This window comes from Salvelinus fontinalis, chromosome 18 (genome assembly GCF_029448725.1).
Source record: "Salvelinus fontinalis isolate EN_2023a chromosome 18, ASM2944872v1, whole genome shotgun sequence".
Classification (NCBI taxonomy): domain Eukaryota; kingdom Metazoa; phylum Chordata; class Actinopteri; order Salmoniformes; family Salmonidae; genus Salvelinus; species Salvelinus fontinalis.
The window spans coordinates 35942592-36014680 of NC_074682.1; the positions used below are offsets into that span (position 1 = coordinate 35942592).

General features: G+C 41.1%; 1 protein-coding gene across 27 annotated transcripts; it reads left to right on the forward strand.

Annotated features, from left to right (window-relative positions):
• The first annotated feature begins 11825 nt into the window (after nucleotides 1-11825).
• Nucleotides 11826-55556, forward strand: LOC129815424 (gastrula zinc finger protein XlCGF58.1-like). 27 transcript variants are annotated; one of them, XM_055869228.1, is made up of 27 exons: nucleotides 11828-13634; nucleotides 14040-14140; nucleotides 22620-22788; nucleotides 23913-24098; nucleotides 24604-24750; nucleotides 25348-25474; nucleotides 25721-25804; nucleotides 29218-29301; nucleotides 32957-33040; nucleotides 33592-33675; nucleotides 34176-34340; nucleotides 34582-34665; nucleotides 35255-35338; nucleotides 38811-38894; nucleotides 39280-39363; nucleotides 40097-40180; nucleotides 41132-41215; nucleotides 41779-41862; nucleotides 42045-42128; nucleotides 42416-42499; nucleotides 43264-43347; nucleotides 45061-45210; nucleotides 47348-47431; nucleotides 49381-49464; nucleotides 50339-50422; nucleotides 50892-51010; nucleotides 52706-55556. In XM_055869228.1, the coding sequence occupies exons 3-27, from the start codon at nucleotides 22744-22746 to the stop codon at nucleotides 52877-52879; spliced, it is 2541 nt and encodes an 846-aa protein (XP_055725203.1). In that variant the 5' UTR covers nucleotides 11828-13634; nucleotides 14040-14140; nucleotides 22620-22743; the 3' UTR covers nucleotides 52880-55556. The 27 variants fall into 27 exon arrangements, with proteins under 27 accessions (XP_055725214.1, XP_055725216.1, XP_055725217.1 ...); XM_055869231.1 differs by having other exon boundaries at nucleotides 11829-14140; nucleotides 45061-45144; XM_055869232.1 differs by having other exon boundaries at nucleotides 11830-14140; nucleotides 34176-34259.
• Nucleotides 55557-72089: the final 16533 nt, after the last annotated feature.

The following is a 72089-nucleotide window of genomic DNA, read 5'->3' on the forward strand; positions in this document are numbered from 1 at the left end:
ATGGTGTACAGCAAATGAAAGATAAACATCTTGTGAATCCAGCCAATATTTCAGATATTTTAAGTGTTTTACAGCGAAAACCCAATATAGCATTATATTAGCTTACCACAATAGCCAACCACACAAACGCATTTATCAGCAGCAAAAGGTAGCGATCGCAAAAACCAGCAAAAGATATTAAATTATTCACTAACCTTGACAAACTTCATCAGATGACAGTCCTATAACATCATGTTACACAATACATATATGTTTTGTTCGAAAATGTGCATATTTAGAGCTACAAATCCTGGTTTTACAATGTGAATACGTAGCCAAACTGCACAAAATTCTCTGGAGATATTTTGGACAGTCACCTAATCTAATCAAAGAACTCATCATAAACTTTACTAAAAAATACATGTTGTACAGCAAATGAAAGATACACTAGTTCTTAATGCAACCGCTGTGTTAGATTTTTTAAAATAACTTTAGTACGACATACAGTTTACGTTATAGCGAGACAGCGCCCGCCGAAACGCTGGATAATAGGACTAAACATTTTCCACAGAAATACGAAATAACATCATAAATGGTTCCTACTTTTGCTGAGCTTCCATCAGAATCTTGTACAAGGAGTCCTTTGTCCAGAATAAATCGTTGTTTGGTTTTAGAATGTCCTCTTCGCCTGTCGAATTAGCAACCATAGCTAGCCATGTGGCGCAAACGTGCCCAACTTCACTTGACGCAAAGAAAAGAAAATTCCAAAACTCGCAATAAACGTTCAATAAACTGATACAAATCGGTTGAAAAAAACTACTTTGATGTTTTTATCACATCTATCAAATAAAATCAGAGCCGGAGATATCTAACGTGTATACCGAAAGCTTTTCAGAAAGCAATCTGGGGTTCCTTCTCACGCCTTCGAAGACAATGAAATTTCCAGTCACGTCATTCCAAAAGCTCTTGTTCGGCCTCAGATCAAGCTAGACACCCTATTCCACCTCCCACTGCCTGTTGACATCTAGTGGAAGGCGTATGAAGTGCATGTATATCCATAGATTTCAGGCAAATTAATAGGAAGGCCCTGGAACAGAGCCTCGATTTCAGATTTTTCACTTCCTGTCAGGAAGTCTGCTGCAAAATGAGTTCTGTTTTACTCACAGATATAATTCAAACGGTTTTAGAAACGTGAGTGTTTTCTATCCAATAGTAATAATAATATGCATATTGTACGAGCTAGAATAGAGTACGAGGCAGTTTAATTTGGGCACGATTTTTTACAAAGTGAAAATACAATACAATGAAAGATAGGGCTTGGGAAATGTAACCAAACTTAGTTTCATAGACAGAGCTATAGATTCAAGTATTGACATATTTCATAGCCTACATTGTTTACACACTTGTCAACAAAAACATAAAATGCAGCCCTAGATCTTGGGTTATGATAGGATAAGGCACTTGCATAAAGCTCATAAGGCAAAAATAAAAAAATAAAAAATATATATCTATGACCATTGACCAGCAGGACTGGCTTTATTTAGGTTTATTTTGTGCAGCAGAACGTAGACTATGGTTTGTTCTGAGCAGCAGAATGTAGACTATAATACATTCGATTAAACAATTGTGTATTTTGGTTGCACTTGCATTTCTGAAGTTAGACACTATTCCGTTGTCATTAAAGGCGATCGGCACTTTTTGCACCTAAGTGGTCGGGGTGCAATGTTGCAGACAACCTGTAATGTCCAAATGCCTTTCTCTCTGTCTGTAGTCAAAGCAAAGAAATCCAATATGCTCAGACATGAGGCACATAAATTATAACAGAGCGCAGACTTGATATACAGTCGTGGCCAAAAGTTTTGAGAATGACACAAATATAAATTTTCACAAAGTCTGCTGCCTCAGTTTGTATGATGGCAATTTGCAAATACTCCAGAATGTTATGAAGAGTGATCAGATGAATTGCAATTAATTGCAAAGACCCTCTTTGCCATGCAAATGAACTGAATCTCCAAAACACATTTCCACTGCATTTCAACCCTGCCACAAAAGGACCAGCTGACATCATGTCAGTGATTCTCTCGTTAACACAGGCGTGAGTGTTGACGAGGACAAGGCTGGAGATCACTCTGTCATGCTGATTAAGTTCGAATAACAGACTGGAAACTTCAAAAGGAGGGTGGTGCTTGGAATCATTGTTCTTCCTCTGTCAAACATGGTTACCTGCAAGGAAACACGTGCTGTCATCATTGCTTTGCACAAAAAGGGCTTCACAGGCAAGGATATTGCTGCCAGTAAGATTGCACCTAAATCAACCATTTATCGGATCATCAAGAACTTCAAGGAGAGTGGTTCAATTATTGTGAAGAAGGCTTCAGGGCGCCCAAGAAAGTCCAGCAAGTGCCAGGACCGTCTCCTAAAGTTGATTCAGCTGCGGGATCGGGGGCCCACCAGTACAGAGCTTGCTCAGGAATGGCAGCAGGCAGTGTTTCTGTATGATAGGTTGGATAAAAGAATAAAGACAGACACCAATGTCAAGTTCAACAGCCTTGTTAAGCATCGTACAAATCCCTACGCGTGGAGTCTGGGGAGCAGTCCAGCTAGTCGATTACCTATCAACTAGACTCCGTAACATCATCCTTTTCAATAGAACGTGCAAAATTAACGGCATAACATTGAGTTCTTAACAGTCAAGTCATAACAATTGAAAAGCATGACATTTTATTTTTACTTTAGTTGTCATCTTCCTTTTTTCTTTTTTAAATTAACAGACAACAAGTTAAGTCTCTTGCTTACAGAGTAAGCCTGTCCGGTGGCTTGCACAGCCGACCCACACGTGAGTAATTATTGGCTCTGATAGGTGTAGGATTAGGGCCACAAGCTGGAGAGTTTGGTGGGGTAGAAGCCTCACCTTCAGTTGGCTCATGTCTCAATTCTTACCCTTAGGCCTGGACTGTGATCCAGCTCATCTAGGTGAGTGTATGGCATGTTCTGGTTTGTCTGCTCTGCTACGTGCAGATCCACCCGATTGCGACGATAGAGGGAGCCACCAACATCCACCAGGTAAGAACGTGGTGCAACTCTCTGTAGGCATGTGCACAGCCTCCAAAGTCCTGTGTGGTCTCCCGGCAGCGGTTTCATCCTTATAGTTTCACCCACCTCCAGCTCTGGTAGGTCTCGAGCAGTCCGGTTGTAGAAGCACTTAGCGAGCTGCTTTCTGTGACGCAGTTTGTCCGTGACGCCAACCATGACACAAGGCTCAAGTAGCTTGTTCGCTACGGGGATAGTAGTCTTCAGACGTCTGGACAGAAGGCGTTGTGCTGGGCTGCTGTCCATGTTTTCGGTGGGTGTGTTCCTCCACTGTAAGATCGCTTTCCATGGGTCGTTGCTGTCGCGCAAGGCCCTGCTTAACAGGTTTTTTGCAATCTTGACAGCTGATTCTGCCTTGCCATTTGCTTTTGGGTGTCTTGGAAAGGAGGTCACGTGGTCAAACTCCCATTCTGAGGCGAAACGCTTGAACTGTGCAGTGAATTGTGGGCCATTGTCCGTGATTACCTTGTCAGGCTGACCTTGCCTTGCAAACTGCGCCTTGCAGCGCTTTATGACCGTCTCTGCAGACAAGTCAGGGAGCAGTTCAATTTCCCAAAAGTCAGAGTAATGATCAACGATGAGAAGATAGTCCTTTTGTCTGTGGCTGAATAAGTCCATGCTAATGATTTGCCAGGCCCTTGTGGGCAGTTCGTGTGACATCATGGTTTCCTTTTGCTGTTCATGAGCGTACTCGTTGGATGTGGTACAGTTGCTGACAAAGTCTTTAATTTCTGCTTGTATGTTTGGCCAGTATAATGTTTCACGAGCCTGGCGGTAGCATGCATCACCTCCAACGTGACTGGAATGTATGCGGGTAAGCATCTCTGGACGTAGTGATTTGGGAATAATGACCTTCTGACCTCTGAACAAGACGCCATTTTGCACACTGATCTCATCTCGAAAGGTCCAGTATTCTCTCACTGTGAAAGGTGTCTCCTCTTTCAGATAAGGCCAACCTGCGAGAGCCATGGACTTCAGTGACTGTAGGTGTTCGTCCTTGTCAGTATGTTGTCTGATCTGGGCTAGGCGGTGATCTGTGACATTTAAGTAGTCTGCCTGATTGATCTGTTGAACATCTTGTTGTTCCTGCTGTAGCGAACAGATGGCCTGCCGCTGATAGGCAGTGCCTCTACCTGTACATTGTGCTGTTGCCCTGCTCAGTGTGTCGCTGATGTACATCTCTGGTCCTGGCTTGTAAATGATCTTCAGGCTGTAGTTTTGCAGAGTCAGGAGCATGCTTTGAAGCCTCTTGGGCGCATTGAGGAGAGGTTTACTGAATATGGAAATGAGTGGTTTGTGGTCAGTTTCAGCGGTGACCAGCTCTCGACCATATAAGTAGTGATGGAATCGCTGGCAGGAGAAGACGATGCTGAGGCACTCTTTCTCAATTTGTGCATAGTTTTGTTCGGTGGGGGTGAGCGCTCTCGAGGCAAACGCAACGGGCTGGCCTTCCTGCATAAGGCAGCATCCAAGTCCCCTTTGGCTAGAGTCGCTCTGGATTGTGACAGGCTTCGTGACGTCGTAGTAGCGCAACACTGGCATGGATGAAGCCAGAGATTTCATCTCCTGCACTGCGGCCTCGTGCTTGGGTAGCCAGTGCCACGTGTGTCTTTGTCCAGCAACCGGCGCAGAGGCTCACAGACTGCTGATAGGTGTGGCATGAACTTTGCAAGATAGTTTGCAAAGCCGATGAGACGCTGTACCCCTTTTGCATCAGACGGGTTTGGCATGTCGAGGATCGCTTGGACCTTATCTGGGTCCGGCTTCAGGCCTTTTGCCGAGAGAATGTGGCCATGGAAGTGGACGTCTTTCACCTTGAACTGCAGCTTCTTCAGGCCCAGACGAAGCTTAACTGATCGGCAGCGCTCCATCAGTGCCAGGAGCTTCACATCGTGGTCGCGTTCTGCTTCTTCGTCTGTTTCACCACAGCCTACGATCAGGATATCATCGGCGATGGGTTCAATGCCCTTGAGCCCAGCCAGTAACTCGTGCTGCTTGCGTTGGTATACCTCAGGCGCCACTGAGACACCAAACGGGAGCTTGAGCCAGCGTTTCCGACCCCAGGGGGTCCAGAAGGTAGTCATGAAGCTGCTTTCTTCGTCCAGCTTGCATTGAAGGAATGCATCTCGGGCATCCACCAAGGTGAAAATCCTGGCCTTGGGAAGCTTATAGAGGACATCCTCTAGTGTCGGAATGATGTAGTGGGATCGTTTCAGTGCTTGGTTCAGATGCTTTGGGTCGATGCAGACCCTCAGCTTCTCTGTTTTTTTCACTATGACCATATTGCTAATCCAGTCAGTTGGTTCAGTCACAGATGTCATGTGGCCATCGGCCTCATACTTGTCCAGCTGGGCCTTCACAGCCACTTTCATTGCAATGGGCACATTGCGAGGAGCACACTGGACTGGAGTGATGCTCTCATCCACTTCAAAGTGTACCTCCCCAGGCACTGATTCAACGGGCATGTTGAATACATCGTCATATCTGCTGAGTAGTTGTTCTTTGGACAGGGGTCCATGCTGGACATGATCCACAATGTGCGGGTCATTTGGTACAGTGAACTGCATCAGTCCTAGGCGTTCGCATGTAGAGCCTGAGAGGAGAGGATTTTGACTGGTTTTCACAATCTCAAACTCCAGCTTGTGTTTGCGTCCCCGAATAACACATTCGGTCTCAAAGGTGCCCATAGAGCTCATTAGTTCTCCTGAGTACAGCTTTAGTCTAGTATCGCTGGGCAATAGATGTGTGTCAGGTGCCAGATTGATTTTGTCTTTGTAGCTCATTACGTTGCATGTAGCACCCGAATCCAATTGACATTGTTGTTGCTTGTTGTGTAATCGTAGTGTCACAAACCATTTCTTCCCTCTTGAGTGTACAGCCCCAATGGATTCATGCATGTAAATGTCACTTTCACTGTTCAGCTCTGAACATTGAGTAACATCAACACAGTGAATATTGCCCTCACTCACCCTTCTTTTGCTTTTGAGACACACTTTTGCAAAGTGATTATTAGTTCCACAAGCTCTGCATGGTTTTCTGTAGGCAGGGCAGTGCTCTTTGCCACGTGTGTGTGTATTCCCACAGTATTTACATGCGACGGGGCTCTCTGTGTTCACCGTTCGTGGTGAATTACTCTGCCTCGATTGGTTTTGTCTGAATGTCTGCCTAGCAACAGCGTGAACAGTCTCAACGTCGGAGCGTGGGGTTTCCGTTTCCATTGATCTCATTCTCATGTCAGTGACTTCAGCAGTGCGGCACATTTCGATGGCAAATACTAATGTTAAGCCTCTCTCTCTCAGTAGACGCCGGCGCGTATTCTCATTTGCAATTCCCTGTACTATTTTGTCACGAATCAATTCATCTTTCAATCCCCCGTATTCACAAGTGGCGGATTTCTCTCTCAAAAGGGTTACAAAGTTGTGTACTGACTCACCCTCTTCCTGTTTGCAGCTTCCGAAAACGAACCGCTCGTAAATGACGTTTCTGGCGGGTTTGAAGTAATTCTCCAATGCATCCAATATAGCCTTTGCATCACACTGTTGTCGTGCCGTGAGGGTGAGATTGTGCCGGTAGATATGCCTGCATTCGCTGCCCATTAAACTCCTCAGAGTTGCCGCTTGTACCTCGTTGGGTTTCTCATGTAGACCGGTCGCCAGCGCATAGTCCTCGAATTCATCCCTGAAGTTGTCCCAATTAGTATTCCAGTCCCCTGTGAGAACCATATGATTTGGTGGCCGAATGTTCGCTGCCATAGCAATGGAATAGGAGATGTCTTTCCCTTCAGTCATGGAGGTAGGTAGTGATGCTAGCTAGCCAGCTAACAACGAGTTGATCAGTGTTGTGACTAGGAGTAGGAAACGGCGTGTGTTCGCATATGGAACGTAACTGCGCCTATACTGTACTTAGCTACAAAATTAACAAACGTGTGTTTTCCGAGCCACTTCTGATACCATGTTTCTGTATGATAGGTTGGATAAAGGAATAAAGACAGACACCAATGTCAAGTTCAACAGCCTTGTTAAGCATCGTACAAATCCCTGCGCGTGGAGTCTGGGGAACAGTCCAGCTAGTCGATTACCTATCAACTAGACTCCGTAACAGGCAGGTGTAAGTGCATCTGCACGCACAGTGAGGTGAAGACTTTTGGAGGATGGCCTGTTGTCAAGGGCAGCAAAGAAATCACTTCTCTCCAGGAAAAACATCAGGGACAGAGGGATATTTTGCAAAAGGTACAGGGATTGGACTGCTGAGGACTGGGGTAAAGTCATTTTCTCTGATGAATCCCCTTTCCGATTGTTTAGGGCATCCAGAAAAAAGCTTGTCCAGAGAAGACAAGGTGAGCGCTACCATCAGTCCTGTGTCATGCCAACAGTAAAGCATCCTGAGACCATTCATGTGTGGGGTTGCTTCTCAGCCAAGGGAGTGGGATCACTCACAATTTTGCCTAAGAACACAGCCATGAATTAAGAATGGTACCAACACATCCTCCGAGAGCAACTTCTCCCAACCATTCAGGAACATTTTCGTGACAAACAATGCCTTTTCCAGCATGATGGAGCACCTTGCCATAAGGCAAAAGTGATAACTAAGTGGCTCGGGGAACAAAACATCGATATTTTGGGTCCTGTCACGATCGTCTTTATGTGGGAGAGAGGACCAAGGCGCATCGTGATACGAATACATCTTCCTTTTTATTGACAAAGATGAACACGAAACGAAACACTTTTACAAACTAACAAAAAAAAAAAAAAAAAACGTGAAGCTACAAAACGAAAGTGCAGACACAAGCTACTAACGTTTAGAAATAGACAATTACCCACCTCCTGTCTAATGCCTATGGCTGCCTTAAATATGGCTCCCAATCAGAGACAACGATAGACAGCTGTCTCTGATTGAGAACCATTCAGGCAACCATAGACATACCTAGACACCTACACTGAACACAACCCCATAACTCTACCAAAACCCCCTAGACACTGCAAACACCCTCGACTAGACAAAAACACACAAACATTCCCCATGTCACACCCTGACCTAACTAAAATAATAAAGAAAACAAAGATAACTAAGGCCAGGGCGTGACTGGTCCATGGCCAGGAAACTCCCCAGACCTTAATCCCATTGAGAACTTGTGGTCAATCCTCAAGAGGCGGGTGGACAAACAAAACCCACAAATTCTGACTAACTTCAAGCATTGATTATACAAGAAGTTAATTGACAGCATGCCAGGGCGGATTGCAGAGGTCTTGAAAAAGAAGGGTCAACACTGCAAATTTTGACTCTCTGCATCAACTTCATGTAATTGTCAATAAAATCCTTTGACACTTCTGAAATGCTTGTAATTATACTTCAGTATTCCATTATAACATCTGACAAAAAATATCTAAAGACACTGAGGCAGCAGACTTTGTAAAAATTAATATTTGTGTCATTCTCAAAACTCACCAGTCTCCTCTGCACTATGCTTATTTAAGCAATAAGGCACGAGGGGGTGTGGTATATGGCTAAGGGCTGTTCTTAGACACAACAAATCTCCATGGATACAGCCATTAGCCGTGGTATATTGGCCATACCCCACAAACCCTGAGGTGCCTTATTGCTTTTATAAACTGGTTACCAAAGTAATTAGAGCAATGTTTTGTCATACCCATGGTATACGGTCTTGTATACGGTCTTGTATACCACGGCTGTCAGCCAATCAGCATTGAGGGCTGGAACCACATAGTTTATAAATACCTTTTTAATGGCATTTTGAAGAGGAGCGGAAGTGAACTCTGGAACCCCAAATAACTTCCGGTGCGTTTGTAAACAACAGCTAGCTAGCTAGTTTAGTCTAGTTGTATTCTAAATTACCATAGTATTCGCGGGTGGGAGGTCCTTACGTCCGGGGACAAATCAATTTTTAATTGATTGACAAATTGACAAATCAATTTTTAATTTAAAAAAAATGTAAAACCCTCAACTTAGCACACACTGATACTGGCAGAATGTACATTTACATTGACATATAGTATATTCTTCTTATATTTCTAGCATTAACTATTCTCATCACTTGTGGTAATGACAGACTGGTATCTCAATTTTTATTTTATTTTTTATTTCACCTTTATTTAACCAGGTAGGCTAGTTGAGAGCAAGTTCTCATTTGCAACTGCGACCTGGGCAAGATAAAGCATAGCAGTGTGAACAGACAACAACACAGAGTTACACATGGAGTAAACAATAAACAAGTCAATAACATGGTAGAAAAAAAGAGAATCTATATACAATGTGTGCAAAAGGCATGAGGAGGTAGGCCTTCTTAGTCTAAATTACTATAAATTTCACAGTGTGCAGACCTCCACAATCAAGCTGATACCTCAAATTAATAATTTTGGATAAGCCTAAATCAATTACGGGCACGGTTGACCACCCCCCTCCCTCATTACACCATGTGCAATTTAAACGATTCTCTTGTCGTTACTTGCTAAACACCATATGTATCTTGCTATACATATAAATAACACCCTATATTCAAAAACACCTCGTGTTATTTGTAGTGGCTGCTCGGTAATCTTTAGTTATTCACGTCCACATCGCAGCGCAGCAGCCCGAGAGGTACACATATCATGTTCTCAAGGAAATCTCGGTAAACTTTAGTAGGTGAACGTTGTCACATTGTCTGACACTAGAGAGTCAGACAGACTGCGGGTTGCAAACACCTGGCGCAGCTCCTTGATGGTTGTTGTCACTGTGATGTTGCTCATAATCCAGGCTGCATCACATTCGGACGTGATTGGGAGTCCCATAGGGCGGCGCACAATTGGCCCAGCGTCGTCTGGGTTTGGCCGGGGTAGGCCATCATTGTAAATAAGAATTTGTTCTTAACTGACTTGCCTAGTTAAATGAAAGTAAACTAAATAAAAATAATGTGAGCCTCCAGCCACTTGGAGTGCACGTCCACCATGACAAGGAACATGGGACCCATAAAAGGGTCAAGCCACTCCTACGGATACAGTGGCGCGGGCAGAGCCATCTTCTGGTTGATTTAACATTCAGAACAGGTTTTTACTTTGTTTTCTAAGTCTTGATCCATGTTAGGCCACCAGATATAAGATCTTGCTAAACTTTTCATCCGGGATGCACCCGGGTGAGCCTCATGAACCTCGTCCATGACTTGTGAACGGCCAGGGGGCAGGACGACCACTCTGGATCCCCAGAGTATGCAGCCATCTTGAACACTCAGCTCAGTTTTGCTCTTTGCATATGGTCTCAGTCCATCATCCTCTATGACAGGAGGCCAACCCTGCATAAGGAATATTTTACTTGGGACAGTATTTAACCTGTTTGACATTGACAGGTGAGTTTGACAATCTCTCCATTAGGAAACTTGTCTTAAGAGGCACCATAGTTTTTTTTTTTTTACCATTCAGAAGCGTATGCCACAACTGGGTAGATTCCTTTGTCAGCATTATTGCAGTGTTACTGTAACAAATAACGTTTAGAGATAGGCCTGTAAATCATGGTTTCAGGGCTGCAATGTACTGGAAATTCACTGCAAGTTGGGTATCAATTTGAAGTGGAAAAACATACAACAAAGAGTTATAGTATCTAGATATAACAGACTGTTTTCCTCTCAGGTCTCAAGTAAATGACAGTGGTGGTCCAATAGAGAGAAACACTGTAGCACCAGCATACAGTGTCAATCACAAGAAGCGTTGATATCCCATATTCCTTATATTCCTGTACATCCCCAATAGTTGCTTAGAATCTCTGGCTTGGTTTGCCAGCATCCATGGGATGGCAGATACACAAGGAATCATTGCGGTGTAATCCTGAACTTTGAAAAAATTGAATCAATTCACCTATGCAAGTATCAAAGCTCTTCAGCCACTATTCCTCTTTCTTTTTTTCCTTCTTATTTTAATCCGACTACATCCATATTTTTTCATATTTGATTGGGTAGGATAGAGAGGTAGGAAAGTTAAAAGGAGAGTACTGATTACCCACATTGACGATTCTTTGCCACCAAATGATTACAATCCCAAAGAGAATGGAGATGAGACAAGGAGTGACAACTAGGAGCACAATGAGACTAAAAGAGGGAAAGAAAGAGAGAGACAGACCAAATGTTAGTCCATATAGCATGGTATAATATGTATATTTCCCCCCAAAAGCGGCCTAACAAGTGCCTGCCCTTCACTGATTAAATAATAACATAATCCCTATCTCTAAAATGATTAAACTCAAAACAGCTGAGACATACACAGAACTTTGCATTGTTGTTTGTTCAACTCAGTAGTTTTTCTAATAGAACATCATTAGTTCTCAAACTAACTGACATTTCATTGTTTTTCTACTGGAAGATGGGATGTATTTGGATGAATTTGGACTGAAAAACAACACCTTTCAAGAAATATGTAAAAATATGACCTGCAATAGGCTACGCACAGGAACAGCTGTCAGGTATTTTAAGCAGATCTACTGGAGCAGGAGAGCATCAATCTACCTCCTTGGCCAATCCTGCGTCATACTGGGCAAGTCAGAGTGGGTGTGAAATGTACATTAAATATTGTGTCGATGAAGGGCGGGCTGAATAAAGAAAAAATGCATTAAAAATCCATAAATGTTTCATTCTTGTGCAATTTACATAGGCTACATTGAGGTTTTTCTTTAATTATTTTAGGCTATCTGGCAGTAGTGTGTAAGCCTTAACTTTAGGGCCCAAATGTATAGCGGCAAATAGCCCACAGGCCACTCGCTAAATGCGTTTGGGAACGGGCAGAAAAAGTGTACCGAGGCAAACAGGACAATGTCGGAGTTGAACGGCCCGTGTACCCTACTAGCGACACCGCGAGATGAAACACCGAATCATGCAACAACAAAAAATGATATGAATACATTTTAGATGAATGTGTTAGTTAATGTAGAGACAAACGATTATGTATATTTTTTTGTCATACAGTTAATTTTCGAAAATCGCTATTTAGGCAGCTAACTGACTACCTAACATTAGCCAGCTAATTAGCTTTATGGGCGTTGTGACATGAGTGAGTTATGATATTGTAATTCGTGTTAGTTAATGTTTTAGGGACTCCAGAGAAAACCAGCAAACCAGGCCGTCGTCTTGTGAAACAGACAGTGGATGTAAAGAATCTAGCTTGCTAAAGCATTTACTGTCTTTTTGATATTTGCCATGCAATGCAGCTATAGCAACGTAGCTAGCGCTAGCTAACTATTTTCTTGCTTATTGTGTAGTGGAGGATAAAAATACCTGCATGCCCTATGGATATGTAGCTAGCCATGTAGCCGATCTGTGTATGGACCCTAAAACGTTTGGTAAAAATATTAGTTCAGAACAGGGGTTTTAATTGCTTCCAACAGTTAATAATTAATCCCCAAGAAATTGCAGAAAATGACTGTTACACACATGACTCTTACATGTCAATATGCAAGTCGTATATACATGTAGTTATTACCAAGCATGAGTTCCCGACATTGTAGCTTGTACATTTTTTATATGTTCACTTATCACGTATATACGGTTCAAGTATAAATGCCAGTCATATCCAATACCAGGAGAATCAAACTCCAGCATTTGAATGATGCTGTGTCTACATGTATGTATTACAATTATACACTTCAACAGTATTTACCAATCTTGCTTCTGGGACATCAATGGCTACACATTGTAACTATGCAATAGACTAGAACACATTATTTAACGAGTTAAAGGCTGATTTGTAATTCATATATACAGAAACAGAATTTTAAAAACAGTACATTGCACTCCCTATGCATCATGTAAATACTCTAAAACAGGTTAATCTCAATATCTAATTTCCTTCATCTGCGCTGATCTGAGGACACAGGATAGGTGTAGTATTTCATCAAATGAGAGACTTAATTTCAACCAGTAGATAATGTGAACCAATAACCAATTCCAGAAGAGAATGTGAAACGCTTTATTGAAAGAAGTTAATTATCCAAGTGTTATGAATAGAAAAAACATGCATTATAAATATTATAATTATTTTTTGTAATTTTTATTTTTTATTTCACCTTTATTTAACCAGGAAAGCCAGTTGAGAACAAGTTCTCATTTACAACTGCGACCTGGCCAAGATAAAGCAAAGCAGTGCGACACAAACTACAACACAGAGTTACACATGGAATAGACAAACATACAGTCAATAATACAATAGAAAAAGTCTATATACAGTGTGTGCAAATGAAATATATTATTTCATTCATAACAGAAATTTGTATGCGGCTTAATTTACCCTGTCCTGTGACTCAATTTATAACCGGGGTAAGTTGTGCCAAGAGACAAGTGTTTTTTGGACAAGTTGTTTTCAAAACTGTTATGTTTACATGAATTTGATTATTTCTAGTGATACACAACATCCTGAAATATATATAGATGTCTTTGTTAGAAAGAATACTAGAGTACTGTTCAGTGATGCTGAATGTAAAAAATGGCCCTCTCCCCTAGGCTATGCATTGGGCAAAGAAAATGGTAACATTCTAAAGCCAATGCTTTTGTCATCCTTTTTAGCTCAGTTGGTAGGCGCTTTCAGTGACAGGTAATGTGTTTGATTCCCTGGACTACCCCTGTGTAAATGTATGCACACATGACTGTAGCCACCTTGGACAAAAGTGTCTACTAAATGGCATATATTATTGTAGTTATCAGTTACAAAATTGGAAATTACATGCTTTGATTCACACATCCTATTGGAACTCCAATGTTTTAGCATAGCCTAAGCTATGATGATGTTTTTGGGAAGGGCAAAGGCTGAAAATCATGTTTTTGTGGAAGAAAATCAACGTGCATGAATCCAGGCAATGTTGAGGCAAAAATAATCCCCTTCTAAACTGAAATTATCTGTAGTTGAGGCAGCTAATTGATACCAACTAAAATGGAGTAACGTTTTCACATTCACCAACATGGCAGACGTGTATACCCATTTTCTCCAATCACATAGCAGGATACTCCTCAGGGAGCACATCCGGTGGCGTTTCCTGTGTTTGTAAACTGAAAGAAATTGGAACTCGGGTGACGAGCCACGACAGACGAGGAAAATTAAAGGTAAATAACAAAAAACAACGTTTGAATATCACCAATGTTTTGTATGTTAAGTCGTGTATCAGACGATATTTGCGAAATTCGGCCTCCGCCTCTAAGCAAAAAAGAAGTGACACGACTTGAGTTAGCGTAGACAACAGGGGAGGGGGAGAACGGTAGCCAACTACGGTACGCATCGACCATTCCCTATTTATCGCGAAATCTTGCTGTAACTGCTCAGTCTTGTGCCTCGTTTGATAGCAATCCTCGAACTGTTATTTTATCTAACTAGTTGTATTTATCCGGATCTAATCACATCGAAATTGCCTAACAATATCATATTTCGATTTGTAGATGGATGGCAACTCAAGTTTGTAAGATTTGATGTGCATGGAGGCCAACGGTAAACGCCGTTATGTTAGCCCGAAACAGCTAGCTCGTATTCGCTCTGTTTTGTTTCCGTGAGTTATGAGGAAATGCTTTCATTTTTGGGGTTAGTCAATTAAATATTACATCAACTAGTATTTATACCGTGACAGTTAACTAGCATGTTTTTCACACTACTTGATGGTCAATAACCTTGCCCCGTTAACGTTACCTAGCTGCAGTGCAGCCAGGGAAAATAGCCAGCTAACTTTACTATTTGTAATAATCTGTTATGATAATCAGCTGCTAGTGTATCAAGAGGTTTCTGATGCAGTGGTTCTGGCACCTGCCAAATTACAAATATTTATGTAGTGTTAGCAATGGTTGGTAAAATATAGTTTTGAGGTTTTTCTTGGATCATTAGCTTGCCGGCTATGGGTGCCACTGGTTTCATTTGTAAAATATGTTTCAATTATGTGGCTATGGGGTCGTTGCATATGATTAAAGTCACTTTCTGACTGCACCCCTTTAGATTTGAACAAAACCTTCCATATATATTTGCCAATGGAATAAGTGGTCAGAAAGTGACTTATTGACCCTGAATGACAAAACATTCAGGAGATGGCGGTGCTTAAATGTCCACTGTATTCGTTTTTGTCTCTATCAAATATTTTTGGGGTAACGATTAAGTACTTTACTGTGATTGTCTTCAATGAAAATGTTAAAAAAGAAAAATAGCTTCTTAGCAAATAGCCATTTCTAAAGTAATACATTTGCTAGGATTGTCTGGGAGTGCTCTGAGTAGGGAGGGGAAAACTAGCTGTTATTGGCAGAGAGGGTTGGAACTCTCTTATTGGTCTATGATCTCATTTTACCAGGCCAACCAACCGAAATTTCAGGCAATCGTTTTAAGCAGCTCTTGTACTTAAAGGGCATTATTGTCATCTTCACATTATTATTCCAACCTCATAGTTTGGAAATGTATAGACGGGTTGGCCGACAACGTCACGACATTGACGTGCCCGGGTAGGCGTGCGTTATGATTTTAGATGGTCAAGATAGCTAGCAACAACAAGAAGCTGCCTTGTGGGGAATCGTAGGTGGCTTGGTTTCAGCTCATTGTATATTTAAGCAATAAGGCCAATATACCACAGCTAAGGGCTGTTCATGCTCCACTCAACGCGAGATGTCTGGACACAGCCCTTAGGCGTGGTATATTGGCCATACATCACAAATCCCCAAGATGCTTTATTGCTATTATAAACTGTTTACCAGCGTAATAAGCGCAGTAAAAATAGCTTTATTTTTATTTTATTTTTTAATATAAACTAGGTGGTTCGGTTCGAGCCCTGAATGCTGATTGGCTGATAGCCGTGGTATTTCAAATAATTTATTTTTACTGCTCAAATTACGTTGGTAACCAGTTTTTATAATAGCAATAAGGCATCTCGGGGGGTTGTGGTATATGGCCAATATACCACGGCTAAGGGCTGTATCCAGAAACTCTGTGTTGCGCTTCAGAACAGCACTTAGCTGTGGTATATTGGCCATATACCACACCCCCCAGGTCTTATTGCTTAATGGTACCATGCTTTGAGACGTGTTGACTGATGTCTATGCTAATATGACAAATTCGCTATCTAACCCAACACAACTGTACAATGTATTTGAGAGGAGTGCTCACTGTGCAAATGTGTTGGTTTCAATAAACATTTGGAGACCAAATATAGTTTACATGTTGTCAACAGTCTATGCCTCTCTGTCTGTTTTGCCCCATAGTTGCACACCTATTGGTTTTGTTGCTAAACAACCAACCCTTCTATTTAAAACGCAGAAAAATCTAGTTTGACAGCAATTGGCCTTTAACGTTAACTAATTTTGCATATCCCACCCTACCACGAAACCCACGTCTTCATCACTGAAACGGTTGAGATTGAAATCTTTTGAAAGCTTACAAACAGTGTTGTCTAACTTTTGTCTAATAAAATTAACATTTTAAGCTGTACCTTTATCTGTTTTTTATGTGTCCGTATATACTGAACTAAAATATAAATGCAACATGAAATATATATCATTTTTTTTACTGAGTTACAGTTAATATAAGGAATTATGTAAATTGAAATTAATTCATTGGGCTATAATCTATGGTTTTCACATGACTGGGCAGGGGTGCAGCCATGGGTGGGTCTTGGAATGTGGTAACTAGAGGTCGACCGATTAGGATTTTTCAACACCGATACCGGGTATTGGAGGACCAAAAAAGCCGATATCGATTAATCAGACGATTTTAAATTTATATATTTTTTTATAATAATGACAATTACAACAATACTGAATGAACACTTATTTTAACTTAATATAATACATCAATTCAATCAATTTAGCCTCAAATAAATAATGATACATGTTCAATTTGGTTTAAATAATTTAATAAAAAATAATTTGGCAAAAACAAAGTGTTGGAGAAGAAAGTAAAAGTGCAATATGTGCCATGTAAGAAAGCTAACGTTTAAGTTCCTTGCTCAGAACATGAGAACATATGGAAGCTGGTGGTTCCTTTTAACATGAGTCTTCAATATTCCCAGGTAGGAAGTTTTAGGTTGTAGTTATTATAGGACTATTTCTCTCTATACCATTTGTATTTCATATGCCTTTAACTATTGGATGTTCTTATAGGCACTTTAGTATTGCCAGTGTAACAGTATAGCTTCCGTCCCTCTCCTCGCCCCTACCTGTGCTCAAACCAGGAACACATCGACAACAGCCACCCTCGAAGCATCGTTACCCATCGCTCCACAAAAGCCGCGGCCCTTGCAGAGCAAGGGGAACAACTACTCCAAGTCTCAGAGCGAGTGACATTTGAAACGCTATTAGCACGCACCCCGCTAACTAGCTAGCCATTTCACATCGGTTACACCAGCCTAATCTCGGGAGTTGATAGGCTTGAAGTCATAAACAGCTCAGTGCTTGAAGCATTGCGAAGAGCTGCTGGCAAAACGCACGAAAGTGCTGTTTGAATGAATGCGTACGAGCCTGCTGCTGCCTACCATCGCTCAGTCAGACTGCTCTATCAAATATCAAATCATAGACATAATTAAAACATAATAACACACAGAAATACGAGCCTTTTGTCATTAATATGGTCGAATCCGGAAACTATCATTTCGAAAACAAAATGTTTATTCTTTCAGTGAAATACGGAACCGTTCCGTATTTTATCTAACGGGTGGCTTCCCAAAGTCTAAATATTGCTGTTACATTGTACAACCTTCAATGTTATGTGTTATGTTATGTCATAATTGTGTAAAATTCTGGCAAATTAATTATGGTCTTTGTTAGGAATAAATGGACTTCACACAGTTTGCAACGAGCCAGGAGGCCCAAACTGCTGCATATACCCTGACTGCTTGCACGGAACGCAAGAGAAGTGACACAATTTCCCTAATTATAAGAAATTCATGTTAGCGGGAAATATTAACTAAATGTGCAGGTTTAAAAATGTATACGTGTGTATTGATTTTAAAGAAAGGCATTGATATTTATGGTTAGGTTTGGTGCAACGACAGTGCTAAATAAATCAGCACCCTTTTGGCGAAGTAGGCTGTGATTCGATGAGAAATTAACAGGCACCGCATCGATTATATGCAACACAGGACACGCTAGATAAACTAGTAATATCAACCATGTGTAGTTAACTAGTGATTATGTTTAGATTGATTGTTTTTTACAAGTTTAATGCTAGCTAGCAACTTACCTTGGCTTCTTGCTGCCCTCGCGTAACATGTAGTCAGCCTGCCACGCAGGCTCCTCATGGAGTGCAATGTAAGGCAGGTGGTTACAGCGTTGGACTAGTAACCGGAAGGTTGCAAAAACGAATCCCCGAGCTGACAAGGTAAAAATCTGTCATTCTGCCCCTGAACAAGGCAGTTAACCCACCGTTCCTAGGCTGGCATTGAAAATAAGAATGTGTTCTTAACTGACTTGCCTGATTAAATAAGGGTGTATAAAAATAATTTAAAAATCTGCCAAGTCGGTGTCCAAAAATACCGATTTCCGATTGTTATGCAAACTTGAAATCGGCCCAAATTAATCGGTCATTCCAAATAATCGGTCGTCCTCTAGTGGTAACACCCACTGGGGAGACAGGCCCAGCCTATCAGAAAGAGTTTTTACCCACAAAAGGGCTTTATTACAGACAGAAATCCCCCCCCCCCCCCCCCCCTTCAGATGATCCCACAGGTGAAGAAACCGGATGTGGAGGTCCTGGGCTAGCAGGGTTACACGTTGTCTGCGGTTGTGAGTCTGGTTGCTAAATTCTCTACAACTATGTTTTAGGCAGCTTATTGTAGAGAAATTAACATTCCATTCTCTGGCAACTTCTCTGGTGCACATTCCTGCAGTCAGCACACCAATTCCACGCTTCCTTAAAACTTGACATCATTGGCCTTGTGTAGAGAACAGCAGAGAACTGGAAGGAAAGGCGACCAAAGGGGGAATTGGCTTTGGGGGTGACCAGTGAGATACACCTGCTGGAGCGCGTGCTACGGGTGAGTGCTGCTATGGTGACCAGTGAGCTGAGATGAGGCAGGGCTTTACCTAGCAAAGACTTGTAGATGACCTGGAGCCAGTGGGTTTGGCAACGACTATGAAGCAAGGGCCAGCCAACAAGTGCGTACAGGTTGCAGTGGTGGGTAGTGTGTGGGGTTTTGGTGACAAAACGGATGGCACTGTGATAGACTGCAACCAATTTATTGAGTAGAGTGTTGGAGGCTGTTTTGTAAATGACATCGTCGAGGATCGGTAGGATGGTCAGTTTTACGAGGGTATGTTTGGCAGCATGAGTGGAGGATGCTTTTTTGCGAAATAGGAAGCCAATTCTAGATTTAATTTTGGATTGGAGATGCTTAATGTTAGTCTGTAAGGAGAGTTTACAGTCTAACCAGACACTTAGAATATGTGGACAACTACAAATACCTAAGTCAGAACCGACCAGAGTAGTGATGCTAGACGGGCGGGCAGGTGCGGGCAGCGATCGGTTGAAGAGCATGCATTTAGTTTTACTTGCATTTAAGAGCAGTTGGAGGCCACGGAAGGAGAGTTGTATGGCATTGACGCTCGTCTGGAGTTTAGTTAACACAGTGTCCAAAGAAGGGCCAGAAGTATACAGAATTGTGTCGTCTGCGTAGAGGTGGATCAGAGACTCACCAGCAACAAGAGCGACATCATTGATGTATACAAAGAAAAGAGTCAGCCCGTGAATTTAACCCAGTGGCACCCCTATAGAGACTGCCAGAGTTCCGGACAACAGGCCCTCCGATTTGACACACTGAACTCTATCAGAGAAGTAGTTGGTAAACCAGGCGAGGCAATCATTTGAGAAACCAAGGCTGTTGAGTCTGCTGATAAGAATGTGGTGATTGACAGAGTCGAAAGCCTTGGCCAGGTCGATTAACGCGGCTGCACAGTATTATCTCTTATCGATGGCTGTTATGATATCGTTTAGGACCTTGAGCGTGGCTGAGGTGTGCACATGACCAGCTCTGAAACCAGATTGCATAGCGGAGAAGGTACGGTGGGATTCGAAAAGGTTGGTAATCTGTTTGATTACTTGGCTTTCGAAGACCTTAGAAAGGCAGGGTAGGATAGATATAGGTCTGTAGCAGTTTGGGTCTAGAGTCTCCCCTTTGAAGAGGGGGATGACCGCAGCTGCTTTCCAATCTTTGTGAATCTCAGACGATGCGAAAGAGAGGTTGAACAGGCTAGTAATAGGGGTTGCAACAATTTCGGCAGATAATTTTAGAGAGGGTCCAGATTTTTACCGGTACCCCCCTCTTTACCGGTACCCTGTATATAGCCTCGCTATTATTTTACTGGTGATCTTTAATTATTTGTTACTTTTATTTTCAATTTTTTACTTAACACTTATTTTTCTTAACTGCATTGTTGGTTAAGGGCTTGTAAGTAAGCATTTCACTGTAAGGTCTACACCTGTTATATTCGGTGTATGTGACATAACATTTGTTTGAAATGTTGTGTTTATATTTTTGTTCAGTGTGAGTTGTTTTTTGTGCCTGCCATTAGTTGAGACACAGTATACTCTTGAATACAGGGTGGGTCGGTGTCATGTTTGGGCTGATAGATTTACTCAAATGTGTTTAAAGTTGACATTCCAACTTTCAAACGTTACCACAAGATGGTTGGAGGTACACCCATCATAGAATGTTGACTTGAGTGGCAATATCCGTTATAAATTACATTTGATCTTTCATAGGAAACCTATTGAAATCATAGAAATGGATAATAGAATAGACAAACCCATTCAAGTTGACATTCGACAGTGGGTGGAGCGGCGTCCATCTTTCTGGCACTACTTGGAAGTTTAAAGTTTCAATACAATTTAAATGTCAATGCTGTATCAGCTAAATTTCAGGTGTCTGCAGAGAGTGGTCCAGTTTAGGAATTAAGTTCTATGTTTGCAATGACACCCACCCTGTATTTAAGAGTATACTGTCTCAACCAATGACGGGCACAACACAAACACTTAAGATGATGTCAAAAAGGGTCGAAGCTACAACATTTGTGAAAATGAGAAATGTAATAAAGCTCTTTTTTTCTTTCTTTTTTAATGTTCAAGAAATCAGACTATTTTGAATCCCTGTTTTGTAAGCTTTGAAATGATATCAAACTCAACCGTTAATCGTTTTCAGTGATGAAGACATGGACAGCTCATGGTATGGTGGGGTATGCAAAATAAGTCGACTTTGAGCACCTCGCTCAATGTTTTGGCATTCCGTTGCAAAAAGTCACTTTCTGACTACTGTTTCCACCATGGGTAAACATGTATGAAAGTCAGAAAGTGATTCAAATCATGTGGAGGCACCCTATTCTCAAATCTGTTAGCTAGCTAACTTGCAGTATCAGCCCTTTCTTTGTCTCAAATTTATTGTATATTTATTGTGCTCACACCTGTTCAACAGCTAGCTAACGTTAGCTATGTTTATGTGCACAATTGGTATTGTTCTGTATTGGAATTGCTTGAGAATCCCATTTTTGGTATTAGCTAGCTAGATGTGTTGTGTTGGTGTGACACTTGAGCGGCTCTTTCAAAATCTTAATTCATAGCCAAGTGACCAAAGGGTTATCCTACGAAGCAGTTATGAGATGTTAGCGAGGTAACTTTGGTCAACTCTGAGTTTAACTCAGGATAACGTTTCATAAGAAGGTGGTTTACCTTTTTAGCCAGGTACATTTCTATGGCAACGAATCCTTCAGAACTAACCTGCTCCGGGGCAGGCTAACTCCACTTCCTGAAGTGAGTGAGCCACGAGTTGAGGACCATAAAATCAGATTCCCTCCCTCTGGCAAATATTACCATCCCCTTCATTTGAGGATTTAAAATATTTTTTTTACCAAATGTTTGCTAAAAAATAATGTTATTGTCACATTACACATTTAGTAATGACAGAATGCATTTTAAACTTTACGCACAGAACTCGTTTGACTCGATTATTTTGTCATTAGGAGTGGGGGGAGGGGGAAGGGGGCTTGTGGTTGTGCATTGATAAGCACACAAGTCGGCATTTAACAATAAGTAGTAATAAAATAAAGACAGCACTTCTAAAAGCCTATTTCACACCATAGCCTGCTGAATTTGCAAGGTAACTTTTCTTTCATTTTGATTTCGGCACAAATGAAATTGTGGCTTTGACTCGCCCATGGATTGATGTTTCAGCATTGTATCATTTAAGATTTTGGAGTTCGACAAGCCAAGTGCTACATGCATGCGCAGTTACAAGCCTGCTAGAGTTAGCGGCAGGCGGACGAGCGATATGCACCGTCGTAATACAGATGAAGCCTGAGATGGAATGTGATGCAAACTGAAGCTGGTTAGCTTTAGAAAACCCTGAGTAGATCTAGCTTGCTTTGTAGGATACCCCTTTGGTGACAGGCAAACAGGGAGTTAACCAAAAGACTGTCTACAGTTATTATGGGGAGGCTTGTTTTTGAGTAAGAATTGGGTGTTGTGTGATTTGGGGTAGTTACAATTTGATTTACTGCAGGTTTTAGCGTTTAAAAAAATGATTTCATTATTATTGAATGCGTTTTCATGTTTTGTCCACATTGTCCTCTTCTTCAGTTTTAGTGCTAGATGAGTGAGGTGGGTGTGGCCTCCCATCAGACTGACCATCCTGATTGACGGATTCCTGGATGACCTTGTCCCCGCCCCCGTCCCCGCCCTCACATACACCGTTCCCACTGCAATGTCACATCTGCCCAGCAGCTCAGTCCGAGATCATATGAAATGGGTTTGTTTTCCAACAAAAAATATAACATTTATACAACCAACATGCCTACTATTAGGCTACATTTATCTTTTGTCACTCAGGATGTTGTCGTCATAAAAGGTTCAGTGTTTGAAAAAATATATCTTTTATTGTTTCATACCGTTTCTGGTGTAGCTATCTCAGCCTCTGGAAGTCTTGAGTTTTTGTTTTCCTATTTGTTTAGCTCTCTACACTCAGACTGGTTCTATTTATACAGTGAGCTCCGAACGTATTGGAACAGTGACACATGTTGTTTTAGCTCTGTACTTCAACACAATGACTGAGGTTAAAGTGCAGACTGTCAGCTTTAATTTAAGGGTATTTTCATCCATATCGGGTCAACCAGTTATAAATTACAGCACTTTTTGTACATAGCCCCCCCCCCCCCCCCACCCAAAGTATTGGGACAAATTCACTTCTGTATTAAAGTAATCAAGTTTTAGCATTTGGTCCCATATTCCTAGTGCTCAATGATTACGTCAAGCTTGTGACTCTAAACATGCTGGATGCATTTGCTGTTTTGCTAGTTTCAGATTATTTTGTGCCCAATACATTATTTATCCATTTATATTGTCATTTTGGAGTCACTTTTATTATAAATAAGAATAGAATGTTTCTAAAGACTTCTATATTAATGCGGATGCTACCATGATAACAGATTGACCTGAAGAAGCGCGGAATAATGAGTGAAAGTTAGACTCACAAATATATCATACCCCCACCAAAAATGAAAACCTCCCCTGTTATTGTAATGGTGGGAGATTAGCATGTCTTGCGGGTATTATATTTGTGCGTCTAACTCTGGGACCAAATATGAAACTTTTTACTACTTTATACACAAGTGAATTTGTCCCAAATACTTCTGGTCCCCTAAAATGGGGAGGACTAGGTACAAAAAGTGCTGTCATTTCTAAACGGTTCACCCTAATATAGAAGAAAATGTCCGTAAAATAAAGTGGACAGTCTGCACTTTAACCTCATAGTCATTGTATTATTTCAAATCCAAAGTGTTGGAGTACAGAGCCAAAACAACAAATGAGCTCACTATGTATTTTCTAAATGTCTGATAGTGGATTTTCCTGACTCGGGCTCGGTTCTGTTCCCAGGCGGGGTTGCTTGGCTGTGAGGCTGTTCTCTCAAGTATGGCCCTGATGCAGGCCAGCTCCATGGCCGGTCCGCCCAAGAAAATGATGGCTCCGCTCGGACATGGACCACCACCACAGAGGGATGGCCCAGACCGCGGTCCTCAGAGCCACATGATCCTGCCATCTGGAATGAGCTGTCCACCCCTGGTTAGGAGGCGCCGGGGCACTGCAGAGGGGGAGGAGGGGACTTTGTTGTTTGTCATTGTCACTCGCTGAAAGAACAACAAATTAGAAATTGACATATTTCGCATTGGCTAGGTCTCAGCAGTAACTTGCATTTATGTAGGTCAAGCACTTTCTTACTATGGGCTACTAATATACCAAAATTATGTCTTCAGTAATGATTTAAAGGGACTGCCAGATATGTACAGCAATTGAAAAGTAGGCATGAAGGGAGGTTACCTTCTGTCTTTTGACAAAGCTTTTATTATTTGTTACTGTTCATTATTATTAGTTTCCCAGCATAATCCCATAAAGGATTCAAAAACATCCTGTCCTTCATGTTTTATTTTATTTAGAAAGCAAGGAATATATTCTTTCTTGTTTTATTTCTGTACGGTAATTCCTATTTGTACGTTTCAGGCTATCAACAAAAAAAAAGTCCAGTCAGGTTGGCTCAAAGCCCTCTCTCCCTCTTGTCTGTGCACCCCAGCTTATCCGGAAGGAGGGCGACTTCCACACCCCCCGCCTGCTGGACGAGAAGGAAATGAGGGCCAACGAAGACATGCAGCTGAAAAAGAAGAACAGGAAGTCAGGAACGCCCTGTAAAGTGAGAGAGCAAGACGGGAGGGGAGGGAAGGTTAGTGCCTCTGAATTTTTAAAGCAAAATGGACTCTTTTCTGTGTTTCGGAGGGATTGTGTTATAAAAACAGATTGAAAGTGTGTTTGTGTGCACGTCTGTAGGCATTTGGTTCTCTGTGTATAAGACTGACTTTTGTCTCTAGCTGAGTTGTTGCCTTTGAGTGCACATATTTTGTTTGTGTGGGGAGAGGAGTGGAGAGGAGATGGGGTTCTCTGGAGAGGAGATAGGGGGGAGGGGAACACAACTGTGTGAGAGAGGGGGAGCAGTAACATATGTGGGTGGGAGGGGTTAACCCGTCTCTAGGTTTTGAGTACTTTGTCATTTAAATGGCCAAAATGGTCAACTCTTAAATAAAATAAAAATTGTAAGGAGCTAGAAATAATGTATTACCTTTTTAACCAGGACTATTTGGACAGTACTAGCTTTTCTCATACTGAATAAACCAATTAATCATATGTTTCCTTCTATACAAAAGTGAAGTCATACTTGTAGTGATGATTTAGGAGATGTGTATCTTTGAGTTTTTGTCTGTGTGGTGTATTTAGGCCTACAATTTGTTTTTGACGAGCCTCTATTCTGTCCTATCCTGCATAGGTGGTTGTTGTGGATGAGAATGGTAACTGTCCAATATCTAAAGTGCAGAAAAACTTCATCTGCAATCACTGTTATGGTGCATTTAGGAGTGGATATCACCTGAAGAGACACATCCTCATTCATACAGGTATGTGTCAAGACCACAATGGCCAGTTAAATTCTGGAGGTTCTCCATTACCAGTTAGGGAGATGTTTAAAATGCCTGGCTAATACAGTTATAAAATACATAAGGCCAGCAGAAACACCAGTTTGGATTAAGTGACTGGTGTTTTTAAGAATGAGAAGGCCTCCTTGTCTAGTGTCAGATTTTCATTCACCGTTTTTGGTGTTCTCTGTGGGGACCTTTCACTAAAACTGGTACTCTTCGATTTAGGGGAGAAGCCGTACGCTTGTGGCATATGTGACATGAGATTTATTCAGCGTTACCACCTGGAGAGACACAGCCTGATTCACACGGGTATGCGTCCTCTTACCATACCCATCTCTATCTAAACAGGCTACATCTGTAGTGCTGCACTGGAGCCCCAGTATACAGGGTTTTCAGTGTTTGTCATTTGGACAGTAATTTCCAGCAAAGCTCACACTTCCTTTCACCTCAACTATATGAAGGAGAGGGGTTATCATCACAAATGTTCAAATGGTTCCCTCAACACCAGTGAGAGTACAAATGAAAGGTCTGCTTGGTACAAATGTTTATAGATTGTGCAGCCTTCTGTGGTCAAAGGTCCCAGTTTTAGGACAATGTTGCTTTATATAGGTGAAGGTGTTGCAAGTTACCAGTAGCTTTTTGTTTGCAATATGAGATTTTGAATAGAATTTACAGCATGGATATCAAGAAACTATGATTTTCTGAGATATTAAGTAATATTGGTAAGTAAACTATTTGTCGAGTGGCCTGCAGCATCTCCTATATTGGAAAAGTAAACTATGCTTTCCAAGTTTGCATTATATAACGTATAGCCTACATCAGTGGTTCCTGAACTTTTTATAGTCCCGTACCCCTTCAAACATTCAACCTCCAGCTGCGTACCCCCTCTAGCACCAGGGTCAGCGCACTCTCAAATGTTTTTTTGACATCATTGTAAGCCTGCCCCACACACACACACACACACACACACACTATACGATACATTTATTAAACATAAGAATGAGTGAGTGTTTTTGTCACAACCCGGCTCGTGGGAAGTGACAAAGAGCTCTTATAGGACCAGGGCACAAATAATAATAATCAATCATTTTGCTTTTAACTATCTTACATAAAAAACCTTATTTGTACATCGAAAACCTGTGGTGAGTTATTCACAATTTTATGAGAAGGGTGTTCTTGAAAGGATGCATATAACTCTGCAATTTTGGGTTGTATTGGAGAGAGTCTCAGTCTTAAATCCTTTTCCACACACAGTCTGTGCCTGTATTTAGTTTACATGCTAGTGAGGGCCCGAGAATCCACTCTCCCATAGGTACGTAGTTGCAAAGGGCATCAGTGTCTTAACAGTGTGATTTGCCAAGGCAGGATACTCTGAGCGCAGCCCAATCCAGAAATATGGCAGTGGCTTCTGATTTAAAAACATTTTCACAGAACCGCTTGTTGCAATTTCGATGAGGCTCTCTTGTTGAGACATCAGTAAGTGGACTGGAGGCAGGGCATGAAAGGGATAACGAATCCATTTGTTTGTGTCAGCCGTTTCAGGAAAATACCTGCGTAATTGCGCACCCAACTTACTCAGGTGCTTCGCTGTATCACATTTGACATTGTCCGTAAGCTTGAGTTCATTTGCATACAAAAAAATCATACAATGATGGAAAGACCTGTGTGTTGTCCTTGTTAATGCAGACAGAGAAGAGCTCCAACTTCTTAATCAGTCTCAATTTTGTCCAGCACATTGAATATAGTTACAGAGATTCCCTGTAATCCTAGATTCAGATCATTCAGGCGAGAGAACATCACCCAGATAGGCCAGTCGTGTGAGAAACTCGTCATCATGCAAGCGGTCAGGGACGTTGTGGTCAGTAAAGAGAACTTTAAGCTTGTCTCTCAATTTTAAAAAAAAATAAGTGTCAATACTTTGCTCCTTGATAACCAGCGCACTGCTGTATGTTGTAAAAGTGTTACATGGTCGCTGCTCATATTGCGTAATGCAGAAAATACATGAGAGTTCAGTGGCCTTGCTTTAACAAAGTTAACCATTTTCACTGTAGTGTCCAAAACGTTTTTCAAGCTGTCAGGTTTTCCCTTGTCAGCAAGAGCCTTTCGGGTGGATGCTGCAGCATACCCAAGTGGCGTCGGGAGCAACTGCTTGCACGCGCGTTACCACACTATGTATGTGCGGCAGGTAGCCTAGTGGTTAGAGCGTTGGACTAGTAACCAAAAGTTTGCAAGATCGAATCCCCGAGCTGACAAGGTAAAAATCTGTTCTGCCCCTGAACAAGGCAGTTAACTCACTGTTTCTAGGCCGTCATTGAAAATACGAATTTGTTCTTAAATGACTTGCCTAGTTAAATAAAGGTAAAATAAAAAATGTCTCCCTGTCATGGCCTTTGTGCCCTCAGTACAGATACCAACACATCTCACCACCAAAGTCCATTTGATGTCACAAAGCTGTCCAGTACTTTAAAAATATCCTCTCCTGGTTTCCAACGTCTGTTGACTCATCCAGTTGTAACGCATATAATTCACTGGCTTGTATGCGATGCAGTAATGGTTTCAAAACATCTCCTGCCATGTCACTGAAATGTCACTGAAACAGTGTTGTTTGATGAAGGCATTGTCTGTATAGTTTTTTTGGGCCTTCTCCTCCAGCATTGTTCCAGCCATGTCTGCGGCAGCAGAAAAAATGAAGTCCTCCACAATAGTATGGTGCTTGCCTGTCCTAGCCACGCGGTAGCTCACCATATAAGACGCTTCTAGCCCCTTATGGTATCTGTTGCTTTTATACATATCTTACTACTTGAAAGCCATCTTTATTCTCGCTCAAACTCCCGTGGTCTGTTTTTTTTCAAATCGCAATGTTTTGTTTCTAAATGTCTGCGCAAGAGTGAAGGTTTCCCCCATTTCAGAGAGAACCTTTGCACATATAATAACACTGTGGCTGAGGAAAGGCACTACTCCAAATATATAAGTGAAACTCAAATCAATGTACTTCTCATCATATTAGCGCCTCTGATGGTCCTGAATTAAAAATTGGTTAAATCAACAACAACAAATCTCACCCATCAACACACAATTCCCCATAATGAGTAATGGGTGACACTACATTTTGAATGATATTTTTTTTAATTTGAATCACATTTTTATTTGGAGTACCCCCAATGGCATTGCGCATACCCCAGTTTGGGAATACCTGGTCTACATGATGATTATGGACAAAAAAGTGAGATTGACAAATAAAAATAAACGGCAGCCAAGAATCGATCATCATGTCATCAGAATAAGACCTTCTATTTATTGGAAAGGAGCATCAAGTTCATCAACTTGCAGTTTCACCTCCTGTGAAGTTCATCAGAACTTATTTCATCAAATCCCAACAATGCAGTAATCATAATTTATTTAATATGTAGCCTAATAAACTGTATGTCATCGCGTCACTCCGTTTCCTTCAATATGATGGTTATTATATCAATATTTGCATATAAAAGCATGTTTCCATTAGGCCTGTTATGATATTTATCTGACTTTACGTGCATAAAAAGGTAGGATGGGAACCTGGTTAGTGTCAAGTATTGTGTGTGTTCATTTGGCCATATGTTTATCCTTGTAAATCTAACCAATCTTACTCTAATTTGATTTGACAGAAATTTGCAATTGGTTTAAACCCTTTTTTCATTCTGTGCAGATTGAATAGCTAATATTTTTATGCTCTGTGTGTATAGGGGTGAAGCCGTACGCTTGTTCCATGTGTGACATGAGGTTTTTCCAGCGTTACCACCTGGAGAGACACAGCCTCACTCATACGGGTATGAGTCCTCTTTCCGTACCCATCTCACATAAAACAAGCGACCCATTTTACTCCTTTTTGTCATGGAGCAGCCTCTCAGTAGAAATGTATTGAGTGTAAAATAAATATGTATTTCTTACATGACAGTCTGCAGGCCTCAGGAGCTCACGATGAGACAAATCTTTATGCTAGGACAAAAATTGTGGCATTCATATACACTACATGGCCAAAAGTATGTGGACACCCATTAAAATTAGAGGATTATACTATTTCAGCCACTCGTTACTGACAAGTGTATAAAATCCAGCACACAGCCATGGAATCTCCATAGACAAACATTGACAGTAGAATGACCATTACTGAAGAGCTCGGGGACGTTCAACGTGGCATCGTTATAGGATGCCACCTGTCCAACAGGGAAGTTTGTCAAATTCCTGCCCTTCTAGAGCTGTCCCGGTCAACTGTAAGTACTTTTTTTGTCAAGTAGAAACGTCTAGGCGCAACAATGGCTCAGCCGTGAAGTGGTAGGGCATACAAGCTCACAGAACAAAACCGAAGAGTGCTGAAGCGCGTAGCGTGCAACAATCGTCGGTCCTTAGTTGCAACACTCACTATCGAGTTCCAAACTGCCTCTGGAAGCAACGTCAGCACAAGAACTGTTAGTCGGGAGCTTCATGAAATGGTTTTCCATCACCGAGCAGCTGCACACAAGCCTAAAATCAACATGCGCAATGCCAAGTGTCGGCTGAAGTGGTGTAAAGCTCGCCGCCATTGGACTGGAGCAGTGGAAACACCTTCTCTGGAGTGATGAATCACTCTTCACCATCTGACAGTCCGACAGATGAATCTGGGTTTGGAGGATGCCAGGAGAAGGCTACCTGCCCGACTGCATAGTGCCAACTGTAAAGTTTGGTGGAGGAATAATGGTCCGGGGCTGTTTTTCATGGTTCGGGCTAAGCCCCTTAGTTCCAGTGAAAGGAAATCTTAATGCAATCGCATACAATGACATTCTAGACGATTCTGTGCTTCCAACTTTGTGGCAACAGTTTGGGGAAGGTTGTTTCCTGTTTCAGCATGACAATGCCCCCATCAAAAAATGAGGTCCATACAGAAATGGTTTGTTGAGGTTTGTGTGGAAGAACTTGATTGGCCTGCACAGAGCCCCGACCTCAACCCCATCGAACACCTTTGGGATGAATTGGAACGCAGACTGCCAGCCAGGCTTAATCGCCCAACATCCGTGCCCGACCTCACTAATGCTATTGTGGCTGAATGCTGCGGGGACTTGCTTCCAATGTTCCAAAGTCTAGTGGAAATCCTTCCCAGAAGAGTGGAGGCTGTTATAGCAGCAAAGGGGGAGCAACTCTATATATTAATGCCCATGATTTTGGAATGAGATGTTTGACAAGCAGGTTTCCACGTACTTTTGGCCATGTATTGTGGGTAGAAATGCAGACATACTATATAGTTATATGTATTTGACCATTCTGACACTTAAAATGTTTGAAACTATTAGACTTACAGTGGGGCAAAAAAGTATTTTGTCAGCCACCAATTGTGCAAATTCTCCCACTTAAAAAGATGAGGCCTGTAATTTTCATCATAGGTACACTTCAACTATGACAGATAAAATGAGGGGAAAAAATCCAGATAATCACATTGTAGGATTTTTAATGAATTTATTTGCAAATTATGGTGGAAAATAAGTATTTGGTCACCTACAAACAAGCAAGATTTCTGGCTCTCACAGACCTGTAACTTCCTCTTTAAGAGGGTCCTCTGTCCTCCACTCGTTACCTGTACTAATGGCACCTGTTTCAACTTGTTATCAGTATAAAAGACACCTGTCCACAACCTCAAACAGTCACACTCCAAACTCCACTATGGCCAAGACCAAAGAGCTGTCAAAAGACACCAGAAACAAAATTGTAGACCTGCACCAGGCTGGGAAGACTGAATCTGCAATAGGTAAGCAGCTTGGTTTGAAGAAATCAACTGTGGGAGCAATTATTAGGAAATGGAAGACATACAAGACCACTGATAATCTCCCTCGATCTGGGGCTCCACGCAAGATCTCACCCCGTGGGGTCAAAATGATCACAAGTGAGCAAAAATCCCAGAACCACACGGGGGGACCTAGTGAATGACCTGCAGAGAGCTGGGACCAAAGTAACAAAGCCTACCATCAGTAACACACTACGCCACCAGGGACTCAAATCCTGCAGTGCCAGACGTGTCCCCCTGCTTAAGCCTGTACATGTCCGGGCCCGTCTGAAGTTTGCTAGAGAGCATTTGGATGATCCAGAAGAAGATTGGGAGAATGTCATATAGTCAGATGAAACCAAAATATAACTTTTTGGTAAAAACTCAACTCGTCGTGTTTGGATGACAAAGAATGCTGAGTTGCATCCAAAGAACACCATACCTACTGTGAAGCATGGGGGTGGAAACATCATGCTTTGGGGCTGTTTTTCTGCAAAGGGACCAGGACGACTGATCCGTGTAAAGGAAAGAATGTATGGGGCCATGTATCGTGAGATTTTGAGTGAAAACCTCCTTCCATCAGCAAGGGCATTGAAGATGAAACATGGCTGGGACTTTCAGCATGACAATGATCCCAAACACACCTCCCGGGCAACGAAGGAGTGGCTTCGTAAGAAGCATTTCAAGGTCCTGGAGTGGCCTAGCCAGTCTCCAGATCTCAACTCAATAGAAAATCTTTGGAGGGAGTTGAAAGTCTGTGTTGCCCAGCAACAGCCCCAAAACATCACTGCTCTCGAGGAGATCTGCATGGAGGAATGGGCCAAAATACCAGCAACAATGTGTGAAAACCTTGTGGAGACTTACAGAAAACGTTTGACCTCTGTCATTGCCAACAAAGGGTATATAACAAAGTATTGAGAAACTTTTGTTATTGACCAAATACTTATTTTCCACCATAATTTGCAAATAAATTCATTAACCCTACAATGTGAGTTTCTGGATTTTTTTTCTTCTCATTTTGTCTGTCATAGTTGAAGTGTACCTATGATGAAAATTACAGGCCTCATCTTTTTAAGTGGGAGAACTTGCACAATTGGTGGCTGACCAAATACTTTTTTGCCCCACTGTATGTGGAAAAATTCTATCTCTTGCCCACAGAGGGAATGGTGTCTCACTCTCTATCGATGTCTAAGCCTTGTACATTATTTACTGGTAGTTGTTCATGGCTAGGTAGCTCAAATGTAATTGATTATGGCTTGAAGTTGGTACAGAATGTGGCTGATTTATTTTTGAAGTTTTGTAGATAAAAACAAGTTCTTAGCCAAATAACTTATTTTGATGTGAGTGTTAACTTCCTAATTTATAGCTAACGTTTTTGTGGTAGAATCCTGACGTTTGTTGCTATTGAACCCAAATTGACCTTTGGCTTTTGTTAATTGAACTTGATTGGGCATAATAACATTTTGTTTTGACCTTAAATGCATGCTTGATTGTTTGTCTCTAAAGGTTAAGACTTAATCAGGAAGTAATTGCTCACTAAAGCAACAAACATTTACACCTCTAGTAATGTACATAATCAGTCCTTACATTTTAATGAAATGTATGCTTGTAATTTGGGAATTGGTATGTGTTCCACTTTATATAATAAGAGCACTAGCTAATATATTGATACTCTGCGTGTGTGTGTATAGGGGTGAAGCCGTATGCATGCAACATGTGTGACATGAGGTTCTTCCAGCGTTACCACCTGGCGAGACACAGCCTCACACATACGGGTAGGCGCCACCTCACCATAGCCCTCATAGAGTAACATTGTAGTGCAACCAGGTTTCCCCAATGAAGTAAGTTAACAATCAGTACCATTCAAAAGTTTGGACCTCTACTCATTCAAGGTTTTTCCTTAATTGTATTATTTTCTACATTGTAGAATAATCTTTTTTGGTTACTACATGATTCCATGTGTGTTATTTCACAGCTTTTATGTCTTCACTATTATTTTACAATGTTGAAATAAAGAAAAACCGTGGAATGAGTAGGTGGGTCCAAACTTTTGGCTGGTACTTTACATGACCATAAACTCAAGTTTGGGTATAATATTTTTTATCTTGTTAATCTCAGGCGCGTTGTACAATACTTCATGATTTTAAATCAATCTCCATGTATTTGTCAAATTGTATTAAGTGCCTTCAGATAGAGTTTTGTAGCTGAAAGCCATTATCATACTATTATCATGCTAGAAAAGTATATTCTCTTACAAGGCTTGACATCATAGTGACAACTTGATGGATTGGCGGCTAGCTAAAATATTAATGTTCTGTGTGTATAGGGGTGAAGCCATACGCTTGCAACATGTGTGACATGAGGTTCTTCCAGCGTTACCACCTGGCGAGACACAGCCTCACTCATACGGGTATGAGTCCGCACACCATGCCCTTTTTTATTTTTTTACAATGGGCTGGAAACACTGATGTTGCACCAATTCACAGGTTCCTTATGTTCATGCGTACACTGGCGTGTAGCCTCAACAAACTAAAGTTTAAGAACCGCTAAACAATTTGGCTTTCAGTTAATATCTCTGGATTCACTGGATTAGTATCTTGGCAATATCGTTGCATCGTTGTACATTGCCCAACCAACCCTTTAGTGAGAGTGCATTAATTAGCTATATTTCTATACTGAAATGACTGAGGTATGCTCTTAATTTGTTTTAGATTACTTTATAGCCATTTAAATATTTTGAATGTATATCAACTGTGTTGAACACTTATGTCAGTGCAAGTTTGCATGGCTGTGACGTTTAATTGCTGCTAATGTTCTGCCATGTCTGGCTTTCTTTAAGTGTGTTAAGGACTCTAGTTTATCAAAGGGCAAGATGCAGACTTTTCTAAAGTTGGTGCTCTGTGTGTATAGGGGTGAAGCCGTACGCTTGTTCCATGTGTGACATGAGGTTTTTCCAGCGTTACCACCTGGCAAGACACAGCCTCAAACATACGGGTATGGGTCCTCTCCCCGTACCCATCTCACATATGTTGGCTACAAATGGAGACCAAGAAGTTGTTTATAGAAGTTCTTTGGGCAAGTTGCACCGCTGCCACTACTTTAAAGCCTCTATCTTTACTAAGCCACTGAGTTCCAACTTGTTTTTATACATATATTGGTGTCTGGCACAATACAAACCCAGTTAACACATGTTCTTAAAACAAGCCTTTCTATATTCACATGACTGGTGCAGGTACACTCTTGGTTTAGGTTTATTCTAAGGTTTGGTGTTCTGTGTGTGTATAGGGGTGTATTGACTGGTGCTCTGTGTGTATAGGGGTGAAGCCGTACGCTTGTTCCATGTGTGACATGAGGTTCTACCAGCGTTACCACCTGGCGAGACACGGCCTCACTCATACGGGTATGAGTCTCATTTACCATCTTACTCTCAGTACTTTACTGGAGCTGCTGATGCAAAATGATTCAGTTATGAATATTTTTATGGTTAGACTACTAAGTTAGACAGAAAATTCATTGTTGTATGTCCTTGTGTTGGTAAACCCTTACCCTTCTCAATCTGTGAATGGAATAAAGAGGCTTTGTTGGAAACTACTGTCCACTAAAAAGGAAAATCCCCATGTTATCAAATATTAGAGTGATGTCATTATGTATTAAGAATGTATTTTTCCACTTAAAAAAAAAAACAATAATAACATTTTTGGGTCAGTGATCTTGATTTTGAGTTCCTCATAATTGACTATTTGTAACAAGGGGAGAGATTGTGACCAGATGACATTGTTTTTTAACTTTATAGAAAATCATTGTTTGATATGAGGAATGTCATTTCTAGTACCCTTAAGGGTAAGGACACTCTTTATCGAAGTATGGTTTTTCATTGTAAGTGATTGTTTATACTATTTAAGTTGTAAAGCAGGAAATCGAGCATGCAAATGTATAGAATAAAACTGCAACAGAAAGATGGCTAATATTTGTATGCTCTGTGTGTTTAGGAGTGAAGCCGTACGCTTGTTCCATGTGCGACATGAGGTTTATTCAGCGTTATCAACTGGAGAGACACAGCCTCACTCATACGGGTATGTGAACTCACTTTGAATCCCTCCCTCTCGCTTCAATCTGGCCTCAGATGCCATGCATGAGCCCCACTGCATTGTGGTTAAATGAGTCGCCCCCCATGTGATGTTGGGGTATAATACAATTTAATTGATAGTTATGGCTGCATCCAACTCAAATTTTTATTGTTAAAGGCATTTTATTTAGAAATTAGACTGCATTTATGCTTAGCCATGTTTCCTTTCAGAACATGTTTTCTGAGAGAAAGATGTTGAATATTGTTCTACATAGGCCAAAGATTTCCAAGTTAACCAGTTTAGAGGACTATGATGGATTCTTCTCCAATCCTCAAATCATTGCACAGTATTAGTTAACGAGCATCATATCATGTTTAGAAACTAGTCTTGTTAGTGAAATGAACCCATTTAATCAAGCCCCAGGTCTGATATAAAATCTTTAAACCCCCATGTTGGAGTTGAGCTAGGGTCTGGCTAAGAGCCAAAACTTTAGGCTGGCTACATCGGTCTTTCCAAAAATGTCCAATGGAAGCCATCTTTGATGTAGGGCTGGGCGGTATACCGTATTTGACTATATTACCGGTATTGATGCACGGACCTGTTTGGGTTTTTACTTTACCTAATATAACAATTTTTCTAAGTTTGGTTTGTTAAATGTAATACGCAACTCCCAGCGCGTTTACAACGTTTTGCTACTTTAGTCGTCTTTCTCCCTCCTGCTGCACTACGCTTTCCACACTAAGCACTGCCCCCTGTCACTCGAGAGGGTAGCTGCTCGACCACGGAGTCACAAGCACTTTCTTGCCGTTCACTCAGCACTGCAGTCTGCATGGTTAAATAGATGAAACAAGATGTTGGTGACATTCTGCTTTCCACAAGCGTTCTCTAATTTCACTTAGTAGTTTGCTGACAGTAAGATAAACAAACTGTCTGCTAGTTTGTCTTTTCATAGCAAGTTGTGGCTAAAATAAATCTTATTAGCCGCTAATACTAATTTAGCTGGCGAGCTAGCTTGCTAAATGTACTAAGAGTCAGTACAAATGTAGCCATCTAATACAGCATGGTACCAGTGCTGGTGTATGCCTAGATAAGCATGTTTTGAACAACTTATATCTTTTAAATCGGAGAGGAAAAGGTAAAGCATGAATATGTTGGCTAAGCTACATAATTGAAAAAAACAACATGTAATGTAACATCTAATTAGGGTCAACTGGAAACACTGACTAGTACTTTGGTTCCTACCCTGTCAATAATTCCTCCCTGGTTTATTCATTCTTTGTCATGTTAAACAACAATGTATTCAAGGTGCTGCCCACTATATTCTAACTATATAATTAGAACATTCATTCTATTTCCATGATTCCAACAGTTCACCAAGTTCACTACTAGGCTTTGTTTGTTTTTTGCCCATATCACGCAGCCCTGCATGGCACAGTGTGGAAATTATAACAGAAATGGAAAATTATTTTTGTTGGATTCAAACATATAAAACAATAAGAATAGCGAAAAGCCCATTGAAATAACATATGCTTTTTCACCCTAGGGTCATGAACTATACTGAACAAAAATATAAACGCAACATACAACAATTTTACTGAGTTAGAGTTCATATAAGGAAATCAGTCAATTGAAATGAATTCATTAGGCCCTAATCTATGGATTTCACATGACTGGGGAGGGGTGCAGCCATGGGTGTGCCTGGGAAGGCATAGGCCCACCCACTGGGGAGCCATGCCCAGTTCTTCCCTACAAAAGGGCTTTATTACAGACAAATACTGTATAGCTGTCTGGGTGGCTGGTCTCGGAAGATCCTTCAGGTAAAGAAACCAGGTATAGGTCCTGGGCTGGAGTGGTTACATGTGGTCTGCGGTTGTGAAGCCATTGGACGTACTGCCAAATTCTCTAATACGACGTTAGAGGCGGCTTATGGTACAGAAATGAACATTGAATTCTCTGGTGGACATTCCTGCCGTCAGTACGCCAATTGCACACTCCCTCATCTTGACACGTCTGTGGCATTGTGTTGTCACAACTGCACAATTTAGAATGGCCTTTTATTGTCCCCAGCACAAGGTGCACCTGGTTTATGATTATGCTCTTTAATCAGCTTCTTGATATGCCACACCTGTCAGGTGGATGGATTATCTTGGCAAAGGAGAAATTCTCACTAACAGGGATGTAAACAAATTTGTACACAAAATTTGGGAGAAAATAAGCTTTTTGTACATATGGAACATTTCTGGGATATTTTATTTTAGCTTATGAAACATGGAACCAACTTTTTAAATTTAATTATTATAATTTTTTAGCCCCTTTTTCTCCCCAATTTCATTGTATCCAATTGTTAGTAGTTACTGTCTTGTCTCATCGCTACAACTCCCGTACGGGCTCGGGAGAGACTAAGGTCGAGAGCCATGCGTCCTCTGAAACACAACCCAACCAAGCCACACTGCTTCTTAAAACAGCACGCATCCAACCCGGAAGCCAGCCGCACCAATGTGTCGGAGGAAACACCGTACACCTAGCGACCTGGTCAGCGTGCACTGCTCCCGGCCCGCCGCAGGAGTCGCTAGTGCGCGATGAGACAAGGATATCCCTACCGGCCAAACCCTCCCTAACCCGGACGACGCTAGGCCAATTGTGCGTCGCCCCATGGCCCTACCGGTTCGCGGCCGGCTGTGACAGAGCCTGGGCTCGAACCCAGAGTCTCTGGTTGCACAGCTAGCACTGCGATGCAGTGCCCTAGTCCACTGGTCCCAGGAGGCCGGGACCAACATTTTACATGTTGAGTTTTATATTTTTGTTCAGTGTAGGTACTCATAAAACATTTAGAATTGTTATTATTCAAAACTTTAAATGCCGTCATGTGAAAAATATATATTTTGGCCATATCGCCCAGCCCTACTTTGATGGATTTCAGGATTGTAGCATGAGAATCGGACGGCTTCAGGAGTTTGAGACGTCACAATAGCATGGCAAAAATCACATGGTTGTGTGAATGTGTGTGATGTTTAAATATGTACCAACTGCCTAAAATTTTCACATCTAATGTTCATATGAACAGCATGACGTGAAGCCATGTGCCCACCAGTATTTTCACCCAAAATTCTAACCTGACTCGGAAATTGCAATTGTTATTAGCTAAACCATTGGCAGCGAGTAGCCACACTTAGGCTACAACAGTTGTTTTGTAGTGTATTATTGCAGTGTATTAGGGCACTACCTTTCTTAGCATTACCCTTTGAACATAGAAACGGCCCAATATGGCCTACTCATTGGGCACTGAAATTGTGTCCCAATTGGATTAGTAGATTGCACCTTTCTGACCAACCACTGAAACCAGATTTTCTGTCAAAGTAAATTGTCTGGTGAACAAGACCAAAACTTTGCTAAGCTTATTGAGCTACAGTAAAGTTAAGATCGATCATTTTTGGCAGTTGACATTTTTTATACTGAAGTTGCTGCTCTGTGTGTATAGGGGTGAAGCCATTTGGTTGCACCATGTGTGACAAGAGGTTCTTCCAGCGCTACCACCTGGCAAGACACAGCCTCACTCATATGGGTATGCACCTGCTCACTGTATCCCTGTAATTGAACCCTAGTATACAGGGTTGGCAGGTTTTATGCACAAATAAAGATGCCCACAATTTTATTTGCAGGTTTGATATCAAAGTCCATAATTAAATTTCCCTTAAGGATGAGAAGGGTTAGTTTTGCCACCAGGTGACATCATCAGCTCATGTGATGTGTTGTGGACAAAAGCTTTGAAAAACACATTTAAAAATATCACTTCATTGGGGGAAACATTTTTTTAAGATTTCTTAATCGCGAGTACATTATGGCATGTATAGTGGTAAACTACCAATCAATTTAACGTCCAAGTATATTCATACCTAAACCTAAAATTCGAGGCTCTGAAATGATGTATTGATGCTCTGTGGGTTTAGGTGTGAAACCTTACGCTTGTACCCTGTGTAACATGAGGTTTGTTCAGCGCTACCACCTGACAAGACACAGCCTCAAACATACGGGTACAGTCCGCTCACCGTACCTATCATACATACAAGCTAGTGTAGGATGTTAGTATAAGATGTAAGACTTTGCAAAAATAGTAGTTGATTTGATCAGTTATTTATGATAAATTAGTTAAAGGTTAAATAAAAAGTACAATATCTATTTAATTTTCTAGACATGCTGGAGTAGTGATGACTAAAGACTGGCATTTCTATACATAATGATTGTGATTTGCAGTCCTTTACAAGTTAACTCCTTTGATGAAAACTGTAATATTGCTATGTTGTACTTGCGAAGTTCCCAGTAGCACTAGGTCATAAACTGCCACTAAAACTCCTTTCTTTTCGCAACTTTGTAAATTGAGCACTTTAAGAAAGCCTTGAACTACCAGCAGATAATGTCATCGGTTCATCTACTGTGTTGTATCATTAAGTGCAATTTCCTTCATTCTGAAGTCTGTGGATGGACGCCTTGTAAATTGTGGTTCATCAAAAACTAATTGTTTCATTGGCCAATCCTACATTTGCTCACCATACCAACACCTTTTTGATTAACCCCCAAAACCGCAAGCTTTTGAGTTGGTAGTGTAATCAGATTCTTCAGGATGAATAGCAAGGAAGCCATCGCATGGATCAACATCAGGGTTTTATAAGCTATCAATTTATGATAATGTATATGCCTGAACTTAATATTGGAACACTTCAATTTATGAAGAGTGCGGCATAAAATAATAATGTTCTGTGTGTATAGGGGTGAAGCCGTACGCTTGCACCATGTGTGACAAGAGGTTTTTCCAGCGAGACCACCTGCGGAGACACAGCGTCACTCATATGGGTATGGGTCCCTTCACCGTACCCATGTCATTAATCCACACCTGAACCCTAGTATACAGGGTTGGAAGGGTTTAGCATATATGCTATCTACTGCGTGAATCAAGGATGGCCAAGAATTTGTTTATGATGAAATAACATTTTAGATTGTTGGATAAATCATGGTTCTAGGGAGGGTAAGGGGGGCTACCAACTGAAAACCTTAAATTCTGCTGTTTGAAAGCATGTTGATAAGAATGTTGCACTATTGTTGATGGTACTGAATGTGGTGTAGTTTATGGTATTAGATCACGAACTTCTTATCCAAGTGCAATTTCTTACATTCTCAGCTCCGTGGATGGACGCCTTGTAAAATTGTCTCATCCTAATCGAATTATGTTTAATTGGCCATCCTTAATTTGCGCACCTTACTTTTTTGATAGACCCCAAAAATGCAAGCTATTGAGGTGGTAGTGAAATCGTATTCTTCAGGGTGAATACCCTGGAAGTTATGGTGCGTTCGAGTGCTGTTGGAAATCTGAAAATATGAGGTCTAGACTCTGAAATAACCACTTGAACGACACTCCAAATTGTTAGAGGTGGGAAACTTGGGCCCCAAATGTTTTGTTTTAGACCAAAATATGGTAAAACAAAGCCATTTACAATGTAGCTAGTTTGACATATTGTCAATGTAAGCAAGCCAGCAACATTGGTTCTTCGCCATCTAGCTTAAATGTCATTGTTGAAGAATTGTGAGCGCCAACTTCAATAGCACTTGAACGCACTCATGTCATAACGACGAATTCACAAACTGGGAAATACGAGATTCTGAGGACCAGTCAAACACACCACCATTGACATCAGTGGTTTATCAAAATCTATTTAGTATACATGTATATGCCTAAGCTTAATTTTGGAAGACCTCAGTCAATGGAGAGTGAGACATAAAAACATTTTGTATTTTCTGTGTGTACAGCGGTGAAGCCGTTCGCTTGCACCATGTGTGACAAGAGGTTTTTTCAGCGCCACCACCTGCAGAGGCACAGCATCACTCATATGGGTATGGGTCCGCTCACCGTACCCATGTCTTTAAGATCAGGGTACACCTGAACCCGAGTATACATAGTTGGTGAGGTTTAAACACTTTAATTCAATAATATTTGAATTGAGCAAGTGTTACCATAATTGGTTTTCTTGCATCTCAAAGAAACACCTTTAAAAACACTCAACCCTTCTGCTTGAAATGAGCATGTTGATAACAGTAACAGAGCTAGGTACATATTTTTTTATCGTACTGTATTTGGTGTGAAGTTACTGGTAAAAGATCAAACTTGTCATCAATTTCTTACATTCTACATTTTATTGGCCACCCTTAATTCTTGCACCTTGTCAACACCTTTTTGATTAAAAAAAAACTCAAAACCGCACGCTATTGAGGTGGTGGAGTATTAAGATACCCTGAAGGTTGACATCAGTGATTTTTTTATACAAAATCAATGTAGTATAAATGTATATGCCTGAACTTTAATATTGGAAGACTTCAATCGATGGACAGTGAGACACAAAATAATCTGCTGTTGTGTGTGTGTGTGTGTGTGTGTGTGTGTGTGTGTGTGTGTGTAGGGGTGAAGCCGTACGCTTGCACCATGTGTGACAAGAGGTTTTTTGAGCGCCACCGCCTGCGGAGACACAGCATCACTCATATGGGTATGGGTCCGCTCACCGTACCCACATCATTAAGATCAGGCTACACCTGAACCTTAGTATACATATTCTCAAAGCAGACCCTGCCCAGACCCTGCCCCAAGCTCAGAAGATCTGGTCTTAATACGGAACACTTCAATCGATGGAGAGTGCAGCATTAACATAATGCTGTTCTGTGTGTATAGGGGTAAAGCCGTACGCTTGCACCATGTGTGACAAGAGGTTTTTTCAGCGCCACCACCTGCGGAGACACAGCATCACTCATATGGGTATGGGCCCGCTCACCGTACCCATGTCTTTAAGATCAGGGTACACCTGAATCCTAGTATACAGGGTTGGCAAGATTTATATGCTAGTCATGCACAAAGAAATGTATAGATAAGATATATATTATTTGTGGATAGGTTGGATATGAAAAACACAATTTCCCATAAGTTCGTATGGACAGCAGTGGCTTTTAAACAATTAATTTAGTTTAACTGAATACACATAATATTGGAAGACTTCAGTGGATGAATTCTGAGAACCAAAGTAATGTATTGTTCTGTGTGTATAGGGGTGAAGCCGTACGCTTGCACCATGTGTGACAAGAGGTTTTTTCAGCGCCACCACCTGGCGAGACACAGCGTCACTCACATGGGTATGTCATTGAGGCTATTGGTGAAATGTTTGCATGTTAGGTTTAATATTCAAAACGTCCATAATTCCATTTCTCCTAAGGACAAGGGCTTATATTTCTACCAGATGATGTCATCAGCTCATGTGATGTGTTTTTCTATTTTGGGATAAACAACTACACCGACTGTTCGATAACTCGCACCTCAATAGCATGCCGATTCAGATCTCTTCCAAATTGTCTTCTATTTTCAACCCGAGACTATTTAAATTGAGCAGGTGTTATCATAATTTTTTTTCTTGTAACCTTAACAAAAAGTAGTTAAAGTAATTCTACCATCCAAAAACGGGTCCATTCTGCTGCGTGAAAGCAGTACGTTGATAACACTCTGTGCTTATTATTAGCTCCCTTGTATTCTGTGTCAAGTGGTGTTTTAGGTATGAGAGATCACACTTTTACATTCTGAACCCAGTGGATGGAAAGCCCTATATTTTCTACCATTTTAAAAGTGAGTTCTGTACAGGTGACGTTTTACTGCTCAGCCCCAATTCCCACGTAAAACAATTAAAACGTGTGCATTGTTCGACTCCAACGACCACCGCGAGTTATCGAAGTGGCGGTGTAATGTCATTTTCCGTGTTAATCCTGTTATAATTGCATAGGTTTACAACAGTGGTTAATAAACAATCAATCAGTATAAACTCATACACATGCTATTCAATAGATTCACACATCTTTGAATGATGGAGTGTGAAACAGAAAAATAATAAAACATTCTTTGTGTATAGGAGTGAAGCCGTATGGTTGCACCATGTGTGACAAGAGGTTTTATCAGCGCCACCACCTCGCGAGACACAGCGTCACACACATGGGTATGGTTCTGCTCACCGTGCTTCTGTCATTAAAGGGATAGTTCACCCAAATTACAAAATGACATTGGTTTCCTTACCCTGTAAGCGGTCTACAGACAAGGTATGACAGCAGTACATGCTTTGGTTTAGTTTCCCTGGCACTGTGTCCAAATACTGAAGTTTTAGCATTTGTGGCACAAATCACATTCAAATCATGGTACCGATATTAGCATTTTCACGCATGTTCAAATCATCGACGTGACACAGCTGCACAATACATTTTTGACACTTTTGGATGATTTGGACATATATTTGCTAATATCGGTACCATGACTTGAATGGGATTTGTGCTATAAATAGTAGCAATTTGCGGGCCTCCCGAGTGGCGCAGCGGTCTAAGGCACTGCAGTGGTTGATGCTTTACTACAGATCCGGGTTCGATCCCGGGATGTGTCGCGACTGGGAGACCCATGAAGTGGCCCAGCGTTGTCTGGGTTAGGGGATGGTTTGGCCGGCCGGGATATCCTTGTCCCATTGTGCTCTAGGGGCTCCTGTGGCAGGCCAGGCACATGTACGCTGATAGGGTCGCCAGTTGTACAGTGTTTCTTCCGACACATTGGTGCGGCTGGCTTCCGGGTTAAGCTTCAGGGGACGCATGGCTCTCAACCTTCGCCTCTCCTGAGTCGCCTGTATGGTAGTTGCAGCGATGGGACAAAACTGTAACTACAAATTGGATATCACGAAGTTGGGGAGAAAAAGGTGCCAAAATACATTTTATTTAAAAAAAGAAGGGAAAAAAAGAAAAAAACACTATTAGGATTTGGAAACCGTGCCAGGGAAATAAAAGCAAAGCATGGAGTGCTGCTGTAACTTGTCCATAGAACGCTTACAGGGTACGGAAACCAATGTAATTTGGCAATTTGGGTGAACCATCCCTTAAAGATCAGGACAGACAAACCCTAGTATACAGGGTTGGCAGGATTTATACGCTAGTCATGCACAAATAAATGTATTGGTGAATATATATTATTTTATAAGTTATGTTTGATATGTAATTACCCTTGAGAATGAAGCTAATATTACCACCAGATGACATCAGCTCATGGGATGTGTGCAAAATGTATTACCAAGAAATTGGCAAAATAACAAGTACATTGACCACTTCGTAACTCATGCATCAATAAGATTAAAAAGTTAGTTGTGGAGATGTCTTCCAAACATTTTTGTATTTTCAAACCAGACAGTTATGATAATTGTTATTGGATGTTATTGGAAACTGCAGAAACGGTTAACGATGTCTACAATCTGAAAACACCCAATCCTGCTCAGTATTGCCAACTTGGCCACTTTGCGCTAGTCACTAGATCTAGCAACATTTTGGACCCCTGAAAGTGACTAGGAGTCAGGACAAATTCAGCAATTATTTAAAGCATTCTCAAGAGCGTTTGCCTCGAGTTTTGCGACAGGCTATGTGATGATCACACGCCTTAAATGTGTGTAATCTAACAACTTCTAGTGACAATGTGTAGACAATAGCTTTTCTCCCCCCCAAAAAGTTGGCAACACCGGCCCTGTTGCGTGAAGGCAGAATGTTGATAATAACAGCACTTAGTGCATATTGTCAGTCCAGCTGTTATTGTGCCTGATGTTTATGGTAAACCTAATATTGTAAGATTTCAATATGGAGTGTGAGGCATTACAGTAATGTATTGATATTCTTGTGTGTGTGTATAGGGGTGAAGCCATACGGTTGCACCATGTGTGACAAGCGGTTTTACCAGCGTTACCTCCTGGCAAGACACAGCCTCACTCATTTGGGTATGGGTCCGCTCACCGTACCCACCTTACCCAAGATCAGGCTACACCTGAACCCCAGTATACAGGGTTGGCAGAATTTATATGCTAGTCGTGTTCAAAGGAATGTATTGAGTGCCTTCAAAGTATTCATACACCTTGAATTATTCCACATCTTGTGTAACAGCCTAAATTCAAAATGGATTTATAGATTTTCTTGCCCATCTACACACAATACCCCATAATGACAAAGTTAAAACATGTTTTTAGATGTTTGCAGATTTATTCAAAATAAAATACAGATATCTAATTTACGTAAGTATTCACACCCCTGAGTCAATACTTTGTAGAAGCACCTTTGGCAGCGATTATAGCTGTGAGTCTTTCTGGGTAAGTCTGAGCTTTACACACCTGGATTGTGCAAATTTGTCCATTTCTTTAAAAAATGTGTCTAGCTCTGTCAAATTGGTTGTTGATAATTTCTAGACAATCATTTTCAGGTCTTGCCATAGATTTTTCAAGTAGATTTAAGTCAAAACTGTAATTCTGCCATTCACTGTCTTCTTTGTAAGCAGCACCAGTGTAGATTTGGCCTTGTTTTAGGTTATTGTCCTGCTGAAAGGTGATTTCATCGCTCAGTGTCTGGTGGAAAGGAGACAACCAGGTTTTCCTCTATGATTTTGCATGTGCTTAGCTCCATTCTGTTTCTTTTCTATCCTAAAAAACTCCCCATTCCTTAACTATTACAAGCATAACCATAACATGATGCAGCCACCACTATGATTGAAAATATGGAGAGTGGTACTCAGTAATATGTACAGTATTGGATTTTCCCCAAGCAATACTTTGTATTCAGGACAAAAAGTGAATTGCTTTGCTGCATTTTTTTGCAGTATTTCTTTAGTGCCTTGTTGCAAACAGGATGCATTTTTTAAAGTATTTTTATTCTGTACTGGCTTCCTTTTCACTCTGTCAATTAGGTTTGTATTGTGGAGTACAATGTTGATCCATCCTCCATTTTCTCCTTTCACAGCCATTAAACTCTTACTGTTTAAAAGTCACCATTGGCCTCATGGTGAAATCCCTGGGGGAATTTCCTTACACTCTGGCAGCGCAGTTAGGAAGGACGCCTGTATTTTTGTAGTGACTGGGTGCATTGTATATTATTTTTATTTATAACAATAGGTGTCCTTCTTTGCGGTTGTTTGAAATTCACTGCTCGACTGAGGGGCCTTACAATTATCTCTGTGTGGGGTACAGAGATAAGCTAATTTTTACTCCTGAATTTATTTAGGCTTGCCATAACAAATACATTTTAAATTCAGGCTGTAACACATCCAAATGTGGAGGAAGTCAAGGTGTGTGAATACTTTCTGAATGCAATGTAGAGAATATATTTCACCTACATGTTAGGTTTGATACCCCAAAAAGTAAATCATGTAATTTCACTTAAGGATTTGAAAGGCTAGTTTTTACTACCAGATTACATCAATTGATGAGATGTGTGGTGGATTTAAGCGATTTTAAAAATGCATGAAACTTACTTGTCCAAAAAATTATCACTGAACACTCAGGACATCATGCCTCAATAAGTTTCAAATTGGAATAACTCCCAGTTGTAGGGGTGTCTTCTTAAATTGTATGTGTATTTTAAATCCAGACAGTTTATGATGTGTTAGTGTAATGGCAGTTATTGGAACCTGCAGAAATGGTTAAAGATGTCTACAATCTGAAAACACCTTCTCTGCTCTGTATTTCCAACTTGGCAACGTTGCACTAGTCTTTAGATCTTTGAGTCCCCCTCTCATTTTCCCCCCTAAAAGTGGCTAAGGTAAATTCAGCATTATTTAAGGATTATTTTGCCTGTTCATTTTCAAAAATGAAGTGACTTTCCTGCAGTGATTTGGCCTAGTCAGAACAGCAGCGTACACACTCACTGTGCTGATGATGATCACATGCCTTATAAATGTGTGTTTTGAAGATATCACGGAAATCAATTGTCTACTTTATCTACAATTTTTGTAATATTGTGCTGCTACCAATAGCTGGTTTCTTACCCCACAAAAAGTTGGCAACACCAGTCCTGTTGTGTGAAGGCAGAATGTTGATAACAGCACTTGGTGCATATTGTCTGTTGTGCTGTATTTGTATGATCTTTATGGAGAACTTAATAGTGGAAGACTAACAAGAGGCACAAAGTAACGTATTGATGCCCTTGTGTGTATAGGGGTGAAGCCATATGGTTGCACCATGTGTGACAAGAGATTTTACCAGCGATACCACCTCTCAAGACACAGCCTCACTCATTTGGGTAGGGGTCCGCTCACCGTACCCACTGTACCCAAGATCAGGCCACACCTCAAGCCTTGCATATAGGGTTAGCAGGATGTACAGTAGCAGTCAAAAGTTTGGACACCTACTCATTCCAGGGTTTTTCTTTATTTTTACTATTTTCTACATTGTAGAATAATAGTGAAGACATCAAAACTGAAATAACATATGCATTCATGTAGTAACCAAAAAAGTGTAAAACAAATCAATATATTTTATGAGATTCTTCAAAGTAGCCACCCTTTGCCTTGATGACAGCTTTGTACACTCTTTGCATTCTCTCAACCAGCTTCATGAGTTAGTCATTTGGAATGCATTTCAAATAACAGGTGTGCCTTGTTAAAAGTTAATGTGGAATTTCTTTCCTTTGTTTGAGCCAATCAGTTGTGTTGTGACAAGGTAGGGGTGGTATACAGACGATGGCCTCATTTGGTAAAAGACCAAGTCCATAGTTTGACAAGAACAGTTCAAATAAGCAAAGAGAAATGACACTCCATTACTTTAAGACATGAAGGTCAGTCAATCCGGAAAAAGACCTTTGAAAGTTTCTCCAAGTGCCGTCGCAAAAACCATCAAGCACTATGATGAAACTGTCTCTCATGAGGACCGCCACAGGAAAGGAAGACCCAGAGTTACCTCTGCTGTAGAGAATAAGTTCATTAGAGTTACTAGCCTCAAATTGCAGCCCAAATAAATGCTTCACAGAATTCTAGTAACAGAAATATCTCAACATCAACTGTTCAGAGGAGACTGCGTGAATCAGGCCAAATTGCTGCAAAGAAACCACTACTAAAGTACACCAATAAGAAGAAAAGACTTGCTTGGGCCAAGAAACATGAGCAATAGACATTAGAACCGGTGAAACTCCTTTGGTCTGATGAGTCCAAAGTTGAGATTTTCGTTTCCAACCGCCGTGTCTTTGTGAGATGCAGAGTAGGTGAACGGATGACTGTGTGGTTCCCACTATGAAGCATGGAGGTGTGGGTGTGCTTTGCTGGTGACACTGTGTGATTTATTTAGAATTCGAGGCACAATTAACCAGCATGGCTACCACAGCATTCTGCAGCGATGCGCCATCCCATCTGGTCTGCGTTTAGTGGGACTATCATTTGTTTTTCAACAGGACAATGACCCAACACACCTTCAGGCTGTGTAAGGGCTATTTGACCAAGGAGGAGAGTGATGTAGTGCTGCATCAGATGACCTGGCCTCCACAATCACCTGACCTCAACCGAATTGAGATGGTTTGGGATGAGTTGGACCGCAGAGTGAAGGAAAAGCAGCCAACAAGTGCTCAGCATATGTGGGAACTCCTTCAAGACTGTTGGAAAAGCATTCCAGGTGAAGCTGGTTGAGAGAATGCCAAGAGTGTTCAAAGCTGTCATCAAGGCAAAGGGTGGCTACTTTGAAGAATCTCAACCTTAAAATGTATTTTGATTTAACACATGTTTCCATATGTTATTTCATAGTGTTGATGTCTTCACTATTATCCTTCAATGTAGAAAATAGTATAAAGAAAGAAAAACCATTGAATGAGTAGGTGTCCAAACTTGTGGCTGGTACTGTATATGCTAGTCATCCTGCACAAAGAAATATAGGTGATATATATTGTTAGGTTTGATATCCAAAAAAGTCCAGAATTTCCATAAACGTTTGGATGAGAAGGGGTAGTTTTACTGTTAGATTACATCATCAGCTCATGTGATGTGTTGTGGTTGTGGACTAAAGCATTGAAAAATACATTTGAAACAATAGTTGGAGAAAATATCTCCCTGACGCTTCCACCTGAATCCCCTGTAAGTCATTGCATGAATTGAAATTAGTGGTAAAAATCAGTTTAGCGTAAATGGATATACTGTACTTAAACTTCCTATTGGTCTTAAAATGGTGCGAGACAAAAAATAATATCTCAATGCTTTGTGCATTTAGGTGTGAAACCTTACGCTTGCACCATGTGTGACATGAGGTTTGTTCAGCGCTACCACCTGACAAGACACAGCCTCACTCATACGGGTACAGTCCGCTCACCGTACCTATCACACATATACAAGCTGTTAAAGGATGTTCGTAATGATTTTTCACACACATAACGAAGGACTGCTAAAAAATAAAAATGTCTCATCTACATAGTTTTGTAGTGAGAAATTAGTAAATTGTTGATTTTAAGTTTAAAATACTGCAGCAACACAAATTAATATTTGTAATACATTCTCGTACAAGTTCCATTTTTATTTATTTTTTAAAGCTAGACCCCTAAAGATCTTCAGCTAATTTAGCTATCATGTGGATGTTGAGATAATAAAAACATTTATTAGAAGAGTAAATGTATAACAATCTATTTCCTGCTATTCCAAACATGAATTGGCCAAGCACTTCCATAAGTAAAACAATATCATGTTGTGAGAAATTGTCTGCAGCTATTGCTATAATCGTTTTAGTGAAGAATGTAGTTAAAATTTGAAACTACAACTATTCTTTACATTGTCTGATTATTTTTACCAGTTATTTTTGCAGTGGGATTATACGTTCTGCAAAGGCTTTATTGACACACAATTACAGATTTTTATTCGGTGCTTAGTTCACAATTAGTTCACAATTGCGTGTGTTGATTGTTGTTAATTAGCTAGTAGTGTTTTATGATGAAAAAAAGTAGTGTTCATTAGAGCTTATTAAACAAGTCAGATTGCCACGTCTTCTCATCCTTGTGATCAACAGCCCCCATCTTCAGGGTCCACATCGTGATATGACACGTAAAGCACTCTTATTGTAATTGTTACATGCTTATGGTAGCAAACAATTATCTCACAATAGTATTTGTAGTGCTAACTTGATTTTTGTGTTGTACTCTTTGGAGAGAGAGCTAATGCATTGCTCTGTGTGTGTGTAGGCGTGAAGCCGTATGCTTGTTCCATGTGTGACATGAGGTTTATTCAGCGTAACCACCTGGAGAGACACAGCCACACTCATACGGGTATGCCCCCATTTTACTGTACCCTTATCCCCAATAAAGACTTTTAATCAAAAAAAATATACGATCACAACAAACTCGAGTTTGGATTGTCAAGTCATTTGATGAGATGTTGAACCAGCCTCAAACTATCAAAACTTTTCAGGGGCATCGAGTTGGTTTGATTTAAAAAGCACAAAAATATCAGTTTCCACTTTTATCTACACATAATGAGTTGATGACACGACATCTTAAAATGTTACCACAAGTTTAGTTTCTTATCCTTAATTCCTGTCCAGAAACTGGCTCATACTCAGTAGTTTGTCTTAGTTTTGTTGTCATAAGAACTAAACAGTTTCCCATCACTTTAACAAATATTTGTAGATTGGTTATTGTAACCAGTAGACTTCAACCGAGTAAGAGTAAATCATATACAGTTTGTGGTTCGACTCTGTGGATTTGATGTGATGAATCTGTTTGTGTGCTCTTTTAGGGGAGAAGCCGTTTGCTTGTGACATGTGTGACATGAGGTTTATCCAGCGTTACCATCTGGAGAGACACAAGCGTGTCCACAGCGGAGAGAAGCCTTATCAATGTGAGCGATGCCAGCAGGTAAAATAACTTAGACACAGAAGAGGCACAGAGAAAGAGGCACACAAATACCCAGGCACGTACATATACACACTTGCATTGGAGAGATGCCGTCTGTGTGAGCAGTGCCAACATGTAGAAGAACGTGCCTTGCGTGCTGGCACTGAGGAACACATACACGCCCACGAAGCAAGGAGAGAGCGTCATGCCCTCTTATGTTACAGAACATCTGCCGCTGGGTGAGCAGTGACAGCATATAGGAGAATGGTGTCACAGAGGCACATGTACACACTAATACAGACATGTAGCAAAGACATGCCCTACCAGGTTAGAATTGTATTTTTTAGGGTGAGCAGTGCCAGCACATAAGAGAATGTATTGCATTGGTCATGCACACACAGTGACACACTCACACGGATATACCAACATACAGATGCCTGCCCACGTTAAAAATAAGTCTTCTCCTTATGAGCTGTGCCCGCAGGTAAGAGAATGTATGCACATACTCTGACATGCATTCACGTTGGTAGCCATGAAGTGCTTTGAAAGGCTGGTCGTGGCTCACATCAACACCATCATCCCGGAAACCCTAGACCCACTCCAATTCGCAAACCACAACAACAGATCCACAGATGATGCCATCTCAATCGCACTCCACACTGCCTTTTCCCACCTGGACAAAATGAACACCTATCTGAAAATACTGTTCATTGACTACAGCTCAGCTTTCAAGACCTTGCAGTGTGGTGCCAGGACAGCACACTCTCCCTCAACGTGAGCAAGACAAAGGAGATGATCGTGGACTACAGGAAAAGGAGTGCCGAACATATCCCCATTCATGGGGCTGTAGTGGAGTGGGTCGAGAGTTTCAAGTTCCTTGCTGTCCACATCACCAACAAACTATCATGGTCCAACCACACCAAGACAGTTGTGACGAGAGCACGACAACGCCTTTTCCCCATCAAGAGACTAAAAATATTTGGCATGGGTCCCCAGATCCTCAAAGTTCTACAGCTGCTCCATCGAGAGCATCATGACCGGTTGCATCACTGCCTGGTATGGCAACTGCTCAGCATTCGACCACAAGCGCTACAGAGGGTAGTGCGTACGGCCCAGTTTATCACTGGGGCCAAGCTTCCCGCCATCCAGGACCTATATACTAGGCAGTGTCAGAGGAACGCCCAAAAAATTGTCATGCAAGTCATAGACTCTGAGTACCAGAGTGCCAAGTCTAGGTCTAAAAGGCTTTTTAACAGCTTCTACCCCCAAGCCATAAGACTCCTGAACAGCTAATCAAATGGCCACCCAGACTATTTACATTGACCCCCTTTGTTTTTACACTGCTGCTGCTCGCTGTTTATTATCTATGCATAGTCACTCTACCCCTACCTACATGTACAAATTACCTCGACTAACCTGTACCCCCGCACATTGACTCGGTACTGGTACCCCTTGTATATAGCCTCATTATTACTTTACTTTATTTAGTAAATATTTTCTTAACTTTATTTTCTTAGAACTGCATTGTAGGTTAAGGGCTTGTAAGTAAGCATTTCACGGTAAGGTCTATACCTGTTGTATAAGATTGGATTTGACCCACATGCACCAGAAAAGCCCATTGACCAAACGGACACAGTGGGCTTAATTTTTGGGGCATGTGTACACACTCATTTGTTTAAATGAATGCTGCATAAATCCTCCATGTATGTGTTGTAGAACTTCTCGCGGACGGACCGGCTGCTGCGACATCGGCGGCTGTGCCAGGGCCGTGGTGTGGCCAAGGTGGAGAACCAGCCGTGCTGCGAGCCCCGCCCTTACTCCCAGGAGCCCCCACCCGCTCCACCCACCTGGAGCCCCCTTCACCCACCTCCTGGTCGACTGGCTGTCTGACTGACATTCCCCCCATCCTCCCTCCACACACACACACACACACACACCATCTCCCAGAGAAACAGGACAGGCCACCTAGTCTCACTCAACCCTGCACTCAGTGGCGCCACACTCTGGCAAAGACTGATCCTTCATCTCGGGTCCTGAGGTTACTATGACAGCGGGACAGATGTTTTTGTCTTCTTTTGAGAGCGAGTTTCCTTCAATAATCAGTGGTCTATTTTGTACTTAATCTATTTTTTAAAAGTTTTTTATTATTATGTAGATTTATTGTTTGTGCTGTTGGTGGTACTCTAGTAAGGGGGGGGGTGTTAATGTTTGTTACACCATAACAATGATGAAGTGGGATATATATATATATATATATCTATATAACAATAAACAACACAGGACGTTTGTAGAAAATGTAGTTTGTGAAAGAAGAAAAGAGTTGTCAGACAATGGTACAGGTGTCAGAACTAAAAATAAAAAGGGGTTCCATAAAGTTTGATTTTAGGACGATATAGGCAAGTGGAGGATGTCCTAACAGGTCAGAAGTGAAGGGTCAGGTCAGAGGATATTGTGGTTCTAGTTGGATAGAGTTGCTGATGACTCAGGAAGTGGAACAGACAGGATGATAGCATTAGCAAGTTCCATTACACCCTTTAACGGTGTATGTACAGAGGTCTATGGGAGCAGGTCGCAGGCTCTCTTTTACAGTCAGTTCTTAAAGATGTACGTGGAAAACAACGGCACAAGCTGGCAGCTTCAGCAAGTCCCATTACTTTGTTTGTACAGATCCTCATGTTGAGAGCATAGCAGGAGGTATACACAGTCTTGTGGCCTTAGAGCGTGCTTATGTTATTTGGTTAATTTGCCTTTTTGTTTTTTTTTGTTCATGGTTTAATTATTTTCAGATACGATTATAAGGATGCGCCACTGCCTTTTTTAAAAGCTGGGTATGTTTTTCCAAAGCTGTCACCCTTATAGAACACTGCTTACTACAATGGCACTATAAGGCATAGGCAAATATTCCTTCATCTGTTCGTTGAGAATTGATATAGTGCTGGTTATTATTGGTAATAATTTAACCCCGGGTTCCTGAATGATTACGCGAGGGGAGTTTGACAATTTCAGTGAGCTGCTAATAGTGCTAACTTCAATTTGTCAGGCAGTGCTTTGGCCAGCTAAAGGCCATACAGATACTTTTCCCATAGTTAAATGAACACTTGTTTCACTTTGCTACACACTAACAAATGCCTTTAACTGAGATGGGGGTAGGTGTGTAAAGGATTTCTGTCATGTTCTTTCGGGGGTTAGCCTTAACTCGAATAAGATCTTTCTTAAATAATCATTGTAGTGTAAAATGATATTGTAATGAATTACTGTAACCTGTACTGATCTTTTGAACATGGTTTCCCCATCCAAGTGTAATGGCTACAGAGCACAGAGATGCTTTAGTTAATGTCTATCTACTCTTGTCCAGGGTCATCAGTAGTCCTATTGGTGGTGTTCCACAGCAGCCTGTCTGTGGGCTTGTAGAGCAGCTTAGGGAAGGATCTCTGAAACCTGGTCCTGAGGACCAGTGTGTGCTGGACTTTACTTAAACCGAGTCATTTAATTGAATGATTCTCAATGTCGCCAGGCTACTACTGTTAGTGAAACCAATGTACTTTTGTTTATTTAGTAATGCCACATGTATATTCCAGAAATGTTGCAACGTACAGTCTGCAGTAGTTAAGATATTTAACTGTTTTAATTATGCCTGAGTGAGTAGATTATGCAATCCAGCAAACAGGGGTATTCTAGTACCGGGGTTAAGAAACTGCAGCTTACTGTATGATTTGGCAACCCCTTGCCCCAAGAAATGTGGAAAGGATATCACCTGTAACCACCGCTACCCACTAGTGAGGCCACAGGGCAAGGTTGGTTGCCATTAACTGTTAAAGCCCTCTCAGTTCTGTCCTTTTTAAGTATTGTTCTCAATCTCATGATGAAAATGCAATAGAATCTTTTGAGTCTGATCAGTTAACACAGTGAGGTTTATTTTCTTCTAAGGATCAGGTAAAGGATGGCGCGGTTAGAGAAGAGCTCCTTGCTCTCTGCTCTACTGTATTTGACGATTCTGGTAATGTTTCAAGGACCTTTTTTTCTGATAATATTGTAAACACTGGAGTGGTAAAAAACATGAAATAGATATTTTTCTTTTTCAAAACTGTTCTAGATTTTAGTCTTTCGACAGAGCCTCTTACTCCTCAACTTGACAAAGATGGCAGAACCATTTGGATCAGTACTGTATTGAGAGCCCAGGGCGTTTTAGTAATTTCAAGATTAGAGGTGGTAGTACCTCAAGAAAATGACTTTTTTTATACAGGTCCCCTTCTATTTGTAGTGAATTATATTGATAGAAATATTAGGTAAGCAACAGCATCTACATTAGCTATCACAAGTTAGTCTTTTCTTTGTCTTTATTAGTCTTGCATGCAGAGTTATGGTCCTCAGTTAAGATAGGATCTTATATTGATTATTCTTTTGTCTAAGCAAAATACGTGCATAAAAATAACTTCTTAAAAAAAAAATAACATTTGATTATTGTAAAAATGGGGAAACTAATATGTACCCTTGTGATCCAATTAGTTTTAATTGTAAGGGGAGAGGCTTCCTACCATTATGCTGAAATAAAATACTTTATAAAAGACTTGAGTTTTGTTTCCTCTTTACTACAACAGCCTTGTCTGGGGGGATAATCAGTGATATGAATATATCAAATTTTATTTGTCACAGACGTGTTTAGCAAATCTTATTGCGCGTGTAGCGAAATGCTTGTGAAAGTTACGTTCTTTGAGGGCCGTCGTGGTATCGGCTTGAGGGGGATATACACGGCTGTGACTATAACCGAAGAAAATTGTCTTGGGAGATAATACGGTCGGCATTTGATTGAGGTATTCTAGATCGGGTGAACAAAAGGACTTGATTTCCTGTATGTTATCACAATTACACCATGAGTCCTCGAGGGTACCAAAGTTGAGAGGAAATATGAGATGTGTGCAGAAAGGCTAGTCAGTGTCATATTGTAGATTCCTGATAATCAGAGTACCAGTCTACACTATCATGCCAACTTCTCATTGTCGTGCCAAACACATTTGTCTTGACAATGAGCAATGGACTTGGTAAGAGCACGAACTGATCTGGAACCAGGCTAATATCACACCACTATCTGGCTAGAATGTATGTTCTTTGAAGGTTTATTGAAACATTGCTAAGCTACATACTCATTATTGGGACTGATATATATATATATATATATATAAAAAAAACTTGTGGTGTTAATTGTCCTATAGAGACCCTACCCCAAGCAGTAGTTGGTGTCAAATCAAATTGTATTTGTCACATGCGCCGAATACAAATGGTGTAGACTTTCCAGTGAAACGCTTACTTCCAAACCCTTTTCCCAACGATGCAGAGTTAATAAAAACACGAGGCATGAAACAATAATGAAGCTATATACAGGGAGTACCAATACCATATCAAATTGCAGGGGTACAAGGTAATTGAGGTAGGTATGTACATGTAGACAGGAGTAAAGTGACTAGGCATCAGGCTAGAGGAGTAAAAAAACAGTTGCAGAAGTGTATGAGTGTGTTTGTGTGCATATGTAGTGTGTACTGTGTGTGTGGGTTTGTATGATATATAGTGTGGGTAGTCTTGAGTGTGCATAGGGTCAATGTAGATAGTCCAGGTAACCACTTCATTGACTATTTAGCAGTCATGGGCATGGCTTGGGGGATAGAAGCTGTCTCGGAGCTTGTTGGTCTAAGACCCGATGCTCCGGTACCGTTTGCCAGATGGTAGCAGAGAGAAAAGTCTGTGGCTTGGGTGGCTGAAGTCTTTGGCAATTTTCGGACCCTCCTCTCTCCATGTGTTGGCATGAACTCAAAGGGCATTGTTGGTGTAACTGCTCCAAATCTCTTCAAGTCAAATTAAACGGCCCACCTTGCATTAAATTAAACTGTGTTTGCGGTGATCCAGAAGTTCTTTGGAATGTACAGGTATTTCCCCAGAAACACTGACCTTGGTCCTTCTCTGTCCATTCCACATCCCCCTCAAACCATCAACACTTGCGGAGGAGGAGGGCTGATCATAACGATATGGAGGGGAGGAGGAGAAGAACGTGGAGTTAGTCAGGGGTGTCCTCTAAGGCCTGCCTTTCTATTGTCTAGCTGCCTGTGCTTTCCCAAATGCCCTGTGAATGTTGTGTGTACAAATAGGATAAGGCACTGTTTTGTCCTGGTACTGCACCCACCACCATCCAATTGAAATGGTCTTGCGTGTATGGTGCTGTAATAAAGTATGTGTGCAGAAGGGTCTTCTGGAAAAAGTATCCACAAATTCAGAATAGTGTTGAGTTAACCTGCAACGAAGCAGGTTAGTTTGTGGAGGATTCATTAATTCCCATGGCTTCTAAGTTCATTTGAGATTTAAGAAAATACTCGCTAACTCATTGATCCTGCTTTTCTTTGTTTTGCTTAAACTCCACCCAAAAACGATCTTGGTATTTGTTTCATTAGTCCATTGATAGAGCCGGTATGATTTGTTTCCTTTAAGCTTCACTACCTCAGATGTTTTCCTCCACACTGACTGCAATGCTATCAGACTTTTTGGGGTCTAATGAAACCATCTCACTGAGGCATCACTCAGAGGACTTGCTCTCTCTCCATTCCCCTGTCTCTCCCTTTCTCGAGGGGTTCAGCCATAGACTAATTTACAGCACCCTGGGGCTCCGAGCACTTAACACAGAGCCATCCTAAGTGAGGGGAGAGTATGGTTGCTGATGGGGGGGAAAGGTCACTGCTAGGGTGTATGCATCTTTTCAAAAAGTAGGTGTCTGTGTAGAGTTTTCAGTGTTTCTCTAGATAACGGACACCTGGTAAGGTTGCAGACAGTTTGGTTGGACACATTGCAGTGGGGTAGATTATAGAATTCTGATAATAAAGCTTTTACTTATCTCATTGATCTTTCAGATGTTTCTGAAATCAGAGAGTTAAACCCTCCTTTCCTTTCTCATGGTTTGAGCCTGGATCCCTCACTGTCATAAATCAGTACAAATTATTTAAAAGCACCCCAGATTCAGACACCCCACTCCTCCCACCATGAGGTACAGGGGTGGCCTGTCATTTCGTGGTTAATTAACAAATGAATCAGCGGCTCTGCAAATGCAGTGATTGGTCCTTGGTTATCCATCACAGGATCACCATGGTTACTGTCTGTGGTATTTAAAGATTATATTTAAGGTCGCAGATACATGTCCTGGAGGGGTCTGTGGCTTCGTGTCAGCATTTACACACACACACACAATGTTGACTAAAAATAATATTTTTGTAATATAATGACTATGAGGTGCAGACTCTCAGCTTTAGGATATTTTCATCCATATCGGGTGAACCGTTTAGAAATTACACCAGTTTTTGTACATTTTAGGGGACCAAAAGTATTGGGACAAATTCACTTATATGTGTATTAAAGTATTCAAAATCTTATTTGGTCCCATATTCCTAGCATGTAATGATTACATCAAGCTTGTGACTCTAAAAACTTGTTGGATGCATTTGCTGTTTGTTTCAGAAGTCACTTTTATTGTAAATAAGAATATAATAGTTTTCTCTACACTTCTACCTTAATGTGGATGCTACCATGATTTGTATTTATTTATTTTACCCTTATTTTACCAAGTAAGTTGAGTGAGAACACATTCTCATTGACAGCAACAACCTGGGGAATAGTTACAGGGGTGGAGGGGGGACGAATGAGCCAATTGGAAGCTGGGGATGATTAGGTGGCCATTATGGAATGAGGGTCAGATTGGGAATTTAGACGCACGCATATCATACCCCCAGACATGCTAACCTCTCACCATTACATTAAAAGGGAGGTTAGCATTTTTGGGGGTATGATATTTATGCCTTTTACTATCTCATGAATCATTATTCCCGATTCATTCAGGATTATCTGTAATCATGGTAGCGTTCACATTAATGTAGAAGCGTTTAGAAACATATATTATCGACATATATTATCATTTACAATAAAAGTGACTCCAAAATACATACATTATTTACCATTAATTTGTACTAGGCACAAAATAATATGAAACACAACCAAAACAAACAGAAAATGCATGTATTTACAAGCTTGATGTAGTCATTGGGTGCTAGGAATATGGGACCAAATACTTAACTTTTTACTATTTTAATACACATAAAGTTAATTTGTCCTAATACTTTTGGTCCCCTAAAATGGGGGGCTATGTGCAAAAAGTTATGTAACTTCAAAACGGTTCACCATTATGGATGAAAATACCCTCAAATTAAAGCTGTCATAGTCATTGTATAATTTCAAGTACAGAGCCAAAACAACAAAAAAGGTGTCACTGTGCCAATACTTTTGGCACAAAACTGTATACTGTATCAACAACTAACCACTCTGTGCCTGATCTAGGAAATAAACTGATTTCAGCTTAGTGAGTGTCAGCTTGTTTACTCAGCAGGGAGAAAGGATTTTGAGAGGACCCTCTGAGTTATTTAAGAGGGAGAGTGTGCATTAGCTTCAACTTCAACCATGATTTAGAATTGGTCAACACTAGTGTATGGAGGGGTATCAGATTGGTCATCTTAACAGAGAACTGGAATTTCACATGTTTTTAAAGTCTCTGTAAATTCCTAACAAGGAAAAATGACACACATTGCTGCTTTCCATTGGATTATGTGTTGAAGAGATAGAAAAATGACTGCCATTAACACCACCATACTGGAAAGGTACTACTATATCTATTACTTATACTACTGTGTGCTACCACATCTACTAGTCCCATTGTGTCTGTGATTACATAACAGTAGTAAACTCGATTACCAACAATGACGAGACAGCCTATAGGGAGGAGGTGAGGGCTCTGGGAGTTTAGGGCCTGGAAAACAATCTCTCTCTCAATGTCAACAAAGGAGATGATCGTGGACTTCAGGAAACAGCAGAGGGTGCACCCCTCTATCTACATCAACAGGACTGCAGTCGATTAGGTGGAAAGCTTCAAGGTGTACAAATCACTGACAAACTGAAATGGACCACCCACACAGACAATGTGGTGAAGAAAGCCCAACAGAGCCTCTTCAATCGTCAGGAGGCTAAAGAAATTTGGCTTGTCACCTAAAATCCTCACAAATCTTTACAGATGCACAATTGAAAGTATCCTATTGGGCTGTATCACCGCCTGGTACGGCAACTGTACCGCCCGAAACCGCAAGGCTCTCCAGAGGGTGGTGCAGTCTGCCCAAAGCATCACCGGGGGCAAACTACCCACCCTCCAGGACACCTACAGCACCCGATGTCACATCAGTCAGGAAGTTAAAGCTTGGTCACAAATGGGTCTTCCAAACGGACAATGACCCCAAGCATACTTCCAAAGTTGTGGCAAAATGGCTTAAGGACAACAGAATCAAGGTATTGGAGTGGCCATCACAAAGCCCTGACCTCAATCCAATAGAGAATGTGTGGGCAGAAATGAAAAAGCGTGTGCGAGCAAGGAGGCCTACAAACCTGACTCAGTTACACCAGCTCTGTCAGGAGGAATGGGCCAAAATTCATAAAAATATAATTCTCTGTTGATATCACATACATTATCAAGCATTTCACACATATTATCCAGATACTGACGGTTAGCATTTGGTGGTCTATAGCAGCTTCCCACAAGAATGGGCTTTAGGTGAGGCAGATGAATCTATAGCCATATTACTTCAACAGTATTTAACATTCGATCATCTCTAAGCTTTACAGGAATGTGGTTCTGAATATAGACCGCAACACCGCCTCAGTTGGCATTTCTGTCTTTCAGTAGATGCTATAACCATGTATTGGCACCACTGTATCATCAAAGGTATTATCTAAGAGTTTCAGAGATAGAATATGAATGTCATCTGTTACATGCAAGTTATTGACTTCATGGACCTTGTTTCTTAGGCTACATATGTTAATATGGGCTATTTTTAGCACTTTTCTGGGTTGCTTGGTGTCCTCCGATGAACACCATTCTGGTTTAGTGTTTTATGTATCGTAGACTCGTCAGAGATGTTAGCATGTTCCAGAGATTTCTGTAAGTCTTTAGCTGACACTAGGATTCTTCTTAACCTCATTGAGCATTCTGCGTTGTGCTCTTGCAGTTATCTTTGCAGGACGGCTACTCTTAGGGAGAGTAGCAGCAGTGCTGAACTTTCTCCATTTACAGTGAATTTGTCTTACCGTGGACTGATGAACATCAAGGCTTTTAAAGATACTTTTGTAACCCTTTCCAGCTTTATGCGAGTCAACAATTCTTAATCATAGGTCTTCTGAGATCTCTTTTGTTCGAGGAATGGTTCACATCAGGCAATGCTTCTTGTGAATAGTAAACTCAAATTTTGTGAGTGTTTTTTATAGGGCAAGGCAGCTCTAGCCAACATCTCCAATCTCGTCTTCTTGATTGGACTCCAGGTTAGCTGACTCCTGACTCCAATTAGCTTTTGGAGAAGTCATTAGCCTAGGGGTTCACATACTTTTCCCAACCTACACTGTGAATGTTTAAATTATGTATTCAATATAAACAAGATAAATACAATAATTTGTGTATTATTAGTTTAAGCACACTGTGTTTGTCTAATGTTGTGACTTAGATGAAGATCAGATCAAATTTGATGACCAATTTATGCAGAAATCCAGGTAATTCCATAGGGCTCACATACTTTTTCTTGCCACTGCATATAATGTTTTCTAATACTATTCTATGGTATCTCATTCCCTCAATAATGCTTACATATCTTGCATTACTCATCTCATATGTATTAGAGGTCGACTTCAAGTTTTCATAACAATCGGAAATCGGTATTTTTGGGCGCCGATTTGCCGATTTTTACATTTATTTTTATTATTTTTTAAAAATCTTTATTTAACTAGGCAAGTCAGTTAAGAACACATTCTTATTTTCAAAGACGGCCTATGAACGTTCTGCCTCGTAACCTTGTCAGCTCGGGGGATCCAATCTTGCAACCTTACAGTTAACTAGTCCAATGCTCTAACACCTGATTACATTGCACTCCACGAGGAGCCTGCCTGTTAGCAAATGCAGTAAGCTAAGGTAAGTTGCTAGCTAGCATTAAACTTATCTTATAAAAAACAATCAATCAATGACTGTCATTGCTCCAATGTGTACTTAACCATAAACATCAATGCCTTTCTTAAAATCAATACACAAGTATATATTTTTAAACCTGCATATTTAGCTAAAATAAATCCAGGTTAGCAGGCAATATTAACCAGGTGAAATTGTGTCATTTCTCTTGCGTTCATTGCACGCAGAGTCAGGGTATATGCAACAGTTTGGGCCGCCTGGCTCTTTGCGAACTAATTTGCCAGAATTTTACGTAATTATGACAACATTGAAGGTTGTGCAATGTAACAGGAATATTTTGACTCATGGATGCCACCCATTAGATAAAATACGTAACGGAATAAACGTTTGGTTTTTGAGGTGATAGTTTCCGGATTAGTCAAAGGTATATGGTTTAGAGAGAAATAGTCGACGCGTTATAATTCCTGTAATAACTTGCGGCTGAATTTGAAAGGGGTTCCTTCGTTATTTTACCGTTCATGTCTTCCATAGAGAATGTCTTGATCTACTTCAAATAAGGTCTGTGTTTCGTGCAGGCTTCAACCGCCTCGACGTTTTGATACCCGTGTAAATCTCACTAGGATAAGGTAACGTTTGTCAACATATTTTCATAAATCCACTCTACAAAAAAATGTATCTTCGCTTATATTTAGCCAATATTGATCATTGTTACTTTGTCCTATGGATATCTACACAGTTATAAAATTGTCACGGTGATGTAAGCCTACACGATTCACAGACCTTATTTTAAGGGAATCTAAAAATATCCTATGGAATAAATGAAGGAACCGCTTTTCAGATTTTGCTAGAAGGTGTCATGGGAATTATGACTCGCACTTTGGTTGTCAATTCTTACCATGCCCATTATTAAAATAGGATTTCCTGCATATAGAAATTAAAGTTTATGTTTTCAACATTCATCACAGGTAACTTAAACTCTATTTTTATTCAAACAGTTGAGAGTATTTGTCTCCTAAGCAGACTCTTCAGTAACATTGTCACTTCAGAGCTGTGTGCGTGTGTGTGTATTTATGTATTATATTAAGTTAAAATAAAAGTGTTCATTGTTCATTCAGTATTGTTGCAATTGTCATTATTACAAAAATGTGTGTGTGTGTGTATGATATATATATAAATGTATTTATTTTATTTCGGTATCGGCTTTTTTGTCCTCCAATAATCGGTATCGGCATTGAAAAATTATAATCGGTCGACCTTTAATATGTATATACTGTTTTTCTATACTATTCTACTGTATCTTAGTCCGTTCCGCTCTGACATCGCACGTCCATATGTATATAGTCTTAATTCATTCCTACTTAGATTTGTGTGTATTGGATATATGTTGTGTACTTTGTTCAATATTACTGCACTGTCGGAGCTAGAAGCACAAGCACTTCGCTACACCCGCAATAACATCTGCTAACCACATGTATCTCTAAAATTTGATTTGATTTGAAGGCTAGTTACTGTATGATTGGCTAATCATGAGAAGGAACGGGATGTTGTTCAATTACCCACCCATACCAAAATGTATGCACGCATGATTGTAAGTCTCTTTGGATAAAAGTGTCTGCTAAATGGCACATATTATATATTATATTGTGGTTTCTGGCTGCTTCCTTGCAGTATTGAAACCATGATATCATAGCCACTGCTGTTTCGTCATGTTGTTATATTTGCCATTTACTAGGAAAACGTAAGAAAGCAGCCACTTTCACTGATAGACCTCTTAGCTATTCTTTCAGCTGAGATTCGTCTAACAAAAAGTTATAAATCAAAATTATATTGTAAAAAATAATAGTCTTCATCATATTTTAATAACGCATAAATCAATGGTAAACAGGGGTGAATCTCTGAATGAGAATGAGGGTCTTCTTCTCATAGGATGATGAATAACAGAAGCCAATTTTGGGTGGTACCATTCAGTAGCAGCAGTTGCTGTGTCATGCACAAAATGGCCATTTTAGTAAAGAAATGTAATGTCTACGTCAGTGGTGAAAGGACAAGGCTGTATATCCAATGTTAGCATACCTAACCCATGTTACCTTGAAGCTTATAGTAAAGATATGTCATTATTATTTAGGTGTGAATAGCCCTTCTATGTGTCTTTATCCATCAGGGGTTGGACATAGTGTCTCACCTCAATGTGTGTGTAGGTGTCTGTATACGTTCATGTATTGATTATTGTGAGGTCCCTTGCTCTTTTCTACTTGGACAGAGATGAATTGGAGACATGGACCCGCCCCCTCCCCTCTGCTGACAGGTTAGAGTTGCTTGACGCACATGTGAAGTGGTGGCACGGTGTAAAAATCACTTAACTGTCTGACATGATGGGCTTAAGCTTGGACAGGTCCATTACCACCGTGGCCCCGACATCAATCTGGAGCTACTTTAGCCTCTGTCAGTCCCAACATCAGTCAAGGCTTCTGGTCAATGAAGAGCCCCATTGTCTCCCAATAGGGGGCGTCATTCCTACTTGGTCCTTCAAACCGGATTGTCAGTTCACAGCACTCACCGTTTGTCTACTGGACATCATGTCAGAATTTATGAATAGACTCAGGCCTATGGTGGTTAGTGTGATCAGGGAAGAGGAAGGATAAAAACAGAGAGGAGGACTAAGGACTAAATATAGAGAGAGTGAGCTGGATAAAGGTCCATAGAAACAAAGAGGAATGGAGAAAAAGATACACACCGACAGGCAAATGGATCATTGCTAAACTGCAGAAAGTTCGAGACCAAAAGATGGAAAACCTCACCAACAGACAGATAGAGAGGGAGTAAGAGTGACTTTGGTAGTTTTCTTCCGTTGATTGGCGATGCGACACAATAATTTACAGAGCGCCACAGCCAAATTATCTGTCATACACTGCCTGGCCGCCCACAGAAGGGATGGCTCTGGGCTGGAAGACAGCAGCAGCAGGAAGGAAGGAGGGAAGGAGTGGGAGGATGACTGGATAATGGAATCAGAGGGAAGGAGAGGAGAGGAACGGAGGCATTCAAACTCATGGGTATCATGGGTAATATACACAGTACCACCTCCACTATGCTGGTGGGATGAGAGAATCAAATTTCGCTCTGAGTCATAAAACCCGCCACTTATCTTTACTCTATAAAACACGCAGTGCAGTTTCCCACCTTCTTTTATCCCTCATTTGAATTTAAATCCTATTACACTGAACAGAAATACGAAGGCAACATGTAAAGTGTTGGTCCCATGTTTCATGAGCTGAAATAAAAGATGTCAGAAATGTTCCACTCGCACAAAAGAAGCTTATCCCTTTCAAGTTTTGTGAACAAATTTGTTTACATCCCTGTTTGTGAGCATTTCTCCTTTGCCAAGATATTTAAACAGCATGATCATTACACAGGTGCACACTGTGCTGGGGAGTATTTCTGTCAGTAATAAAGCTCTTTTGTGGGGAAAAACTTATTCTGATTGGCTGGGCCTGGCTCCCAGGTGGGTGGGCCTATGCACTTCCAGGCCCACCCATGGCTGCGCCCCTGCCCAGTCATTTGAAATCCATAGATTAGGGCCTAATGAGTACATTTCAGTTGACTTATACAAACTGTAATTGGGGGCGGCAGGTAGCCTAGTAGTTAGAGCGTTGGACTAGTAACCAAAAGTTTGCAAGATCAAATCCCCGAGCTGACAAGGTAAACATCTGTCGTTCTGCCCCTGGACAAGGCAGTTAACTCACTGTTCCTAGGCTGTCATCGAAAATAAGAATTTGTTATTAACTGACTTGCCTAGTTAAATAAAGGTAAAATTAAATTGTTGCGTTTATATTTTTGTTCAGTATACAGTATGTTAGAATAGGAACAAAGGCATGTAAAATCCTGTAAGGAAAGGTCAGAAGAATGGATGCACAAGTATTGATGTAGACTGGAACCATAGATTAGCTGCAGGACATAACATGAAACTGAATACTCTACTCTTGAAAAGGTACAAAGGCAGTATGAACCACCTCTTAGGGTATTCTGGGTATTCTGAGGGTGTGTCAGATGTTCAAAGGAAGGGGTGTGTTTCAACAAAGGCTACAAGAGAAGAAAATAATAACAGAATTCAAAATACAGAAACCCATGCTCGCTCCCTCCACTCCCTCTTTCTTATGGTCTGTCTCTGTCCATGTCTTTCTATGTCTCCCTCAGTCCCCATCTCTTTTCCCTTTTCTCTCTTTCTAAGTCTCAACTCAGACATACTACACCTCCCTTCCTCCTCACTCCCCTCCCCCAGGGATGTAGGTTTTACGACAGTAACATGACACTGCTTCTGTGTCCTATCACAGACAAGGCAGTAATTCACCTCAAAGGCAGGCAGCGGCAAATCGCAGCACAGCAATAAATTTGCCTGTCGAGCCAGGACCAATGAGGGGCAAGCTTTAAATCACAGCTGTCAGCTTGGTGGCCAATGGCGGGGCGATGGCAATAAATATGTCAGAGGAGGTAGGGAGGGGGGGGGGCTCTGTTTATGGGTACTGCATTGCTGCTGGGGAATCCACAGTGAGGGGGGTGGGGAAGGGGATGGCGAAAGAGACAGAGAGAGGAGAAAAGAGAAAGCCTTCAAGATGAGAAACATACAGGCAAATGGCAATGTTTTTTTTGTCTTCCTCTTCTTCTCTTGGCTGTGTTAGAGTCTCATGAAAACAGATCTCTGAGCATGCAGCCAGAGAGTGGAGGAATTTATGACAGAGAAATTATGAATTTATGACAGAAACAAGACTGAGCATGTGACCATCAAATAGCAAGACCCAGTTAACCAGCCGCATCGGAGCGGCAGCCTTCACCCAACAACATATACATAAATTATATACAAGATGTGACCGTAAACCCATCACTATTTTCTGTTTTATCACAGACACAAAGATTATGTAAAACAGCTCACTGGTTCATGACTATAACAAGTAGAGTTTCTGTTCAACATTAGTTGGTCACAATCTCCTAATCACTTACATATCTACTGTTGTTTGATCATTTAGTAGTAAATAGACATAACAGACTCCAACCAACCATAATCCCAAATGAGTTAGGAAATACAAGAAAGCGCTATACAATATAAATGCAATGGAATAATGGCAGTATAGTCTTGAATTTTTATACACCAATGCCACAATGATGAATACCAATTCCAATCAGTCTTTCTTGAGGCCCATATGTTCTGGTTTCCAGTCTTCAGAGTTTTGGTGCAGGGAATTCCTTTGCTCTGGGTTCCCAGACTGTAACTATGCAACTCTAGAGGAGCTCAAAAGCATTACTCTGTCCCTATATAAAAAACCTTCTTTGTTGAGAGTGACTGTTACGTGTAGACATCAGGTATGGTAGCATTGTCATAGCATGTCTGTGTATGATCTCTCTCTCTCTATCTTTCAAACTAACGGAGATGTATCTTTTCCTGCACCACTATGTCCAGCAATAAATTACTTTTCCCTCAGTCTCTCCTACAGCTCCTGCAATACACTGGGTGGAATAGGGAATAACTGGCCAGCTTGCCTGCTATTCCCTCTTGTCTAACCAACTTGTACATCAGCAACCTCACACTATTACAAGAAAATACATTTACATTCACAATGACCACAGATGAGATTTGAGAGTAATTTATGTTCACATTACTACTTGTGGTATTGCTACATGTTTTTCTGTAGAACTGGGGCGCCTGGTGGCTCGAGTGGTGAATTATAGCCGTGGAGGGAGGGAGGGGTGGAGAGAGGGATGTTGTGGTGGCAGTGTTGTTCTTGGCTGTCTCTTCAGCCCAGGGCCCGAAACGACACACTATTCACCGAGAATCTGTCAACGACACTCTGTAGAAACAGCTACAGTCATATAGCACAGTTTAAACTGCGGGGAGATTCTGCATATCTGGCCCAGTCCCACGTCTCATAAAAACGATACTCGTACACACACACACACACTGACACAATTCCTGTGTGCCAACAACCGCTATGCTGTGGATTTGAACATTATGGTCGCTCACACTTCTACACAATCGCAGAATCCCATTTCACATGCTCTCTCTCTCTCTCGCTCGCTCGCACACACGCAAGCACGCACGCACGCACGCACGCACCTTTTGGTTTGCTTATCCCAAACACATTCACTAACAAATGTCTTTCTCTTCCCTTTATCGCATGCCTTGGGTTTGCACAGCTTCCAGAGCCATAATAACACAGCAGCACAGATGGGAGCAGAATGCAATCAGCCAGACCCCTGCTACAATATTCCTGATAGCACAGCGTGGCCATTCAATCATCTTGTTTGGACGAATGATGATGGATCCGGTGATGTTAAACAAAACCTTTGGATCAGTTGGTTTGGCAAATGAGCTAAGATTAACAAAGATGTATGCTTCCACACTGTTCATTGTTCGTCACTGAATCAATGTGTAGGATCACTGAATCGTTTCATAGAAAATAGTGCAAGTGACAGTAGTTATATAGGGAATCTACATTTAGGCACAAGCTTTTTATTTGTATCTCCGGTTTATGCAAGCAGAAACCGAGATTTGGTCCGGCAAATGGTACCGGAGCATCGAGTCATAATGTATCCCCCATTATTTCTTATGACCGAAAACAGCTAGATTCTGGACATTCTGCTTACTCCAGACCAGGCCCCAATCCCCGGGACTCAAAAGAGGCGAAAAAGAGGCCGGCGAGGCGGCATCCTGACGAGACTATGTCGGCAAACAAATAGGCCACCATTGCCTTCTGTTCTGGTTGCAAACTGGATAGGATTCGTTCGAGACTATCATATCAACAGGACCTGAAAAACTGTAATATCCTATGTTTCTCAGAGTTGTAGCTGAACGAGGATATGAATATGCTTCTTGCTGATTTTTCTATGCATCGTCAAGACCGGACAGCAGACTCAGGTAAGACAAAGGGAGGAGGAGGGTGTCTCTTTGTTAACAACATCTGGTGTGCAAGCTCTAATGTTATTAAGAATGTCTAGAGTTTTTGCTTATCTGAGTTAGAATACCTCATGATATTGTGTAGAGCCTATATCAACCATGTACATATCTCAAATATGGATAAAAATCGAACATTTGCTGGCACAACTGTGGTAGCAACGGCTCTTTACTTCACATGTTGTCGGAATGCCATGCAGTTAAAACATTTTGGTCTGAAGGTGTTTCAGTTTTGCCTGACATTTTTTATGCCAAATTTCTAATGTCCTCCATCCCATGTTTACTTGGTCAAAGCCCAGAAAATATACTGTCTAATGTCAGTCAAGGGAATCTGGAATGAACATAAGCCAACTTGCTTTTTTGTGGACCGCTGGCTGTAGGACTACTTAGACCTTGCCTGCTCAAGGACTTTGATCTAGGTTTACATTGCCACTGGGACACTGTAGGCAAGTTCTTGGACTCTGGAAATGTACACATAAAGGTTTGAATCCTGTATTCCATACTTGAATATCTGCCAATTAGAAAATTATATAAGGTGGACACATTGTAAATAATGTATTTGAGTTTTATATGATGCACTACCCTTCCCCTTCCCACGCCTTCCTGAATCCTGTTCTGTATTTAATGTCATTTGTGTGTTGTTTCTATGCTGAAAAACAATAAAAACTGTTAATAGCAAAATAATACCTCATGATAAGCTGCAGACCATACTATTTACCAAGTGAGTTTTCATCTATATTTTTCGTAGCTGTTTTTTTTACCACCACAAATCAATGCTGGCACTAAGACCTCACTCAACCAGCTGTATAGAGCCATAAGTCTTCACTATTATTCTACAATGTAGAAAATAGTAAAAATAAAGAAAAATCCTGGAATGAGAAGGTGTGTCCAAACTTTTTACTGGTACTGTATGTACACAGCTACCTCAGTTACCTTGTACCCTTGCACATCAACTCAGTACTGGTACTCACTGTATATAGCCATCCAATTTTTACTCGTCATTGTTATTCACTGTATTTATTCCTCGTGCCACTATTTCTATTTTTATCTTTAAATCTGCATTGTTGGTAAAGACCCATAAGTAAGCATTTTACTGTTAGAATACACCTGTTGTTTACCAAGCATGTGAAAATAAAATATGATTTCAATTTTGATGCATACACACTCACACGCACTAGACTGACACTCACACAAAACCCACACACATTCCCATACACTACATGCTTACACACACACACACATAACACACACACACACACACATACCGACACAACACAAACACACACACACACACACACACACACACACACACACACACACACACACACACACACACACACACACACACACACACACACACACACACACACACACACACACACACACACACACACACACACACACACACACACACACACACACACACACACACACACACACACACACGCATGCAACCATGCAGATGGCATTTCACTCAATTATCCTGGTTTCTGTGTGATCAATATAAATTACCTCTCTGCTTCTTTATGGCTCTGCCGGGGTAATTAGCCGATGAGAAACGAGTCCTTGATGGCTCGGAGGTGTCACTATCGTTCTCTGATGAAAATTAGAAGGATGGCAGCACCGCTTCTCTCTGGGGAGCAGGTCTGTGACCTTTTCCTACCCTCTGCACACTGAGTAGCCTCTGCATACCCCATACCAGAGAGGAAGAGGTGAAGCTAGAGTTTACTCTGCCCCAAATTTGTCCACAAAAAAAAGACCACGAAGTAAGGAATTTTTGTATGGAGGTCATTGAGAGAGTGTCGAATTTGGTCAACGAAAAACAGTGATGTACTGGGACATACGCACTACCCTCTGTTGCGCCTTGCAGTCGGATATCAAGCAGTTGCCATACCAAGTGGTGATGCAGCCAGTCAAGATGCTCTCGATGGTGCAGCTGTATAATTTTTTGAAGCTCTCGACCCACTCCACTACAGCATCGTTGATGTGAATGGGGGCGTGTTTGGCCCGCCGTTTCCTGTAGACCACGATAAGCTCCTTTGTTTTGCTCATGTTGATGGAGAGATTGTTGTCTTGGCACCACACTGCCAGGTCTCTGACTTCCTCCCTATAGGCCAGGGATGTCGAACTCATTCCATGGAGGGCCTAGTGTCTGCTAGTCCTCTCCCGCATGGCTTAGTGTTGCTTGCATCGAAGCAACCATAGAAGGCATTTAGCTCGTTTGGTAGGCTCGATTCGCTGGGAAGCTTTGACTGGATTTCCCCATGATAGTTTCCAAGACCTGTCACATCCGACGAGTGTCAGAGCCTTGCGTAGTAGGATTCGATCTTTGTTCTGTATTGGCACTTTGCCTGTTTGATGGTTTGCCAGAGGGAGTAGCGGGATTTCTTATAAGCGTCCATATTAGTGTTCCGCTCCTTGAAAGCGGCAGCTCTAACATTTAGCTCAGTGTGGATGTTGCCTGTTATCCATGGCTTGTGGTTGGGATACGTACGTACTGTCACTGTGGGGATGATGTCGTCAATGCACTTATTAATAATGCCAGTGACTGATGTGGTTAACTCCTCAATGCCATTGGATGAATCTCTGAACATATTCCAGTCTGTTCTCGCGAAACAGCCCTGTAGCTTAGCATCCGCTTCATCGGACCCCTTCTGTATTGAGCGAGTCACTGGTACTTCCTGTTTGAGTTTTTGCTTGTAAGCAAGAATCAGGAAGATAGAGTTATGGTCAGATTTGCCAGATGGATGGTAAGGGAGGGAGTTGTATGCATTTCTGTGTGGAGTAAAGGTGATCTTGAGAGTTTTTTCCTGTAGTTGCACAGGTGACCTGCTGATAGAAATGAGGTAAAATGGATTTAAGTTTTCCTGCATTAAAGTCCTGTGCTGAAGAAGTAGAAGCCTTCATCCAGATCTAGGTTAGTGATTGCTCTTATGATGTACAGAAGCTTTTTTTGGTCATATGTACGGAAACATTATGTACAAGAAAGATCTGCGCAAAAATTACACACAAAATGGCAGAATTGGTCAGGAGCCCATAAAACGGCAGCTATACATCCCAGCACCATCTTAGGCCTATACTGTATTATACTGTAAGATATTCATCTTTTCATACAGTCTTCTCAGTTTTCATTTGAAGCA

Coding starts and splice junctions, on each gene's coding strand:
- LOC129815424 (XM_055869228.1), top strand. CDS start 22,744: ATGTCACATCTGCCCAGCAGCTCAGTCCGAGATCATATGAAATGG. Junction 25,805..29,217: donor ACACAGCCTGATTCACACGG/GTATGCGTCCTC, acceptor CTGTGTGTATAG/GGGTGAAGCCGTACGCTTGT. Junction 29,302..32,956: donor ACACAGCCTCACTCATACGG/GTATGAGTCCTC, acceptor GTGTGTGTATAG/GGGTGAAGCCGTATGCATGC.